This window comes from Dipteris shenzhenensis, chromosome 2, assembly GCF_047967505.1.
Source record: "Dipteris shenzhenensis isolate YYH24624 ecotype China chromosome 2, Dip_SZ_1.0, whole genome shotgun sequence".
NCBI lineage: Eukaryota > Viridiplantae > Streptophyta > Polypodiopsida > Gleicheniales > Dipteridaceae > Dipteris > Dipteris shenzhenensis.
This window is the reverse complement of record NC_141597.1, coordinates 41,755,282-41,827,370: the sequence shown is the minus strand read 5'-3', so window position 1 is coordinate 41,827,370 and position 72,089 is coordinate 41,755,282. Positions and strand designations below refer to the sequence as shown.

The 72,089-nt window shown below is 43.0% G+C and overlaps 1 protein-coding gene across 1 annotated transcript; it reads left to right on the top strand.

Annotated features, from left to right (window-relative positions):
- Positions 1 to 23,093: 23,093 nt before the first annotated feature.
- Positions 23,094 to 61,631, top strand: LOC147904769 (pentatricopeptide repeat-containing protein At3g09040, mitochondrial-like). The gene is made up of 2 exons (XM_087388333.1): positions 23,094 to 26,034; positions 58,687 to 61,631. The coding sequence occupies exons 1-2, from the start codon at positions 23,193 to 23,195 to the stop codon at positions 60,669 to 60,671; spliced, it is 4,827 nt and encodes a 1,608-aa protein (XP_087244459.1). The 5' UTR covers positions 23,094 to 23,192; the 3' UTR covers positions 60,672 to 61,631.
- The last annotated feature ends 10,458 nt before the right edge of the window (positions 61,632 to 72,089 follow it).

Below are 72,089 nucleotides of genomic sequence, written 5' to 3'. Positions count from 1 at the left end.
GAGTACATAAGCATTGCTGATGGTGACCACTTTTCTGATATGATCGACCTCTGCCTCTACCTCTACTTCTGTCTAAAGCTATGAATGCTTGATCATTAGAATGACCTTTACATGCTTGAATAGCCTGAGTCCTGAGTTCTTTACCAAGTAGAACTGACTAAAGTTCTTCCAGCGTTGGAATTTGCCATTGGATGGCAATACTCAGGACTAGATTCTTGTATCCCTCTCCTAGTCCATTCAAGATTACTTGAACCATTTTTGCGGGATCCATAGTCTCTCCTACTGTTGCAAGTTGATTGTTGTAGCCTTTTATGTGGAGTACATAAGCATGACTGGTTTCAGTGCTGTTGCAAAAACTCTAGTTGATTTGGTTTCTTAGGTTGAGAATCTTGGATGTGTTCTTGGACTCGTAGAGAGCTGCGAGCATATCCCATGCTTCTTTCGATGTCTTGACTGTGTTGAGCTATCCTAGCATGACATCTTACAAATTCTACTTGATCAGATGATAGGCATACTTGTCTTTCTTGTCCCATTCTGGTTGAGCTTGGGCAATGGCAGGATCTTCTACTGGTGTGGAAACTGTTTGTGTAGTTGTAGATCCCATTGCTGGTGCTGTGACAACAGATGGAGTAGAGCTACTTGTGGCTGGATCGTCCAATGGTCTAGGTGTAGACCCATCGACATACTCCCATTTGTCTTGAAGTACAAGAATGGTCTCCATTCGATATTTCCATGTACTGTAATTGGAGTTATCTAACTTAGCAGATGCCTCCAGATTAAGGTTGCTAGTCATAGACATGGTGCAAGAAATGTACTCAAAAGTGTTGTGAAATTCTCTATATGAATCAACTGCAAATACATTGACTATGCCAAGTGAAATCTCTGAACCGTCGGTGAAGATAGAACTGCAATATATAAAATCTGATCTATATTACAAGGCTTGTGGCAATGATGTTGGGAATAGCCAAGAGGCTTTACAAGGCTGAAATGATGTGCACAATGCCATGAGATAGTCAAATAGGCTTTACAATGGTGGCATGTGTGTGTGAAATCAAGTGCTATCTGCCCACTGAAACAATCTGCAATGCATTTGTACTCTTTGAAGTCTACTCACTGAACTGATGAATGTAAGGTTTCAGGTAACCTAATGATGTGAAACCATATGTAAGCATATGGACTGACTCCGAGTAGGTACTAGTCGAGAATTTTGGGCATGGCTTAGATTGGCAACTTGGGGAAATTCAAAACGTCCCCTCTATGGCAATCTAGTCTACTCTGATCTAGATCTATACCAACCATCGATCGATGAATAATTCCTTTTCTTTTGTTCTTTTTAAGTGCTGGGTCAGATGCGTTGATGTACAGGCGAATGTGCGTGAAGGAAGTGGTTTTGTCGGCGAGGCTCAAATGTGAGTGTAACTTGTGCTAAAAATGTGCATGTGATGTGACGAGCACGTAGAGCACAAAGAACTAGGCGACTTTCCTTTTTGGAGTGCCCTCAAATTCTTCCTGGATCAAGAGATACAACTTGATCTAGGTGGATGGGCAAAAGGAGTGCAAATGGTGCTCAATGATGATGTGTCACTATGGGTCACATGTAATGATGATGTGGCACTGTGCCCAGCAAGATGTGTGCCAGTGGAGCCCTGTGCTGAGGTGGTGGGAGTGGTCACATGTAGTGACTGTGGAGCACTGTGTGTGCCTACAGAGGTCAATGCTGACTGGACAGCTGAGGTGGCACAGATGATGATGTCAGAAGATGACGTGGTAGTATGATGTGGGAGTGATGATGTGGCAATGATGATGTGGTAGTGATGATGTGGCATAGGTGATGTGGTAGATGACATGTCACTGATGACATGGCAGTGGTGACATGGCACTGGTGAGCTGGCAGGGTGACATGGCATGCTTACGTGGTTGTGATGATGTGTCACTTTGAGCCTACGTGGCAGATAAGGTGACACGTGGAAGATAAGTTGACATGGCACTAGAGATAAGGTGTGCTTACGTGGTAGATGGATAGGGATAACACATGGCATATAATGTGTGATGACACGTGGCACATGGATAAGGTGACATGGCATAAGGCGAGGCTGCTGACATGGTAGTTGCTAAGGTGATGACATAGCTGATAAGGTCTACCACATGGCAGACTATGGACCAAGTCTAGGGGTGACCGAAATCTTTAAGATTTGCCAAAATCTACAAAGATTCACCAAAATCTACGAAGATTCCGTCAATTGATCTTTGTAGCTGCTGAAGAGGCGATCTTGTTGGAGAGGTGAGCATCAGATTGTGCTGAAGCCACTGGTAGCTGGAGAGTTTTGCATAGACCTTCATTGAAGGTAGCGATCCGAGAGCCGTAGAAGAGCTACGAGTTGTTGCTGTGAGAGGTTGTTGGTCGAGTCGTTGCTTAGGTCATTGGTGGTGTAAGGCTAGTAGGTCGTGAGTCGTGGCCTCAGCGAAAGAGGCTATTGATGGAGAAGTGGGTCGACTGGAAGTCCGTCTGCTATTGGAGAAGAGCCTGGGCTATCTATAGTTTGCTACACAGAGGCCATCGTCAGGCGTATGCTTTGTTGTAGGTAGGCGTATGCTTTGTCGTAGCAATCGTTAGCCTGCATGGACGCTGGAGTCAGCGTTGCTGGTGTGGAGGAGACATCGGAGTTGGATTTTCTTTAGACTTGGAGATGGCATAGACAGGCCTGAGGTGTTGAAGGAGTTGTGAGCAAGAGTCTTGTTGGTGCTTCTATTGTCCTTAGATAAACTCCTCAAAACAAAGTAGATGTCATTGCCATAGCTACTCAAGATGCAATGAGCTTAACGAGTGGCCAATATTTTGAGCTATTGTTGGGGTCGCCATGATGGAATGCACTTTGGACATCAGTCATGGGAGCTTTGGTTGAGCAGAGCTGCTTTGGAGCATTGCCTCTGTGGATAGTGCAGCTTCTTTACATGCGGGTCATTGGCAAGGCTATGGGAGCCGTTGTTTGGCTTTTGTTGCACTATGAGCTCGCAGGATTAGCTAGCCTCTAAAAAAATAGAACTTCACTTGAAAAATTTCTCAATATGGCAATATCTCGATCTCTCTCGTCTCTGAATACTCATGCATTCTCAATGAGGATCTCTCTCTTTTCCTCTCAATGAACCCTACAAAGATCTCTTTCTCTCAACAACTAAAATTTCTCAATTGCTCATGGATGGAAATTCCTCTCAAATGGACGGAAATTTCTCTATCACTCAACAGAAGTGAAAGAACACTCAATCTCACAATCTCTCTCACACTCTCAAGAATCACAATGCCTCAACGGAAGGTAAGGGAGCTCTGATACCATGACAAAATATGAAGAGGGAAGAGGAGAAGAGTGGAGATGAGGAGAGAGGGCACAGCTAGAGAGCACACCACAAATGACTAACTGTACACTAGATTTAGTTGAAAAAATACAATATATACAAACCCATTTAGGGTTAGGGTTAGGGGATCTAACCCTTTCCTTTATAGCACTCTATAAGGTTAGTACTATGCACATATGATCACATGATGGTGCTATGCACATGTGATCACATGATGTTGAGTGTGAACTCTCAACAAGCTGATGTAGCAATGACACAACCACCTGCATCCAATCAAGGTGTATAGCCTTGTATAGCACATATAATGTTGTAGAGTGCATACATGTGGTGCCCCATCTCTGTGCATTGAAATTGTCTGCTATGTTGCTGTAATGTGCCACATAACATATGTAGTTAACCGTTCAGAGCATTGCTTAGTTCTAGCCTATATTGAATTGTAGGTTTTGGGTTTACATTTAAGCTACCAACAAGGTAAGCCAATGCAAGGCAACATGGGAAGATCCATTGAACCAACAATACGGAACAAAATGTCATACGGGATTATGAAGTTGGAAAGAAAAGATAGCAGTGCATAAGAGAAAAACGCAGGAGGGAGGTTACTATACATGGAATTGATGACTTGCAAAAGCAGAGGATTGTTAACAAAACTGTGAAATTTTTTGATAGCATGATTGACTGGCATGGGTGTAGAACTCAGGATTGAAACTTTCAATTGAATATTGCAACATCCTTGGGTCCAATGCCTTTGTGACCTTTCATCAAGAGAAAAAGGTGACGTTCAAGCATGCCTCATTAACAATGTTCCTAGTACACTGGCCATTGTAAAGCAACCAGCTTCTAAAGATGAGTTGTTTTTGAAGAAAAGTGCATTGACTATGCTAATGAACTCCAATTAGTTCATTCCTTGGCAAAGGTCTCAAGAGTACTTCAAGTTCGTAGGCGTAACTTGTATGAGTCAAGATCCAAAGTCTATGCACGGGTTGATGATGGTAATGGACTATTCTCATTGGCTGCATGTTGGAAGCAACACTGCACTAGCCCAATTAGTGATGAAATAAAGGAACTTGTACAATCATTTTGGAAGGCTGAGATGCCTATTTTCCAACAAGAAGGACGTGTGCAAAGAAAGAGTTGGCCTAAATGTATACATCAAGCATTCCGTGCACCTTCTCGAGGAGCCTCAGGTACTGCCCTACTAAAGTGCATGATTGATAGTGCCTACTCTACAACTTACCACTGACATGAGAGTTAAAGTATGATATGTTTATTTCCACTATCATATGCTATTAACTAAAATCATGGAATGGTTTCCTCTCACCTTGGGTCGGTGCCATATGCTAGTTACAATTGTCATATTCTGATTAGCACTCTCTTCTACCAATGTCATAGGCTTCTTGGCACATACAATGCTTGTTGCTACTACAATCAATACTTTCCAACACTTGCAATGCTTGTTAGCACTATAAATATTAGTTAGCACTTGCAATTAGGACTCTCATCTCACAGCTAAAACTTGCAGATGCTATCACCTACACTATTTATGCTGTGTAGGATTGCGATCCTCCATTTGAAGCTACACAAATAGCCACGGTGTGACATCATCCATCAAATAGGAGCACATTTCTTCAAGACCTTGCATATCAAACTTTGGAAGTACTCTCCATGTTCCAGATGGGTTTTTACAAATCTTGTTTAAGGAGTCATCCAAAATAATATTTTTGGCAGCTGACAAGTGCGTGAACTATAAGAAAACAATACAACATCTGTGCTCAACAGATAACAAGATCTCGTACGCAAGAGAGAAAAACAAATAGTATGGAGAATCAAAAATTTGATTACTGTAGATCTGATACAATAGATGGCGCTACCTCCCAACCGTGCGATCCTGTGAAAGAAGCTTCGATGGTAAGTTGGAAACAGTAGAGGATGGAGGCTGGATGCTAAGGAATCAGGGTTGCTATAGCCAGTGATGAAATGGGCTTCACGGGCTTGCTCTTATATAGCCACTAGTCGTAGTCGGTTGGACCCAATTGGGTGACCAACCCAGTCTGCCCAAAACGGTCTACTGGGGGTTGGTCCCGAAATAGGCCACCAACCACATGATAGAACTGGTGCGCAAAATAGAGCAACTGACCTATGGTCACCATTCGGCCCACAGCCATCCGAGATCATCCGGGACTCCAAACGGGCCCCGCAACCCGAGAGTGGGCTACCCCAGGAAATGCTCTATCGACCCTCAGTGCGGTCAATCATCGGATGCCTTCCCGCACTTGTATGTAGCCTAGTTGGCAATGTGCCAACTCTGTCCAGCCATCAGGCCACACATGGCCCCCATCTGGTGTCCAAACCAGGACCTACCGGATAATCGAGCTACTCAAATGCCTTCTCCTCATATGGGGGGCTTACAAGTAGAGTTAGTTGGTTCCCATGTAGTTACACGAGAGTGGAGCATTGATATTGAACACCCCCCCTCAATGTCCACCCGCAAGTGAACTTACTTTTTTGGCCCAATGCCAAGTCGATGAAGATGCCTCTCTAGCAAGTCTCTTCCAAGAGCCTTCGTGAAGATGTCTGCAGCATTCTCTGTAGTCAGACAGTACACCAAGTCGACCTCTCCATCCATGATGAGCTCGCGTACAAAGTGATATTGAATCTCAATATGTTTTTTGTGCGAGCGTGGAACATAAGGTTCTTTGCAATCGCCATGCAACTCTGATTGTCACATGATAACTATGTAGGCTTGTTCTGCACTGCACCCATGTCCCCTAAGATCCTCCTCAACCACACTGCCTCGCAAGAAGCAAAGCATGCTGATTTGTACTTAGCCTCGGTAGAAGAAAGAGCAACTGTGGGTTGCTTCTTGCTGACCCAATGACACAGCTCCAGATCTAAGTGAGAAACAATAACCTGTCACTGATCTCCTGCTGTCCATGTATCCTGCCCAATCCAAGTCACAAAATCCGGTCAAGATGTTGCCCTTGGTATAGGTGATGCCATAATCAAGTGTGCCTTTGATGTATTTCAGCTCCTGCATCCCTACCCTCCAATGGTTCTCCCAGGGCTTATTGGAAAACCTGCTTAGTACAGCAGTCGCAAAGTTGATGTCTGGTCGTGTGTTGCATAAGTAAATCAAACTGCCCACAAGCCTTATGTACTTCGCTTCGTCCACCAGTGGCGATGAATCCTCGTTTGAGAGCTTCACGTCAACCTCCATAGGGGTACCAACTGTCTTGCACTCAGCCATGCCAAATGCTTTCAGTATCTCTCCAGCATACTTCAGCTATGAAATGAAGATCTGTTTCGGCTCTTGCCAAACTTCAATCCCCAAACAAAAATGCATCAGTCTGAGGTCTGTCATTTCAAACTCTTTTCCTAGCAAATGCTTTGTCTGCAAGATCTTCTTCATGGTTCCTTGTTATGACAAGGTCATCCACATAAAGGACCACGATCATACACCTGCCTCCTTCTCTGAAGATATACAAATTTGCATTAGATGCTCTCCTCCTAAACCTGTTTTGCAGAAAGTAGGCATCAATTTGCTGGTACCATGCTCGTGGGGCCTGTTTCAGCCCATAAAGTGCCTTCTTCAATTTACAGACTTTACCTTCTGAACCGGGAATCACAAAACCTGGTGGTTATTCCACGTATACCTCCTCCTTGAGATCCCCATTCAGAAAGGAAGATTTTACATCCATCTGAAACACGGGCCAGCTTCCCTGGGCAGCTAAAGCCAAAACACTATGAATTGTGGTTAGTCGAGCTATGGGAGCAAAAGTATCCTGATAATCAAAACCATGTACCTGTGTGAATCCTTTTGCCATGAGCCGAGCCTTGTACTTATCCAATGTGCCATCGGACTTGTACTTGGTCTTGTATACCCACTTGGTGCCGATTACCTTGCGTTATGGTGGATGATCCACAAGGTCCCAAGTCTTATTCTTCATTATGGAGCCATACTCCAACTGCATAGCCTCCATCCACCTATCATCACCCTGTGCCTCTTCAAGACAATTGGGTTCATCAGCACGGATCACCTCTGTCATCAAAGTGTACTTGACCATGTCTTCCTGCGCCCTTCTTTGCTTCTCTAATCTCTTGGACCGGCGGTGTTCAGATGGTTCCTCCTCAATGGCTAGAGGTTCTCTACTGTCCAAAAGCTACTTTACCCACTTCGAGAATGGCTGTTGCCATTGTGGTTCTGTAGGCTCTTCTTCATCTTCTTTATCTTGAATCCTCCCAAGCACCGTTGGGGGAGTTCGGTCTACTGTTGGTGGTGGTACTGGATGGATATCCTAGTCCTGGTTGTCTGGGAAGGAAGCATCCTCCTCCAATTGATGCGGCTGTTCTGAGAAGACCACATTGCGACTTACTATTACCTTCTTAGTAACAGGGTTATAGAGATGGTAACCCTTTACCTCTTCACTGTAGCCCAAGAAAATACGCTTCTGGCTCTTCGGTTCCCATTTGGTCTTGTTAGCATCAGGGACATGCACAAAACAATCACATCCAAAAACTCTGAAATGTACAGCTGAATGTTTCTTACCAGAAAGTGGAGTCATCCCATTCACAACCTTCGTGTAGCTATGATTGAGAATGTAAACTGCCGTGTTACATGCTTCAGCCCAGAAAGTCTTTGGCAAATCTTTCCCTTTCATCATACTCTGGCCCATTTTGCAGATGACGCACATCTTGTGCTCTGCTACTCCATTTTGCTGTGATGTATGTGGCAGGGGTTTCTGCCTCTTGATCCCGTGACTTTTGTAGTAACTTTCGAATTCAGTTGATGTGAATTCTCCACCTCTGTCTAATCTCAATTTCTTCACCTTCCTCCCCGTTTCTTTCTCGACCATTACATGCCATTCCTTGAACTTACTAAAAGCCTCGTCTTTAGTCTTCAGGAAGTATATCCATATCCTTCTATTGTAGTCCTCGATCAGCGTCATGAAGTAGTAGGAACCACCCAAAGCTTCCGTCTCCATCTTTCTGCAGAGGTCCATGTGAATGAGCTCTAGAGGAGCCTTTGCCCTGCTGGCCTCGTTAGGAAAGGGCTACCAATGCTGCTTGCCCATCATGCAAGCTTCACATACATCGAGCAAATCTGTAATTTCTGGCAGGTTTGCAATCATTCCACTTTTATGCATCTCCTTCAAAGAACTAAGGTTTAGATGACCAAACCTCTCATGCCACAACTTAGAGTTCTTCACATCGGCTCGAGCACTAAAAGCTGAGAGTTCGTAGATGTTGTTGCACCATGTACCTTTACCAATGACCTTCCCTTGAAGATATCGAATTGAACTTTGAGGTCTCGATCCGTGATCGCAGAAATGGACAACAAGCTTCTCTTGATATTTGGCACATAAAGAACATCGGACAACTGTTTTACAACTCCATCTGACTTGAGAGCAATCGTACCTTTTCCTTTTGTTGGACATTTTGTATCATTGCCGACTGCTACCAGGATGACATTCCCTACCGGCTGTAGAGAGGTATACCAATCCTTCCGACTAGTCATGTGGCACGATGCACCACTGTCAATAATCCAAGGTTCATCTGTAGGTACATGAACTACCCCCGTGCGAATCTCCTTAATTGCTACGAACAGCTCTATTGGTACTGCCTGCGCATTGTTGCTGGACTCTTTCTTTTCTTCATTCTTCTCATCTGTAATCTTCTTTCGGCACTCATTTTACTTGTGCCCTGCCTTGTTGCAATAGAAGCACTTGATCTTCTTCTTTCTCTTTTTATCATCAGAAGAAGATGGGTTACCAGAGTCCTTACCCTTACCTTTCTTTGATCCAGCATAGAAAGCCGAATCTTCTCTAGTCCTCATCTTTTAACGCATCTCCTCCTCCAGAAGCATCGTGCTGAAATCCTCAAAGTTGAGGGGTGGATTTTTGTTTTGCATATTCAACATCGTAACAAGACCATCGTACTTTGGTGGGAGAATCCGTATGCACCTTCATGCTAGATTCTCGCTGGTGATGGTGATGCCAATTGCAGTCATCTGATCACGTAGATTCTTCACCCTAGTGATGAACTTCTCTGCCGCTTCAGATTCAAACAATTTCTCATTCGCGAGTTGAGTCTTCAGATTCTGAATCCGTGTCTGATTCGTGGTCTCGTACTGATTTTTCAAGACCCCGTCCATGCCTCCTCCACTATGGTGACATGTTGAATTAATGCCATGACGGAATCACTTAGATTGCAGACAATAGAACACAGTGCATCTGCATTTCTTCTTGTCCACGCGAGAATCTCATCCACAGTTGGTACTATCTGTTGTCCTGCATTGGCTAGATCCGATCTCGCAACCAGCCTCACGTCCACCCCAGTAGCAGTATCCCAAAGCTCATATGTGCTTAGGATGGTCTTCATCTTGAACTTCCAGAGTGGATAGTTAGAGCCGTCCAACTTTCTGCTTTCGCTGAATAGTGGGATTCACAGTCTTGCGGGCTGGGCCATCTCTCACAATCTGCTCGCAAACAGAAACACACTACCAAATCTTCTTGCTAGAGTCCAGGCTCTGATACCATGTAAGAAAACAATACAACCTCTGTGCTCAACAGATAATAGGATCTCGTACGTAAGAGAGAAAAACAGATAGTATGGAGAATCAAAAATTTGATTACTATAGATCTGATACAATAGATGGCGCTGCCTCCCAACCGTGCGCTCCTATGAAAGAAGCTTCGATGGCAAGATGGAAATAGTAGAGGACGGAGGCTGGATGCTAAGGAATCAGGGTTGCTGTAGCCAGTGATGAAATGGGCTTCACGGGCTTGCTCTTGTATAGCCACTAGTCGTAGTCGATTGGACCCAATTGGGTGACCGACCTAGTCTGCCCAAAACGGTCGACGATCCCAAAATAGGCCACCGACCACACGATAGAACCGGTGCACAAAATAGAGTAACTGACCTACGGACACCGTTCGGCCCACAGCCATCCGGGATCATCTGGGACTCCAAACGGGCCCCGCAACCTAAGAGTGGGCTACCTCGAGAAATGCTCTGTCTACCCTCAGTGCGGTCAGTCATGGGATGCCTTCCCGCACTTGCATGTAGCCTAGTTGGTAGTGTGCCAACTCTGTCCAGCTATCAGGCCACACATGGCCCCCATCTGGTGTCCAAACTAGGACCTACCAGATAACCGAGCTACTCAAATGCCTTCTCCTCATATGGGGGGCTTACAAGTAGAGTTAGCTTGTTTCCGCATAGTTACACGAGAGTGGAGCATTGATATCTAACATGAACTAGTTCCAAACAGTTGGCAAGTCCTTGAAGATAGCATGCTTATCATTCAACAACTCTCCATTTTTGTTCACCATGAGTCCAACATTATAACAATCTTCCTGAGAGCTAGAAATGTTATCTTTACAAAATGTTGTGGAAAGCATGCATGGAGGATTTTTTTTTACATATGTTCTTCTAGATGTGCTCCAAATAAACACTTCAAACCAAGACACGCAAAAGTCCAAGAAGGCAACAACATCTCTATGAGTAAACATGGTCCGTCCCTTGGACTCTTTATGTTTTTCCATCAGGATTGCATAAGGTGGGGATATATCTCCATGATACAACTCAACAACCTTTACTAAAAGGCCATTCAAGTCTAAGATCACAACTCTTTGTTCTTGATGGTGGAGAGGCATCGGTACCACTTTTGGTGGGGTTGGAGGTAGGCACAAGAGCTGAGGATGATCCATTAAAGGGATGGCTACCACTCCCGATGGCTCTCCCTCCAATCTTTCCAATATGTCCAAATACCACCTATAAATTTGATTCCATTTTGCTGCTTTCCTCCTTTGCTACTGGGGGGGGAAAGATGTGACGCCAAAATTGATATTTCTTATTTGGCATTGGTATTGTTTTTCTCTATGTTTTGATAAGAGTTTGAGTATCAGGTGATAGCCTAGCGGCTCTCACTTATTTCTATTTTCTAAGATATTGTATGGGATTAAGAGGATGAGTGGAATGGATCATTGTAAATACCATGTGTATGAATGATAAATAGCTTGGTATGGGGTGAGAGTTGTTTGTGTATGGGACATTATGGGGTTTTTAGAAAAAAGGAAGAGTGAGTCATATAAAGAGGTGGGCTCATGTCCATGTGTTCTAATAATATAAGAGAGGCCACATGCCAATTGTGTGGAAGGCATGTGGAGGAGTGTGGAGTCAAGAAGAATCCTTCTAGAATTCCTATGTGTATGTTGAGATATCGAGCTCCACTCGTGATATGCCAGGGTGATCGTTGTGCATTTATGTCACCAACTTGTTAGCTGCAAATGCGATTGGTACACTGCCCATGAATAATAGCTGGATGACAGCTATCTTTATGTACTTTAGTTAGTGGCTCAGTTAGTATGCCACCTAGGTTAGCTGAGTTTGGTTTGAGACCCACATATAGGTTCATTTATTTCTTTTGTACTAAGAGAGAGAGTTCTTTTCGCTTTCACAACTAAGAAGAGGAAAACTGTTTTCAGCCTCCATCTTTGTGTGTATTCTTCCATTGTGTATGTGAGAAAGCTGCAAGTGAGACTCCTTACCTCTCTCCCACTCTCTTCACATGGTATCAGAGCTTGGTTCGTGGTAAGGAGCTCAAGGAACCAAACCAAGTTCACAGTGTCTTGGTAAGAGGATCAGTGTTGCTTTCCTTTTTTGAGTTTGGGAGTAAATCTCTACAGGTAGCACAGCCGGAAAGTGCAAGAGTGCACTGTCTCAAATTGAGACGCCCTTCGTAGTGCGGTGAGAGGATTATTTTTCTGATTTGAGGCCGTTTCGGGGCCCGTTTTGGTGGCAGAAGTTTTCCATAGGCACTCAGAAGAGTGCCCTGTTTTGGTTCTACGACCATTGTTCTGCAGGTCGGTGAAAAGTTTCTGCAAAAATTGCATTGTATGCCTATGCACAGAGATATTGGGAGTGACAAAATCATTCTTATTGCCTGTTAATGCAAAATCGTCACTAGGAAGTGACTGTGTGGTCAAATACCACTTTTGTCAGTTTTGCAGATCTGCCCTTGTGAGACAGAAGTTGTGTTTTTTGCAGTGACATAATATTTTTGCAGTGTTCTATAATGGCATCTGATGCTCTTTCACAGATAGTCACTGAAAAGCTTGACAAGAACAACTTCCAAGCATGGAAGTTTAGAATGACGCATCTTCTTAAGGGAAAAGGCTATTGGGAGTTCATTACTAGAGCTAAACAAGAACCAGTTATTCCTAATGTTCCCAATCAACGGGAGTTGCAGGCATTTAAAGGATGGCATGAGAGAGCCAGAAAAGTTATGTACTGGCTATTTATCAGTATTTGAGATTCTATGATTGTGCATATTCAGGATGCAAGCACGCCGAAGGAGGTGTGGGATACTTTGACAAAAATGTACAGCACAAATACCCAAGCCAGGAAAATGCAGCTCAAGCAAGAGTTGCATAATGTGCAGAGAGAAAATATGAGCATCAGTGACTACCACATGAAGGTGAAGAAGATTGCAGATGCACTTGCTTCCATTGGGTTGCCAGTGGAAGATGATTTAGTTTCTGTGGCCTTTAATGGTCTAGGAAAGGATTATGCACAGTTTCGGACATCCATTGCCGTCCGTGAAAAATTTCCTGATTTTGAGGAGTTGATTGCTCTTCTAATTTCTGAAGAGCAGAGAAATGGTAGTGCATCTTCTTCAGGAGGAACTTCAAAAGAAACTGTCTTCTACTCAAATGCTGGAAGAGGTAGAGGCAGAGGTAGAGCAGGCCAATCTGGAGGCCATCTGGAGGCCATGGCAGAAATCAGAATATGCAGCAAATTCAAGAAAACCAGTCCTATGGAGGAGGACGTGGTAACCTTAGAGGCAGGGGGAGCCAAAGAGGTCGTCGTGGATGGCAGAGAGGCCAAAATGCAAATATCAATATTGAATGCTACTACTGTGGTAAAATGGGTCATATGGCTAAAGATTGCTATAAAAAGTAGAATGACATTATGAATGGAAAATTCCAGCAAGGCAATTATGCATCCTCTAGTAGACAGGGTGATGACAGAAATGAGCATTTGTTTATGTGTAGCACATGACCAATTCTGTGACAAGTGCAGAGAAGAAAGCAATGATGTGTGGTATGTTGACTCAGATGCATCAAACCACATGACAGGTCATGCAGAATGGATGCAAGATGCAAGGAAAATGGAAAAACCAAGATTTGTGGAGACTGGTGATGATCCTACACATCCTATTGTGCAGATTGGTAAAATTCCTTTGTCTATGCAGGATGGGAAAAAGAAATACATGTCTGATGTATTTCATGTCCCGAACATCACTAAGAACCTGGTTTCTATTGGTCAAATGGTTGAGTAGGGCTTGCAGGTCAGATTAAATCCTCATGAATGCTTTGTTGAGGATATGAAAAATAAAGGTCGCTTGATAGCAAAAGGGAAGAAGAAGGGTAGGATGTTTACGTTGGATGCGGACATGCCTGAATTGAGTGCAGCAATGTTTGCACATGGGACCGGTGTAGTTGCAGATATTGATATCTGGCATAAACGCATTGGTCATGTTAATGTACAGTGACTTAAATTAATGCAGGCCCAAAATATTGTTGCAGGATTGCCTAATTCAAGGTTGCAAAAATGCATAAGGTATGTGAAGCCTGTTAATGTGGAAAATAGGCAAGGACACCATTTCCTAGACCTATTCAAGAAAGTAAGAGGCCATTGGAATTAATCCACTCTGATGTGTGGACTACTAAAGCTGCATCTATTGGAGGTTGTCATTATTTTGTTACTTTTATTAATGACTACAGCAGAAAAGTTTGGGTGTATTTTATGAAAAAGAAAAGTGAAGTGCTTGGGCATTTCAAAGCTTTTAAAGCTATGGTTGAAAAAGAAATAGGTTTACAAATAAAATGCCTAAGGTCAGATGAAGGGGGAGAGTACCTCTCAAATGAGTTTGCAAGGTTCCTACAGGAGCATGGCATAAAGCAACAATATTCACGGAGTCATACCCCACAGCAAAATGGACTTGCAGAAAGGAAAAACAGGCATATTGGAGAGGTATCTCATGCCATGCTCAACGAAAAAGACCTGCCAGATTTTTATTGGGCTCAAGCAGTTGCTATAGCAGTCTACATAATGAATAGGACTCCCATTGGAGCAATACATGGCATGACGCTAGAGGAGAGGTATACTGGTAGGAAACCAGATATTTCTCATTTGAAAGTTTTTGGTTGCATTGCCTATGTTCATGTGCCAGATGAGTTGAGATCCAAGTTGGATCCAAAAGCTGAAAAGTGCATCTTTATTGGATATTCTCTGCAACAGAAAGGGTATAGATGCTATAATCCTTCTACTTGTAAGTTTGAAATGCCAATTCTAGGTTAAAGACAGGATTTATCCTGAGACATGGTGTCCAAAAATGGGCTCTCCATGGATTATAATAAAATCAAACTTATCCTGGTGCTACCACCCCCCACCAATGTAAAGGGTGTACAAAGGTTTACTGGGAACACAAGCTACTATAGTAGATTCATCTACAACTACGTCGACATTGCCCACCCTTTATACAAACTATTGGTTGTTTTCTATTGGACAAAGGCTCGACAAAGGAATGCCATACCTCCTATGAAACCCTCAACCTTGTCTTGGCTTTAGCCTCAATTTTGTGAGCACCTAACTAGGACTTGATATTTCATGTCAACATTGATACCTCTAGGTTCACAATAGGGTGCGTGCTCATCCTTTTAGAATTTGATTTCATCGTCCCGCTATAAGGAAGGGACATACACACTTTATGGTTGATCACATGTCCCGCATTCCCAATGGAGAACTGGCAACAACAAGAGTGGAGGACGATCTTTTGAATGCCCTGCTATTCCTTGTGGATCTAATTCCAAAATGGGCCCTGAAGATCAGACACTTTCTAGCTAATGGGTTTCCATCAAGACAAGGACCTCAATAAGGATAGGGCTAGGAAACTTATCAAGGATGCGGCTCCATATCAGCTGATAGCTAGCTAGCTCCATCACATGAGCAAGGATGGTATAATGCACCGCTATGTCTGTGAGGATGAATTTTTGGAGGTCCTGGATGAAGTGGCCCTCATCGCAAGTTGTCATTTTGCTGGGGAGCTTACATCCTACAAGGTATTGCAAGCAGGATTATGGTGGCCAACTCTCTTTGTGAATGTGACAGAATATGTTCAACGATGTGACCCTTGCCAACAAGCCTCCATCCCCCACAACCAAGACTATATAGCCCTGACAGAAGTGCTTACAGATAAACCCTTTGAAAAGTGGGGTATCTATTTTCTAGGACCCATCAGCTTGCAAGCTAAAGGGACTCATGCCTAATATATTATCATGGTCATAGATTACTTTACAAAGTGGGAAGAAGCCAAGGCTACCAGGAAAGAGCATGCAAGGACTTTTTCTAAGTTCCTGTACAAAAACATAATATCACGCTTTGGCCTTCCACTAGAAATTGTGAGCATTATAATGAGCAAGTTCCTCATCATTCATAGGAAGTCCACACCCTATTAGCCAAGAGAAAACGTCCAAGTTGAGAGCTCAAAGATGACCTTGTGCCACACAATGACATGCACAGTAGAGGCCAATCGTAATGACTAGGAGCATAAACTCACCATGGCACTTTGGGCCTACCAAATGGCATAAAAGATCGCCACCAATTGCATGCCCTTTAGCCTAGCATTTGGGGTTAAAATAGTAATGCCCATGGAATTCAAATTCCCAAGACTCAGAGTTGCAATTAGGGATAGATTATCTAAAGAGGTGATTCCAGAAAGGCTAATCAAGCTTGAAATGAGGTTGAGAGCAGCAAATTTCATAAAGGCTGAAAAACTATGCCATAAAAAATGGTTTGACCGCAACCTCAAGAACAAGGACCTAAAAGAAGGAGACCTTGTGTTACTATATAGCATAAGGAACATGAAGCGTCATTGAAATATCAAGGTATGGGTCCATATCGGGTTGTTGAAATCACACCACAAGGGTCATGCATAATTGCAACCCTTGATGGCATTGAAATGGATGGTTACATCAAAGGCAGCAAAACAAAATGCTATTATGGTCCCTTGACCCTCCAAACACTGTAGGCCATCCTTTGGGAAAAAGAACTAAAGAAGGAAATCACTCGTATGAAGCGACAAGTGATAGAGGAAGCAAGGGATTGACAAGCCAAGGCCAAAAACTTAGGACTAATAACCATTTTGCAAATCATCCGTGGAGGGGTTAAACCCCATGGATGATCTCACTGTTTCCTTGGCTCGGGTACAAGTGGACTTTCAATTGTGTAGGGAAAATAGTTGCTCAGCGGAAGCCTTCATCAACCCTGGTGCAAGCCATGACCTCATATCCTACAAGATGTGCATCCAGCTCCTGGCGTTTAAGGTTAACCTTGAACCCACTCTGGTCATGGTACCGCAGTGAATGGAAAGATCTTTCCCACTAAAGGTTGCATGGAACTTCCCATACTGGTAAATAAAAAAGCTCTAATGAGTCCATGAGTGATCTCTTTGCAATCTACAATTCCTTTGGCCCCATGGAGTTGAGCCACAAACTTAGGCCCATAACTTGTGTAGCCCTTCCATCACTCCTTCTACCACTGCTATCAATCCATCTTCCCCCCTCTACGCCATCGTCTGCTCTTCTTATCTTTGTGCTCCTCCCTGGGAATGTAACCCAAGAAGAGATTATTGAAGAAACCCATGCTTAGCCCCATCTCGAAGAATCTATTCAAGCTTCTACATCCCATCCAGCCAAGCATAGGAAAGTCATCCCTATATCCCCTCTTTATATTCAGCATTCCGTGAACCACCACCAATACTTCTCCCTTAGGCCATGACTAGCTCAATGCCCTTAATGGCCTTTCCATCCATTCCTCCTAAATTGGGAGCAGCTAGAATAGTACAATCAACTATACCATCAACTAGAACTAGCAAGAACGCAACCTATTGAAGAAATTGAGATGGACAGTCAGAGGGCAGTTGAGTATGGCCAGATCTTGGAAGCACCCATGGACCTTAGCACTCATGCCCTTGATTGCCTCTATCCCCAATATCATCTTGATCTCACAAATCCCCTTCCCCCCACATACCATTTTGACGTCATCTACCGCCACTTTTTCCATGCACCCCCCCATCTTAGCTATGGCCTTTTTCAGCGGTGACCTTAAATTCAAAGAGGAATATGATATTTAACACCTTCTTTTGCACCCCATAATCCTTAATTTTCATAGTTGGTGTAGGTGTCTCCTTGAGTCCTCCCTTTTTCTCGGAACCTAGACATTTTGGAATTGTCTAAGCCAAATCATGGTCAGGAGGAAGACAAAAAAATTACAACTATCTTTTGGCCCACAAAGTGGTGAAATACTCTCCCGCTGGTATTATCCAGCTCTATAATAAAGTCCTAGAAGCCATGCAGCGCATGGTCGATGAAGGCTTTAGCCATTTTGAAATAGAGCATGTTGCTTATCATCGTACATTGTCCGAGGAAGACATAAATATGGCCACAGCAATCTTTAACTCCATAGCCCACCCAACACTTCCCAACTTCCCAACCCATAATATAATATCAATTGCCCTACTGCTTTCCCTCTAAATACTTAACTTCCCTAGCCCCATGACTTCCACCTTATCTACACATCCCTCCTCTTCACAGCCATCCACCACCACACACTTGGGTTCGACAGATGCATTTATAGAGATGGTACAAGACCCTCTCAATGACCTCACTCCCAACCAAGTCCATCATATGTTGTGTCCCACTTTTGTGCCTCCAGAGGATCTCCCCCACCAACAGCCTTCCACAAAGTAGTACCACTTTCCAACATATGGCAAGGATCAAATAGAAGATATACCTACAAATGATCCTCAATGGTACCGAGTCCTCTACAAATGCCGACCTTTTGAGGACATGACAAATCTTAGCCTGTGGAAGGGCAAGCAATAGAGTTTCAATCTCAAGGCCATAGATATCATGGAGGTCCAAGTGCTCTCGGCATTCATTAAAAGGACATTCCAGAAGTAAGAGGCCACCCATAAGCTTGAAGATGGATGCGGCTACCAAGAGCCCAACCCCACACAATGCCTACTACTGATGCAGTCATCAAAGTCCAGCCCACCGCCTGGAGAGTTTTGAAGAAGCACGACCTCCAACGAGCCTCCTCCAATGCCATCTACACCGGCTTAGCTCTCCAAGATTTAGGTCTTGCAAGCCCAACGTCATTTACAATTTTCCCCGCTTCAACTTTCCTCATGTTGGCACTGCTTACAGCCTTATCATGCAAATGAAGCACTATCAACAAGTTTGAAGAAGTCCCTGATCTAGCAGTGGTCGCCTCAATCCACTTCTTCCACCTCTTGATAAATTTGTTACGGGATGTTTTGGAGAAGCACCCAACTCTTGAAGAAATAAATCTTAACATTCACCACCAGATCATTTTCAACATGGATGAAGGGCCCCGTTTCAAGTAGGTCATCCACATGTACCTCCGAGTCTACAATCTTCATGCACATCACATGCAAACATTCGAGGACATGCATTACACACATGTTTGGGAGCCCCAATTTCCTTTTTGCTAAATATCCCAATGGCTTTTTGATCGCCACTCCCTTGTGTAGTGTATGCTTACAACCGGACTTCTTTGTACCACTTGATCCAATGATGGATCAACTTCAAGAAGGGGGGCATGTTCAACCCCAAGAGAAATAGTGGAGGAAAGGCTAGAATAGGAATGGAATTCCACCTTGGTATGGCCAAGTGCTTGTAATATGAGAAACAGGGAGAGTGGTGACAAGGAGTAGGGCTATTGGCCCTCCCTTTAAAAAGGTACTATGTATAAAAACTAGAAATTTTGACTTTTGGTCTTCAGTTGTGTGGATGCAAGTTTGAGAAATAGAAGATTTCCTTCTTTCCAAGAGGTGTTGTTTATGTTTCTGATATTATTTCATTTGTGAATGCCTCTCACCCCCTTCCCCCTTCTTGCTATATGCATTACCCTCCCTTCTCTCTCTCTTCTCTCCCTCTTCCATCTCCCCTCCCCTTCTCCTTCTCCCCTTTCTTCTCTTAAGGATTCACATTGCTACAACTCTGGAAGCCATTGAAGTGACACCCTTGGACCGCATGGCCTTGCATTTCTCCCACAAGAAGTAGTAGGAGGTGAAGAATTCCCTCGGCATTCTTCCAAAATCCCCTCAGCACGTGGAGTCACCACCGGAGACTACATAGCAAGGAAGTTTTTGATGGGTCAATACAAGGATTGTGGCAAAAGAAGTTAACCTGCTACCCCCTAGAGACAAAAGAGCAAGGGAAGACCATTACCATGAAAGTATTTGAATATGTATATGTTGGGGACCAGCATGGAAACTAGAAGAAGGCAGAAGATCTATTGAATAAGGAGATGTCGTGCTAGGAGTTTGTGGTATTTTTGAAGAACAGATGAAGTACTTCATCACACAACTACATAGCATGATGGAAGGGGATTCAATTCAAGGAGTGTATTCTTAAATTCCTTGATGATGTGCTTGTCTTGGTTGCAAGATTTGTAGAAAAGTATGCTTTCAAAGAATAGAACAAGATCTAGACTATGCATTTGCATTTAGTGCAAGCTACAATTTTAATGCATACAACTTACTACCGCAAGGTAGGAAATGTTATTACTTCATATTGGATGGCTGACATCATGACCTTGTTTGTGCAGCATTGTTCATGTTACACAAGAAGTAGTTGAAAGTAGGAAGTTGTAGTAAAATGGCATTGGGTTGGGTTTGATGGGGCACCTTCACAATTCAAGGCTTGTGGGATCTTCTATTTTGCTGCTAGGTATGGTGGAATGACAGGCATGGAGATAAAGTGGAACTTCTTTGCAAGTGGGCATGGCAAGGAGAGCATGATGGCAGATGCCATTGTAAAAAGAGGATTGACACACAAACAACTAAAGCGAGATGGGACTACTATAAAGTGTGCAGTGTATGTAGTTTCTAACACATCCAAACAAAGGGAACATGCTCATGTATTTTGGGAGATAAAGGTTGGAGATGTGAATAGGAAGAATTAGTGGAACTGCGAAGCTACCCTTAATTCACGTTATTTACATATTTTTTGTGGTCACAATCCATAGGATCTAGTAGGACTTGCAACCAAACACTTGTCATGCTTTTGTGATGCATGCATGCATGGGCATTGGAATAGATGTGTAAACAAAGCTCATGTGAAATCTTGGGGTTTTCACACATTGGTACCATAGCCAAATACACAAGCTATTGTAGATGAGAAAGGTGCATATGCATATACAACTTTTGAAGGTCACCACAATGTGTTAAGAAATACTTTATGTGCTAGCGACACTTTTGTAGCCAATGCCGAGGGTGTGGATTTTGACTTGGTTAAGTATACTGCCAAAAAGGAGCAAGGAATTTGATAGCAAGGCAGCTGAAAACACATGTGAGGATGCTTTGTAGGTCTCTACAAGGTGTGACTAACATCAGACACTTTCTTACCTTGTGCTATATACACATGTGAGGATGCTTTGTAGGTCTCTACAAGGTGTGACTCACATCAGACACTTTGTGCTATTTCCTTGTTCTTCAAATGTTTAATTTCTTCCTAGGTCATTGGCACTCTCAAAATCTACACACTAGGGAGAACCCCATACGAATCTAGTATTCATAGTACAACTAGATCGTGGATATGTAAACATACTTTAGTATTCATAGTATGACTATAAAGTGGACATATATACAATATTTAAACAAGTATACATAGATACTTTAGGATTCATAGTATGACTAGATAGACATGTAAATGTGGTATGATATACATATTTCATATAAACTGTATCTTATAGAAAGTGAGGGATTTGGGAGGCCCCTAACATTTGTGAGTAGCTCACAGTGCCAAATCAATGAATTACAACACTCCCCATCCCTTGTATCATATCCATCTCTACAAAGTAGCCTTGCTCTACCTCGCTATATGTCTAGGTTGGTGACAGATCACATCCTGAGGTATTGAATGCCCCTTTGAGATTGGAAGAGTTGGACAGGGCTCTCTGTCTCTTTTACACATTGATAGATACTGAGCTCAAAGTTCATAGATTGAATATGTAAATGACAAAAGAAAAGATTTGATAGGTTCTGAACCTAAGTAATATTTTTTTAATCCACTAATAAAACGGATAATTGGGGAACCTTTTATTATAATCCATACATGGTCATGTATACAACAATTGAGCACTTTTCTATATCTCTATAAGTAGCCTCACTCTAGGTAGAAGTCTTATAAGCTATATGCCTAGGCTAGTGGCCTGTTGTATTTTTTATGTAGGTTCGTGCGGGCGGTGTGTGTGTAAAGACACCCATGACAACCTGTCCATCTCATTTATTTAGAGAGTGCTCCCACGCAAGTATAAGGTAGCGTTTTTGTTGCTTTATGCCTAAGATTGACTTGTTCCCACCCACAAATGCAAAAATCATGATGCTCAGAAGTGGCATATTGCAACCCTATTGGAGATGGGAGTTTTCCCTCTCCACCTATGCATTTTGAGGCTTGACTAATAGCCAATCCTATACTTATGCTAGGCTTGGCCACTCTTGGCCGGGAAGGTTGGCATATTTACCAAATGGGTGGTTCATAGGAAAGGCCTCTTAAGGCCTATTCCCACACTCTGCAGGTGCGAGCACCTAAATGCTGGTTTCGCCACCTCCCTAGTTCACGCATGGGGCTATAAGTGTCATGTGTAGATGGTGGTTTGGGTTGCGATCCATGGAGGCCTTGGGGATTCGTTTGAGCATTTGCAAGGCCAATCAGATGGAACCATCTAGAGAAGTGCTCCCTTGCATTTGTAGTGCGCCAGTGGTTCTCCTCTGATTCTATGCTCTGATCACTGATCATACAGAGTAGTGCGTCCTCGACTAGAATAGGCAGGGATCACACCATGCACCTGGACATGGAGAAAAAATAGAGCACAGGTTCCTAGACCTGCTTAGACCAATAGCTGAGACGAGCCCGTATGTGAAGGAAAAGTAGTGTTTGGCTGCATGTTTGGCTGCAATAGGCCGCCGAACTCCTTGGCGAAAGAAAAGAAAAGGGTGGGAAATGCATTGGTTGGGGGTTGAACGTCTGCCAATTGCAGATTCCTGGCCAATCATCTTAACCATCTCTCCCGAGAGCGATCCTCCTCTCCATTTTCTTCCTCCAAGTCTGGGAGAATGGTGTGACCCACCCTTAAAAGTGGGGCTGAGGCCATCCCCCAAAGCACCAATCCCCCATAAAGTTCTCTAAAAAGCCTAATGAAATTAATAACAAGGCCTTTTCATTTTGCCCCACCGCTCTGCGAACATTGGCTGCCCATTTCCACACACACTCTCATGGTTTCCCCTGAGGCTCCCTGGCCGAGCCAGGGATTCCGCTGGCTCTTCTCGAATTACTTCACAATCTTCGCCGTCAGATACTTCCAGGCACATGACACTTATCGACCCATTCTGTCCAATTTGTTTCCATGGTTCGCAGATAGCTCTAGTCCCTGGCGGGATTCCTTTACGGATCTCTCCCACTTCTGGGACAACCGAAAGAGCAAGGTATGTGTCCGTAACTCCGGACAAAATGGTTTGCACAAGACGTGCCGTAGATCAGCTATCCTAATGTGGGTCTTTTAACAGACAAACCCAATGTCTCAAGAGGAGCATGCTGCGACAATTCAGGTTACATGCTTCAGAGAAAGGAATCCGCTAGCGGGGACATCCACAAGACCGTGGTCTCTTGGAAGCCTGTGGCAAGGGCATCTTTAGCTTTGGAGTACTTGTGAATCCATCTGAAGCACAAGAATTGCAATCGAACTGTGGCTGGGAGATGCTTAGCTTAGAGGAGGCACTCACTTATTTGGAGCGGGTTCCCCAGCTGCCTTCGCTTGAGAACTTTATATCCCTCCTAAACAACTGCAGGAAAAGCAAAAACGTAGGCCATGCCAAGCGCTTGCATGCCTACATGTGCAAAAGTGGGCTAGAAGCTCATAAATCTCTTGGTAACTATCTTGTCCCAATGTTGGTGGAAGTTGGAAGCACGTGCGATGCCCAGCGGGTTTTTGACAGGTTGGTTGATCGGAATGCTTGTTCTTGGACTTCTCTTATCGTTGGTCATATTGAATGTGGGGAATCACATCATGCCCTCAACTTGTACCCAAAAATGCAAGAGGATTGTGTGGATCCTAGCAAGCACACATTTGTGGCATTACTGAAGGCTTGTGCCAGGATGAAAGATGCAGAAAGAGGCCAAGAAGTTCATGCTGAGATTGCCAGGAAGGGATTAGAAAGAGATCCTTTTGTTGGCAACACTTTGGTCGATATGTATGCCAAATGTGGCTCCCTTGCACAAGCAAGGGCAGCGTTTGACAAGCTTCCAGTGCGAGATGTAGTTGCATGGACTGCAATAATTGCAGCATACGCCAAAAATGAGCTTGGTGAAGAAGCGCTGCATTGTTTCAAAGAGATGCAATTGGAGGGTGTCCCTCCAAGTGTTCCTACGTTTGTTTGCAGCTTGAAGGCTTGTAGCACCATAGGAGCCATAGACAAGGGTCTGGAAATACATCTTGAAATAGCCAGAACGGGGTGGGAAAGAGATCTTTTTGTTGGCAATACCTTGGTTGATATGTATGCCAAATGTGGCTCCCTTGTTTTTGCAAGGGAATCGTTTCACAAGATTCTTGTTCGAGATGTAGTCTCGTGGACTGCACTAATTGCAGGATATACCAAACACGGACTTGGGGAGGAAGCTCTAAAGTGTTTAGAAGAGATGCAACTGGAGGGTGTCTCTCCAAATGCCCTCACGTTTGTTTGCAGCCTGAAAGCTTGTGGCAGCATAGGAGACATAAACAGAGGCCGAGAAATACATGCTGAGATTGCCCAAAAAGGGTTGCAAAGAGATCTTTTTGTTGGCAATGCCTTGGTGGATATGTACGCCAAATGTGGCTCCCTTGCAAAAGCGAAGGCAGCATTCGACGAGCTTCCAGTCCGAGGTGTAATCTCGTGGACTGCACTAATTACAGGATATACTGAACATGGGTTTGGTGAGGAGGCATTGAGCTGTTATGAACAGATGCAACTAGAGGGGGTCTCTCCAAATGTTCTCACGCTTGTTTGTACCTTGAAAGCTTGTGGGAGCATAGGAGCCATTGACAAAGGCCAAGAAATACATGCTGAGATAGCTAGAATGGGATTGGAAAGAGATCTTTTTGTTGGAAACACCTTGGTGGATATGTATGCCAAATGTGGCTCCCTGGCAAAAGCAAAAGAAGCATTCGACGAGCTTTCAATTCGAGATGTAATCTCTTGGACTGCATTAATGGCAGGATACGCTGAACATGGGTCTGGTGAGGATGCACTGGACTGTTTTGAACAGATGCAACTGGAGGGTCTCTTTCCAGATGCTCTCACATTTGTTTGCAGCTTGAAATCTTGTGGTAGCTTAGGAGCCATAGACAAAGGCCGAGAAATACACTCTGAGATTGCTAGAAAGGGGTTGGAAAAACATCCTTTTGTTGGGAACACATTGGTTGATATGTATGCCAAATGTGGCTGGCTTAAAAATGCACAGGATGTGTTTTACAATCTCTCAGTTCGAGATGTAGTCTCATGGAATGCACTAATGGCAGGATACGCTGAACAGGGGCTTGGTGAGGAAGCATTGAACTGTTTCAAACAGCTGCAACTGGAGGGTCTTTCTCCTGATGCTCTCACGTTTGTTTCCAGCTTGAAGGCTTGTAGCAGCATAGGAGACATAGACAGGGGCCGAGAAATACACGCTGAGATTGCTGCTAAGGGGTTGGAAATAGATAATTTCGTTGGCAATACCTTAGTTGACATGTATGCCAAATGTGGGTCACTTGCAAAAGCACGGGAAGTGTTTGACAGGCTTCAAGTTCGAGATGAGGTCTCGTGGAATGCACTAATTGCAGGGTATACTGAACGTGGGCTTGGGGAGGAAGCACTGAACTATTTTGAACAGATGCAACTGGAAGGTCTCTTTCCAAATGCTTTCACTTTCGTTTGCAGCTTGAAAGCTTGTGGAAGCATAGGAGCCATAGATAAGGGCCAAGAAATTCAAGCTGAGGTGGCCAGAAAGGGGTTGGAAAGAGAGCTTTTTGTTGGCAACATCTTAGTCGATATGTATGCCAAATGCGGCTCACTTGTTAAAGCAGTGGAAGTGTTTGACAGGCTTCCGGTTCAAGATGTAGTCTCATGGAATGCACTTATCTCAGGATATGCTGAATATGGGCTTGATGAAGAAGCACTGATTTGCGTACAACTGATGCAACAGGAAGGTGTTTTTCCAAATGCTCTCACGTTTGTTTGCGGCTTGAAAGCTTGTGGCAGCATAGGAGCCATAGAAAAGGGTCAGGAAATACATGCTGAGATTGTCAGAAAGGAGTTGGAAAGAGATCTTTTTGTTGGCAACACCTTGGTTGATATGTATGCCAAATGTGGCTCGCTTGCAAAAGCCCAGGAAGTATTTGACAAGCTTCCTGTTCGAGATGAGGTCTCGTGGAATGTATTGCTCGCAGGATATGCCCAACTAGGAGAGAGTGAAATTGTTTTTCCTATGCTTGAGAAAATGAGAGGGGAAGGCATAAAGCCAAGTGGGGTTACATTCGTTAGTATTCTTACTGTATGCTGTCATACAGGTCTAGTGGATAAGGGTCAGAAGTGCTTCGAGGCCATGAGCAAAGACTATGGCATGATTCCAACTGTTGAGCATCACACTTGCATAGTTGATCTTTTTGGCCGTGCAGGCCAATTAGATGAGGTGGTAGCGATGGTGAAGAATATGCCATTCCATCCTAATCTTGTGGTGTGGCATATTGTGTTGGGTGCTTGTCGCAAGTGGGGTAATCTAGGTCTTGGAAGACAGGCCTTCGAACATGCAGTACAATTAGATGAAAAGGATGCCGCTGCTTATGTTTTGATGTCTAACATTTATGCAGATGCTCATATGCAGGACGAGAATGAGCATGAGGAAATGCAACTGGAAGAAGTAGCATAGGAACAAAGTATGCCCAAAGGGGGCCGATGTGCATCGTAAACAATCTCTGGGTTTGCAAAGACTGTTGTGGGCCAATGCAATTATCTCAAAGATAGAGCAGCAAACTTTTGTTAGAGATGCAACTGCTTTCATCTCTTCAACAAAGGAAACGTTGATGGTGGTGATTGTAGGTGATGCGCATGAGAAGAGCAACGGAAAGAGTGAAGGTTTTCTAATAAATAAACTTTTGCAATCGCAGTTGAAATTGTGGATGATGTCTGTGGGGATGTCATAGTAGCTAGTCCCTGCTACGCATGATGGAGTTTATGTTTTAATCTTGTGACTGTCCTGAGATTGAGGCTGCTCTATGTGTTGTCTTCAGAGGATGAGTTGGGCATGTTCTTGGATTCATCTCTCTCTCTCTCTCTCTCTCTCTCTCTCTCTCTCTGTGTATATATATATATATATATATGTATGTATTTATGTATGTCTCTCTCTCTATATATGTGTGTGTGTGTGTGTGTGTGTGTGTGTGTGTAATTTCAAAAGGTGTGTGTATGTAGCACAAAAACTAAGTGAGGAAAAATTTGGAGAGAGATTTACAAGGCCCAGTCCCTTGGTGCCTATAGGGGTTCAGATGCCAACACTGAGATTTTCGCAGCATGTCATCAGTCCTAAAGTGTCCCATTTCATTAGCTTGCTAGTACTATCATTAGATCATACAGTAATAGGCATAATTTCATCTTACCATCAATTAAGACTTTGTCTGACACATTCATAGGCTCTTAATTTGCCAATATTAATAGAATGGAGGAGAGACACTCACTTAAAAGCCACAATTAAGCATTGTGTATGCACTTGAGATCAAGAAGAAGTCTCAAACTTGCCTATTTTTGAGAACTTTCGTCTACCCTCGATGCCTCCAAAAATTCAACTTTTGCTCCTCAACAAGCAACATGGAGAACCAAAGTCATGATGTACTAAATGACGATTTGCATCTCAAAGATTTCTTGAATCAACAACGCAACAACAATAGAAGAAAGACACTTTGTTAAGTTGAAAATGCCAAAGTACAATGGACGAGGGGATCCTATAAGATTCCTTCAACTCTTCGACGCAACATGTTGTGCTAGAGGCGACTAATCAAATGAAAATAAAGCCACCTAGTTTCCCATGGCCTTAATCGATGAGGCCTTGGAATGTTACCTAGACCTCTTGGAGAGAATGAGCCACAAGCGAACTGCTATCCGAGCAAGTCAGAAGGAGGTTCCAAACCAAAAGGCTACGAGATGACCACGCCCTCCAATTGGGAAATTTGAAATGTACAAAACAGAGAAAGTCAGATATACTTGGAAAGAATGAAGAGATTGATAGCCAAGTGTGTTTCCTGGCCTGATGACAAGTACCTCATTGCATGATTCATCTTTGGACTGAAAAGTCCATTTGCAAAGATATTAAAAAAGTCAGTAGAGCTATGCGCATTTCAGCAACGCTCAAGAAGCTGCAATTGACATCGTGGATGGCATGATCGACTCTGACAGTGATAGTGATGACTATAAATCAAGTCATCATGATAAGAAATCTTCCAAGAAGGTAAGCACTTCCGTAAATGATCATACCACTAAGGACCAAGCAGAAGCCACGGCCTTAAGGATGAAGGAAGAAATGATCCAAGCCATAGAGTAAAAGTTGCACGTCTCTCAACCACCATAGTACCCAAGAAGGAATGTATGGTGCCCACACTGTATGGCCAACCACACAGCCAATGAGTGCCCAATCTTGAGGAACACACCCAGCCCACTAGAAGTGGCCCAACCCCCAAGGTTATGGTGTGCCATTTGCACTGCTACAGGCTATGATGTAAATACATGCTTCTATAATATGAGGGTTGCACAACCCCGACCCCAAAAGTACTAATAGGCACCAATCCTAGTATATATTAGCCATCACTCGCACCCAATGCACAAGTGCCACAGCTCAGGACACAGAAATCCCAATACTCCATAGTGTCCTCGAGTCGCCAATCTTGCTCTAGCAGTCCCAATGCAACAACTCCAACCTGAAGAACTAGAACCGTAATATGAATTTGAAATAGAATGTTCCATGTACTACATGGGGTATTCTATTTCAATATGAATATGAAACAAATACCCCATGTACTATATGAATATAAAACAAACTACCCCATTTACTACATGGATGCTGTCAAAGGACTTATTCTGTTGTATGCCAATCAAGTAAGACCACACATCAACAAGTGTTTTGGATGTGGAGAAAACCCTTGGATTGCTGAGTGCCGACACAAAGGAAGCCTCAACCTATGTGTAGAGATTGTGGGGTTGGGCATGCATGTATCGATTTCCCACTCAAAGCAAAGAATCAACATCCCAATGAAGCAAAGCTAGATGTACCTCCTAGAATTATTGGCATTGAAAGTCACCATGTGGCTACACCAAGTGTTGTATCCTAGCCTGTACTGGTGATAAGAAGGAAGCAAAAGAAAGTAGCATAAAAAAACTAATTTTTTCCCAAAAAGCAAAGAGCCCAAAAACCACACAAAATTGCCAATCTCGAAGCAAAGCGTGGCAACACCAAGTACATTTGCCCCCAGTGCTCTTCAAGAAGTAAAGGAAGTCTTACCCCAATGCCGAAGTGGAGAAAGCTCAATATCAAGCCTTGAAGGAATGGGCGAGACATGAACAGGACAAATTCGAGGTAGACAAAAGAGCAACAACAGAGGGCAGGGAATCAACACCACATAGTATTGACACAGTGATGGAAGCCACCACCAACCCAAGAATGTTGGATCTACATGAAACTTGTCCCTAATTGGATGGCATTGCCTTAGCCAACTTAATCAGTTGTCCGGTCATGATGCCAATTGGAACCTTATTGAGAAAATTTTCTACAATGCAAGAAAGTTTCAAGGGTTGGATAGAATCAGCACAATGTTTCCCACCACCTAAAGAGAAAAATAAGGATATATCAGTGAAATTTGGTACTAGGGATGACATAAAAAATGTAACCATCCCCCTAGAGCATAAAGCCTTTCGCTAGGACCCTGCAATAGTCGAAAGTGGGGAAGGTGTCAACATTCTTGCACCAAAAGATCTCTATGAAATGAGGAATGCCACATTCAGCATATGCTTAGACGACCACATGAAGATAAAGCCACTGGGAATTGTTGACAATGTGCCAGCAACAAAAATTGTGGGAGTCAAGTTCACTGTACAATTCACTATATTACATCTTCCCCAAGGATCGACCGCATACCAGGTATTCTTGGAGAGACTATGGATTCGAGAGACGTCAGTACTCCATGATTGGGGTATAGATAGGATCACAATCTAGAATAGGGATATGGCTATGAAAGTAAATTTGGGAACTCGGGAAATCAAGCCCACTATACCCAGGAATTGATGACACTTCTTCCACCATAGCCACCAGTCATGCATCACTTGAACTCAAAACCACAAAAGGTGATAGCCAAAGTGACATCCATAATTGGATACATGCATTGTTCACTCTGCGGCAACATAGGTACATAAGTATAGTTTAGACCAACAAAGATGAGATCATTGTGTGTGTAGAGTAGCAGCAAAGTTGCACTTGTAATATCTTGAGCTTGAAAGATGGTATGAGGAATCTTGAAAGATGAGGATAACCAAAATCCTCTCAAAAAAGGATCCAACCATACTTGCAAAATTAGGATCTAGAGAGAGAAAGACTTAAAGCCTACAATTTGAGGTCCCCCAACTTTGTGGAGGGACTCATGAGATTCCCCTACTTTGTGCAGAGACCCGAAAGGTCCCCCCACTTTGTGGTGGGACTTATGAGGTTCCCCCACTTTGTGTAGAGACCCAAGAGGTTCCCCCCAAAAGTAGAGGGACTCTTGTCCAAAAGGTCTCCTATAAAAGAGGTTCCACCTTGGAGGTACCTACGATGTGTAGAGACCAACATGTATAAATATCTCTCAATGGAATGATGCTCCCATGTTCAGTGTTCAATTCACTTTAATATTCATGTGCTTGTTGTCCTTGGGCCCATGCTCCCTCAATATGATAGCATGCTCTAATCTTGCAATCTCCCACCCTTGCCCCTTCCTCTCCTCTTCTTCCCTCCTCCTCCCCTCTCCTCGTCCCTCCTCCTCCTCCTCGTCCCTCCTCCTCCTCCCACCTCCTCCTCCTCCCTTCACCTACTCCTTTCCCCCTTAATCCTCATTCTCAACACTTTATCCTTGAAGTCACAAAGGAGACTAGCTCTCCACTCCTCAACCTTGGACTCCTCCTGAACCCTGCAACCCTCTCTAGACCTTGGAACTCCTAGTTAGTTCTCTCAACCTTATCCCCCTTCTGAACCCTGCAACCCCTTTCTAAACCCTTGAACTCCCATGGAGGCAAGAGCTTCCATCCATCGTTGTGATACAGTTCTCTTTCTCACATACGTGAGTATGAGAGTTGCTTTTCATGCTTCAACCTACACCTCTCATTGGATTATGACTTGAGGACCTATGCTACACTTGTGAGCACCTATGCTACAACGAGCAATGACACGACTGTAGGTGACCAACACCCTTGGAACTTGGACATGGGAGAGCCAGTGATCACATTGGCACCACTACCGGGGAGGTTAGCACCTGAAGCAAAAGCGGAGCATGTGTTTGCATGTGTGAAAAAGAAACCCCTTTGAGAAATTGTTCAAGACACATCCCTCAAGGCAAAGGAAACAATGTTTACTTACATAAGCACATTAATACACTAATCACCAAAAAATACCCTTGAACCCCCACATCCTATAAAATCAATTACCTGTTAAAGATAGTGTAAATTGCACTATCCACATAGGGCATAGGGGTAAACCCTAACCCTAAGGGGTTCACATGTATATCTTCATGTTCATTGTTAATACACTTAGTGTACAAGTAGCTAAATTGTGTGCACTCCTCTCTCTCTCCCTCTCTCACTTCCACTATCATCGTATCAGAGCCGCCACTCCCTTCGTGAGTGTCAAGCCCTCCTTGCGTCAAGCATCTTCCATTGAGAGAGAGTCAAGCCCTTGCTTCATGAAGGCACGCAAGGCACAAGCCCTCTCTGTAAGGCACCTTCATCGCTTCTCAAGCTCATCTTGTAGAGCTCATTTCCTTCTCCGATTTGCATCAGAAAGCTCGTCATTTCGAGCTATGGAGAGTGAGATAAGTTCATTTTCCTCTTGAGAAGAATTCCGTTTATGCTTGAGAGGTTCATTTCAATTTCTCAAAGACTAAGGTTCAACCTTCTCTTTTTGGTTTACTTTCAAGATTAGAGAGAAAGTCTTCTTTCCCCTGTGATACTTGAGAGCTGATTTTGAGAGACAGAAGGCAGTATCTATAGCTCTCACTTTGAGAGAGCCTCTATGCTTTGAGAGAGCCTCTAAGCCTCAACATTTCAACGCTGCAATTGCCACATTACTCGATTAGTTTCCACCGGCGTTAGTCCATGCAGTTCTATCATCGGTATTCACATTCACACATCTGACACCAGTTCAGTATTCTTGGCATTTGACACTTTAGAACCTCAGTGTGACACTTGGCATTGATCTTTCTCCTTGGATTCAGGATTGTTGCATTCTTCTTGCACACACACATGCCACCCACATAAAATCACGCATTGTTGACTATTTTTGGCATTGGTTTTTACACACATACATTAGCCTTTTATAGCCTCTTGGCTACGCCTGGCACGTAGTTGTCATCATTCTACTACAGGCTTGATCCTTGGCACACATTAGTTCTCACATGACTTGGTTTTTGACAGTTTAGCATAAGCCCCCTAGTGGTAGCTCTCACACAGTGTTCTCATGGGTAGACACTCTCGCCGGTACATGGGTAAGCCTCTTACATAGAGCACCAGACCACCTCCAGCATGGAGTTATTCTCATCACACAGTTGATGATACACCAATCATGACTCCGGACAAAATCCGTGAGTGGAAAGAGAACCTTCTTCGACCATTTATTGCCACACGGTATGTACTAGTCTATGATGCAGACTCAAGCCTCATTGACCTTGACAGATCAAATGCAGTTGCAGATGCTTCAGATGTTAGCATGGATTAGCCCGCAGTTTCTGATCATGCACATTCTTCTGTAAGCCCTCAGCATGAGGCACACTTCTTGGTAAGCCCTCAACATGAGGCACATTCAGCAGCAATAAGCCCTCATCATGAGGCATATTTGATAGTAAGTCCTCAGTACGAGGCAGTCCCATCTACATCAGCTCAGTCTGATTTCAGTGATGTACAACCATCACCCTCATGCATGGATCCGACTCCATCCTTTGCCACAGATGCAGATACTCAGCAAGAGTTCACTATGATCATGCAGTTATTTAGTAGGTAAGTCCTCAGCATGAGGCACTCACATCTTTTTGCCACATGCAGAGATATATGCCCCAGCACATTCAGCACTTCAAGTGATTCCATTCCAGCATCCATCACTGATGCTTTCACCTTTGACATAGAGCATACCTTGGGCTCAATTTCCTTTATCAGTTCAAATCAACAGATTAGTCTTCAGGACATTCCAGCATCAGCTCAATCATGCCGCATTGCATCCTTGGATCCAGTTATCACCACCACTTTCCATCAACACATCATTCCTCAGCACGAGGATACTTATGCATCAGTGCGGTCCTGCCCCAGTGCAGTAGACATCATCAGGTTCAGCCATAGCACAACCTGGGGAGACTTAGTGTTTGAGCATGCACTTATGGCTGTAGTATATAGTCCTTACATGATGCAAATTAGTGGTTGGATCCACGACTACAGATCGATCCCTTCATCAGCATTTGGTACCTTATATACTTCAGGGACATCTTATGATTTTTCAGTTGTATTTCAGGCTTCTAGGCCTTTAGACTGTCAGCTCCTTCTCGACGAGACTATGACAGATGCTACATCCCATGCCGATGGATGTTTCGCCATGCACACATCAGATGACCTCCAACTCATGACAGTTGAGCATACAAGTTGGATAGGTTCCTATACCTTGTCATTTGTATGGGCCTCTTCATCAGTAGAGTAGCGTATCATACCTACACATCCAACCCCAGATTTTCATCCCTGGATCACTCTATTCACATCGACTATGTGGTCGTCTTCGACCCTGCATCATTCAATAGAGATTATACTTCTATTGCAGCATACCTCACACATTGCTGTCATTTCTTTTGGGTTGGTGACAACCTCATATGTCACAACCTCCCGTATTGTTTCTCCATAGCTACATCGACTAGCCTCACATCCGGATGCCTCTTCTTCAGAGAAGCTGCATAGTCCCCAATGACTCATGATATGTTCATCTTTGACATGTTCAGTACATAGCCATACATGCAGACATTCACGCAGTCATCTTTTGATCGACTAATCTTTGATCCAGGTGGACTTGACTTTCTCCATATTTCCTTCCTCTTCCTTTTGGCCTATCTTCTGGGTTGTATTCCCAAAGGCGAAGGATGACCCATAACTTAGGAGGGGGAAATCCACATTATGTAGAGGATCATAAGTTGTACTCACTGTACATGCTTCCACTATGTAGTCACTGTGCTCATATATGCACATACTACTCTGATTTCTTTTCAGTTTTGGATGCTATCATACGCACCAAATGAAATCCAGTGCAATTTAAGAGGGGGTGTTAAAGATAGTGTAAATTGCACTATCCACATAGGGCATAGGGGCAAACCCTAACCCCAACCCTAAGGGGTTCACATGTATATCTTCATGTTCATTGCTAATACACTTAGTGTACAGGTAGCTATATCGTGTGCACTCCTCTCTCTCTCTCCCTCTCTCACTTCCGCTATCATTACCCCCCCCCCCCTTCACTTCTTTCCCCTCACTTTTCCAAGCCACTTCCATCTCTCCATCTCCAAATTTCGTCAAGCCTCCATATTTTTTGCCTACCTCCATTTTTCATCCTCCTCCTTCCATCCACCACCACTTTTTCCATCCTCTATCCCCCTTTCTCCCACCATGCCCCTTCCTCCCATCATCTCTCTACCTCCCTCTACACCCCATCTCCCTCCACCCTACCATCTCTCTACCTCCCTCCATCCCCCTTTCTCCCACCATCCCCCTTCCTCGCACCATCTCTCTACCTCCCTCTAAACCCCATCTCCCTCCACCCCACCATCTCTCTATCTCTCTCTACACCCCATCTCCCAGCACCCCCTTATCTCTCTAATCTCTCTCTACACCATCTCCCTTCCTCCCACATCTCTCTCCCTCCACCCCACCACCTCTCTACCTCTCTCTACACCCCATCTCCCTCCATCCCACTATCTCTCTACCTCTCTCTACCCCTATCCCCTTCCTCCCACTATCTCTCTACCTCCCTCTACACCCCATCTCCCTCCACCCCACCATCTCTCTATCTTTCTCTAAACCCCATCTCCCTCCACCCCACCATCTCTCTACCATCCTCCATTCCCCTTTCCCCCACCATCCCCCTTCCTCCCATCATCTCTCTACCTCCCTCCACACCCCATCTCCCTCTACTCCACCATCTCTCTACACCCCATCTCCCTACACCCCACTATCTCTCTATCTCTCTCTACACACCATCCCCCTTCCTCCCACCATCTCTACATCCACCCCATAATCTCTCTCTACACATCATCCCCCTTTCTCCCACTCTTGACTTTCCTCTATACCCCATCTCCCTCCACCCCACCATCTCTCTACCTCCCTCCATCCCGCTTTCTCCCACTATCCCCCTTCGTCCTACCATCTCTCTACCTCCCTCTACACCCCATCTCCCTCCACCCCACCATCTCTCTATCTCTCTCTACACCCCATCTCCCTCCAACCCTCTATCTCTCTACCTCTCTCTACACACCATCCCCCTTCCTCCCACCATCTCTCTACACACCATCCCCCTTCCTCCCACCATCTCTCTACCTCCCTCTACACCCCATCTCTCTCCACCCCACCATATCTCTCACCCCATCTCCCTCCACCCTACCATCTCTTTACCGTCCTCCATCCCCCTTTCTCCCACTATCACCCTTCCTCCTACTATCTCTCTATGTCCCTCTACACCCCATCTCCCTCCACCCCAATATCTCTCTACCTCTCTCTACACCCCATCTCCCTCCACCCCACCATCTCTCTACCTCTCTCTACACCCCATCTCCCTTTCTCCCACTATCTTCTACCTCCGTCTACACCCTATCTCCCTCCATCCCGCTATCTCTCTACCTCTCTCTACACCCCATCTCCCTCTACCTCACCATCTCTATATCGTCCTCCATCCCACTTTCTCCCACCATATCCCTTCCTCCCACCATCTCTCTACCTTCCTCTACACCTTATCTCCCTCCACCCACCATCTTTCTACCTCCCTCCATCCCCCTTTTGCACACGTCATCGAGAGTAGAGATAGAATACCGAGAGAAGAGAGAGAGTTAGGATAAAAACTAAATCTTAGGTTAGTCAAACTAACCATAATACATTAAGTTAGGTTAAGGCTCTCAAAAAAAAAAGGAGCCCTTTATTCAAAAATAGATCATTTTTCTTCTTAATTTAAGGCCCTTTTTCTTGGTTGTTTGAAGCCCAAATTGGACCCTATCAAAGCCCACCTTTCACACATTGAAAGAGCCTATTATGCAATCTTTTTCCAATACATTTACCCTAGTTTTGGACATCATTTAGAAGGCCATTCATTTCCCCCAATTTAGGCTCAATTTCAGGGTAAAATCACCACTCTAACTCCAACAAAATGCATTAGAACTGTCTGCAACCATCACCCGCTAGTTTATCCATTCAAAGGCAACATTTCTACACTAATTTTTAAGATTATTGGGCAATTTTTTTGAAGTATTACTTGAAGGAAAACACTTCATCGACAAATTGGAATTGTTTTAACAACATCGTCAATTGAAGAATTTCAACCTCAAGAACTAATGAAATCATGACATGTTCAAGTCCAATCACCTTGTGCAAATCAATTGACCATTCAATTGATACTTCAAGAATTTTTGCAATCCACTCTACATAAAAGCAACAAGCTATTATCTCATCTATTCTCTAACGGGTCCAGGCACAAAGGTCAAAGACTATTGAATTACAATCCTTATACTTCATTACTCTCCGACAAGTGTAAAAGCTCGCAATGGAACCCATATGGGATCAGATTCAAGAAGGCTACCCCAAATACATAGACATGTGTACCAACAATACAATGGACTAGTTGGAGTCAATTCCACAAGAACTTGACACACAACAAGATCCATTTGTATATCTACCTATGTTCTCAGGTAGAGGTAATCCCAAAGAATTCATTACTTTGTTTGAGTGCAAATGGTTAGGAGATATCTCAAGGTAGGAGGAAGATCAATTGAAAATATTCCCACTAGCTGTCATAGGAGAACCATTTGATTGATACTGCAAAATGGATGTGGAAATACAAAGCTCATGGTCCATGCTACAATAATATTTTATACAACAATTTGCAGTCACTCATGGAGCAATGGTGGATCTCCATCAGAGTGTTTCATCCGCAAGCTTTGGCAAACATTAAAGATCAAAAAAGGGATTTAGAAATCAGCATTGCCAAAAGTAGTTCAAAAGAATCGGGATACTGTGTGACAAATTATTTCTACAAGCTAAAAAATACTATCATAGAGAGAGAAATCTATCACTAACAGAGCACCAATTATTCAAAAGCTTTATTAATGGCTTGCATGAAGAAATTAAATAGAAATAGGATCATTATAACTATAAAACTATAATAGAGGTATATGATGATGTAATGATGATTGAAGAATCGATTGAGAAGGATTGAAGCAATATTAAAAGACACATTTCCAAATCAAATAATGACACAGGTGAAGTGTCCTCTAACTCCACTAATGCACATAGTGCAAAGGCTATAGAATCATCAAACACACTAGACAATCATGAGGGTAATTTGGCAATGGTTTCAAGAGAAACTCTTGTGACTAACATGTGCACAATGGCAAGTCAACCAACAAGCAAAAAGAAAAACAAGAATAAAGGAGCTAAGAAAGGCATTGTGAATGTGCAATCAATTGATGTCTGAGAACCAACCCTCACAAAAGAAGATTGCACAAAGGAAGCATTACACCAAAAGGTTGTAACACATGTCTCTTGGGTAATGCAAACCCAAAGTGTGGCATTCAAGAACATCTCGGTTAGAAGGGTTCTTCAAGTGTAACACTTCAGCATGAAAAGGAAGCACAAAGCATCCTCTATGATGACAAATCTCAAAGCATCCTCTATGTACAAAGCATCATCTATGTTGATAAATCTCAAATATGGGTGCCCACCATGGAAGAAGAATTACATGTTGGCCATGCACCAGCAGAGGATCCCCCAAAGACAACTACAAAGGTACAACAATTGGATCCACTCTCTTATCAAAACTCTTGAAGACCTATTCTTGACACATTCAAGAGAGGGAGAACAAGAGAGAATAAGTCCACCACAAGGTTTGCAACACCTCAAGATTATTTTCCAAGAGCATGTTCAACTCATGCATGAATTTTAAAATACTTGGCAACAACAGTTGACACAGCTCAAGCAACAACTACAAGAGTGATAGGATCAAAAGAACAAACTTGCTTTATGCTGTGCAAAGCAAAACAATGAGATCCAAGACTTGAAAGAGGAGCTCACTCAACTCAAACAAATTCTGGCAATTGACATCAGCCCCTCTCGCATATCGACACCAATTGTCTAAATTCAAAAGGAGGAGTTAACAATATCAAGACGACACGAAGACTTTCTAGACAAGTTTTGTTCGACAATAAAGATCAAAGAGGACTCCAAAGAAAATCACTCAATCAAATGGCTGCCCAAAAAAATGTCAACATGGAACCATCAATATAAAAGACACTAGTCCTTCAGCAACAATGAGTATTTCTACAATCATATGCAACCCAAAAAACCAAGGAAAAAATCTATCTGGATACAAAATAAAGATGTGCACCATTTTGTACCCAATAGACATCAACACTTGGATAAAAGATTAAGGTTGGCATGGATTCCCAAAATGTGTATCAAGAAAGTGGAGAGTTCCCTTGTCCCAACAACAATTGAAAATATTGATAGACCATGCAATATGCTAAAAGAAGTATGGATACCTCAATGGTAGTGTGCAGAGCTTGCAAAGAATGAGTCTATATCAAAAATAGGGCACATGCCAAGCATGAAGTCACCATTTATAGGCTCAAGATATTACAAGCGCAACTTTGCCGCTACTCTACACACACAATGATCTCATCTTCATTGCTCTATACTATACTTATGTCCCTTGTTGCCACAAAGTGAACATTTCCCCATACCGATTTGATTACCCATCCTTAGGTATCAATGCTTTGAGTGGGAAGATTTTTGAACTTTGTTCCTTCCATGGAGTTGTTGATGTGATTGTGTCATCGAAATAGTCCTTGCCTTGTTGTTGAGTGTGTGCAAAGTTCTCTTCTCTTGTTGTGGGCCTAATTTTAACTTTAATAATGCTTGGACTTTCTCATCTTTGTCTTGTACATGATATGTAGATGCACATGTTGAAAAGCCTTGTGTTTGATTACGTTGTCTAGCATCAAATTTGGCTCACGAAAACATACTCTTTTGCTTGATGCGTTCTTTTTGTATGGAATGTATGTATTCTTGGATCTTGGAATTTGATTCATTATTTTTTGAGAGGAATGCTTAATAGAGTAAAGGAAGAGGTGTTTGATGATGAGGTTTAGCACTTGCATGTATGGCTTTAGAGCCCATGGGCAAATTTTTGGTATTGACAATGTCAATAACTTGAGTTGAGTATAACTGCTTTTGCCCTGATTTGCATTAATATCATATGTGGTGCTTATATTAACTTCCAATGGTCACCTAAATACTATGAGAGTGCATGCTTGGAGCTTGTTGGGTATCTTGTGCTGCCTAAAGAAGATATTCAATATGAACACCTACTCACCTAAGGACTCCTAAGGATTGTGCTGTGATTTTGAGATTGAGTGATTTACATGTACCATCGTGGCTTTCCTTTTCAATGGCACTTTATTTGTACATCTATCATGTTTAAAGTGTAAAAACTTGTGCATGTGCCTATGGACCTAACCTATGTGTCTAGGTGCAAACTTACAAGGTTGCAGGATTCGGAAGAATCATATCTAAAAATTTTATTCATTGATGCCATGGTTGAGAAACCATGTTATTATTCATGGTTCGGTCCCCAAATGGAGTTTTACCGAATGCCACTCCTTTATTTGTTTTTATCCTTCTTTCTTTCAAAGACCAAAATCATCATTGAGAACATGTTTCTTGAAGAAACTTCTATCATGTTGGCATTTGAAATTTGTTGAAGCTTTTCTGTTCTTGTACTTGAGTCGATAGACATGTTGGCAAGATGGAATAGTATAGGGAGTTGACTCTTGAGTTCATATCTGGATTTTGGCAAACATGCAATCTCTTCATTTTATAAGGTGGATGGTTGGATTGTGTTTCCTTCAATGATGCATGCCTCTACTGATTTATCTATCTTTGACGATGCATGTAGATTTGTAGTTGCTCTTCTTTCAATCTCTTGGGTTTGGTTCTTTTCATGTGTTGAAAGAATTCCATTTGTGGCTGGGATTTGCTGAAGATCTTGATGTTGAGGAGCATTTGCTAAAACTAGAGAGAGAAATAGCAAAAGCCTACACTTTTTGAGGTCTCCCCACTTTGTGGAGGGACTCATGAGGTCCCCCCACTTTGTGAAGGGATTCATGAGGTTCCCCCACTTTGTGTAGAGACCCAAGAGGTCCCCCCAAAAAGTGGAGGGACTCGTACCTACGAATTGTTTAGCAACCAACATGTATAAATATCTCTCAATGGAATGAAGCTCCCACTCTTTGGGGTTCAGTGTTCAATTCACTTTAGTTTTCATGTGCTTGTTCTCCTTGGGTCCATGCTCCCTCAATGCGATAGCATTCTCTAACCTTGCAATCTCCCATCCTCCACCCTATTGAGGGATCAGCTCAATATCATATGTGAATAGCACTAACTCATATAGAGTGCTATAAAGGAAAGGGTTAGATGCCCTAACCCTAACCCTAAATGGGCTTATATATATTCTACATTTTTAACTAAATCTAGTGTACAGTTAGTCATTTGTGGTGTGCTCTCTAGTTGTACCCTCTCTCCTCATCTCCACTCGTCTCCTCTCCCCTCTTCATATTCTATCATGGTATCAGAGCTCCCTTGCCTTTTGTTGAGGCATTGCGATCCACGTGCATGAGAGTGAGAGTTCTCTTGAGTGTTCTCCGTGAGAGCCCACTTCCAATGAGAGATCTTCATCCATTCTTTGAAAGAAAATTTTCGTCATTTGAGTGAAAATTTCCATCCATTCTTGAGAAATTTCTGATCATTGCTTGAGAGTTTATGATAGTTTCGAGTGAGAGAGATTTTTGTGAGAGAGAAAGGTTCTACTGGTTTTTGCAGAGAGAGTGTTCTATTCTCCAAATATTTTGACAAAGTCAAAAGATTCCATCTCCTAATTTCTATCCACACATGTGGCAAACACTCCTGCATAACATGTGGCACCATAGATTTATGCCACGTGGTACCCCTATCTTCTCTGCCATGTCATAGTGCCACATCATCTTACCACATCACGAAGCTCACATCAGTACTACCACATCATCTTATCTTTACCACATCATCAGGGTTGACCTGTAAGCCAAGTTAGTTCACTTTGATCCTAGCTAGTCAATTTGACCCTGGTTGGGTCAACTTGACCTTGGGTTAGGTCGTTGAAGTGCACTTCATTAGTGCCCAATTAGCAATGCCACATCATCATTTGCATATGGCACTTTCCCTTGCCAGGCACTCTGACCCCTATGCAAGCACACTTTTCACACTGCATGTGAACCCACCTCCCACCTCAGCACAGGGCTTCACACGTACACCTCTTGCTAAGCATAGCTGCCACATCATCACTGCATGTGACTCACCTTGCCACATCATCATTGAGCACTTTGCACCCTTTCTGCCCCTCCACCTAGATCAAGTCATATCTCTTGATCTAGGAAGAATTTGAGGGCGCTCCAAAAAGAAAAATCGCTCGATTTTTTGTGCTCTATGCACTCGTCACATCATGCACACATTTACGCACAAGTATTACTCACTTTTGATCCTCACCAAAAAATCCACTTCTTTCATGCACATCATCCTCTAGATCGATGCATCTGACCCATCACCTAAAATGAACAAAGAAAAGGAATTATTTACTACTTTTTTCATCACTTGACAGTTGGTCTAGATCTAGTTTAGAGTAGATTAGATCATCCATACCAAAGAGAACTCCAAAGCATCCAATCGAAGCCATGCCAAAAAATTCCTAAATAGTTCCTACTTGGAGTCAGTCCCAATGCTCACATGTGATTTCACATAATTATATTACCTGAAACCTGACATTTCATAGTTTAATCAGTAGACTTTAGAGTGTTCAAAGGCTTTGACTGATTAATCAGTGGGTAGATAGCACATGATTTGATTTCGCACACACATGCCCTCATTGTAAAGCCTATTTGGCTATTTTTCTAGCATTGTGCACATCATTTCAATCCTTGTAAAGCCTCTTGGCTATTCCCAACATCATTTGCCACAAGCCTTGTAACAAATTGGATTATATGTATTGCAGCTCTATCTTCACCAACAGTTTAGATTTCACTTGGCACGATCAGTGTTTTGCAATTGATTCAAACATTGATTTCATAAACACTTTGAGTACATTTCTTACGCCATGTCTACGACTAGCAACCTCAATCTGGAGGCATCTGCTAAGCTAGACAACTCTAATTACGGTACATGGAAATACCGAATAGAGGCCATTCTTATACTTCAAGATAAATGGGAGTATGTGGATGGTTCTACACCTAAACCATTGGACAATCCAGCCAGCAGTATCTGTACTCCACCTATTGTCACAGCACCAGTAGTGGAATCTACAGCAAGATCTCGAGCTACATCAATAGTTTTTGCACCATTAGCAGATCCTACCATTGCCTGAGCATTGGCAGAATGGGAAAATAAAGAAAAGTATGCATATCATTTGATCAAGCAGAATGTGCAAGATGTCATGCTAGAACAGCTCAACACATTCAAGTCATTGAAAGAAGCATGGGATATGTTTGCAGCTCTCTACAATTCCAAGAACACTTCTAGGATTCTCACATTGAGAAACCAGATCAACTAGAGTTTTTGTAAAACAGCAGTGAAACCGGTCATGCTTACTTACTCAAGATTAAGGATTACAACAATCAACTCGCAGTAGTAGAGGAGAGACTATGAATCCAGAAAAAATGGTTCAAGTCATCCTGAATGGACTAAGAGAGGGATACAATAATCTAGGCTAGAGTATTGCCATCTAATTACAAATTTTGACTCTGGAAGAACTTCAGTCAGTCTTACTTGGTGAAGAACTCATGACTCAGGCCATTCATGCACATAAGGTCATTCCAATGATCAAGAATTCATAGCTTCAGATAGAAGTAGAGGCAGAGGTAGCAGAGGTAGAGGTAGATCATTCCAGTGAAGTGGTCATCATCAATAACAATATCAGCATCAAAGTCAGAATCAGCATCAGCATCATCCTCAACAACATCACCATCAACAAAGAGAAAATCATTCCAATCGAGGAAGATTCCAAGGACGAGGGAATGCATCCACCAATGTGTTAAACATTCAGTGCAACTACTGTCATAAGTTTGGACACTATGAAAGAGATTGCCACAAGAAGTAGTATGACCAAGGTGGTCAATCTAGTAGTAATCGAGGGAATTTTCAAGGAAGAGGAAATCATTGCAGTGGACATTCTAGTTAGAGTCATTCTACAAATGAACCTGAGATCATGATTCTTGCAAGTGAGGAAATGCAAAATATTGATAGAGTGTATCTTGACACAGATTGTAATTCAAAAGATGATTTCAGTGTCGACAAGCAGATCATGATCCTTGGTACATCGACAGCGATGCATCATCTCATATGGCAAAGCATCAAGAATGGTTCACAGAGATGAAACCGTTAGAAGGTCAGAAGAATGTCATCTACACAACAGATAATACACCAAATCCAGTTCAAGGGAGAGGCATTGTCCCTATGAACAATTTCACTGGTATAAAAGGATTGGTGAAAGATGTACCCTATGTTTCGAAGATCAACAAGAATCTCTTATCTGTAGGTCCAATGATGAAACACAACTATCGAGTCATCTTCAACAGAGAGGATATCAACTAGTAGGAAAAGTAGTCAAGGAAGGACGCTTGTTTAGAATGCTAGCCACAGTACCAGATTTGCATGCCATGTGTCAGCTCAACTGCAACATATGCCACTTTCCACAAAATGGCACAAGAGATATGGACATGTCAATTTCACAAGCTTGATAGAGCTCAGGAATCAAAATATGGCAATTGGAATTCCTAAGCTACAGTTTCTTGGAAAACTTTGCAAAGGATGTTGTTTCGGTAACAAAGGCAAACCAACTTCAACAGAAGCACCTCTCGAGCTATAGGTATTCTTGATTTGATTCAGGTAGATGTATGGGGTTATGCCCAGACTCGCAGCATCAATGGTTCACTTTACTATTGACTTTCATCGATGACTACAACAGATATTGTTGGGTATATGTTTTGAAGGAGAAATCTGAAGTCTTTTCTAGATTTCAAGGATTCAAATCCATGGTAGAAATCCAAATAGGCAGAAAGATCAAAGCCATGAGATCAGATAGAGGTGATGAATAAATGTCTTCAGCATTGATGAACTTTTGCAGAAGTCAGGGCATTCGAAGACAATTCACATGTGTAGATACTCCTTAGTAGAATGCAAGAGTTGAAAGGAATAATGGTACTTTAGCTCTAGCAGATAGTGCGCATTGCTTAGTGAGAAGCATCTTTCGAATCAGTATTGGGAAGAAGCAATAGCCACTGCAAACTACTTGCATAATCGGCTTCTGACCAAACCGATTCAGGGTATGACACCTTATGAAACCGATTCAGGGTATGACACCTTATGAGGCATTCACACTGGACACAAGCCACACATTGGTCATCTCCGCATATTTGGTTGCATAGCATATGCCCACATACATGATGACCATTGCAAAAAATTGGATGCAAAGTCGCGTAAATGCATCATGGTTGGCTACAGTGAAGAAGGAGTGAAGATAGCAAAGCATACAAGTTGTATGATCCCATTAACCACACGATCATTATCTCTAGAGATGTAATCTTTGATGAGGAATTAGACTAGAAAACCTCAAATGCATAGGAGATAGACGCACTGATTACTCAATCATCTATGGAAATGGTTGATGAAGCAGAGCAAGAATTGCCAGAAGCACCTCGAGAAGAACCACAACAACTCAGACGGTCTACTAGGGAAAGCAGGCCTCTAGCCACAAATTGACATATGCTTAGAAAGGCAAACCAATTCAGGTTGAAACCAGCAACTATGCTCTTATGACTACCATCATGGCTACAAAAGAGCCAATGTACTTCGAAGACGCAATTGACAAGCCAGAATGGTAAACTGCTATGAATGAAGAAATGGATGCTTTGTATAAGAACAATACTTGGGAATTATGCAGCCTTCCACTAGGAACGAAGGCCATAGCAAACAAATGGGTATACAAAGTGAAGTACAATCCAGATGAAAGCATCAAAAGATACAAAGCCATACTAGTTGCAAAAGGATTTGTATAGCAATATGATCAAGATTATGATGAGACTTATGCTCCATTAGCAAAGATCGATTCCATATGGTTCTTTATATCACTAGCGACACTTAGTAGAGGGTATGTGTATCAGATCAATGTCAAGAATGCATTTCTCAATGGTTATCTAGATGAGGAAGTCTCCATGCAACAACCAACACGTTATGTTGAACCACCAAAGAAGAATCAGGTTTGCCATCTCAAGAAAAGTCACTATGGCTTAAAGCAAGCACCCAAAAGTTGGTACAACAAAATCAACAAGTATTTTGCTGATCTGGGATACATGAAATCCAATGCATATCATACTCTCTACTACAAAGTTCAAGGGGAATACATTACTATTGCACTTTTGTATGTAGATGATTTGATTATGACACTATTGTCTTGGAATTGAGTTCTAGAGAGATTCAGACAGCACCTTCATGAGTCAGCTCAAATATGTTGATAGTCTCCTAAAGAAGTTTCATATGGCAGATTGCAAGATTGCAGCCACTCCCATGGAACAGAGTTTGAAACTTACTAAAGATTTAGAAAATCCTATAGGCAATGACAGGTACTATCAACAACTCATGGGATCTCTTATATATCTGACTACCACATGGCCAGATATTTGTTATGCAATAAGTTCACTAGCATAGTTTATGGCAAATCCAAAACAGTCCATTGGAATGCAGCCAAAAGAGTCTTGAGATACATCAGAGGTACAAGACAATTTGGGATAGAATGAAGAGGAAGTCATCCAAGGTTGCATGGATACTGTGACAGTGACTATGCCAGAGATCATGAGATGAGGAGATCCACACAGCGATATGCATTTTTCCTTGGTCAAGGTGCTATATCATGGTTGTCAAACAAACAGCCAACCATTTCTTTGTCTTCAACTGAAGCAGAATATAGAGCACTCACTGCAGGTGCATGTGAGGCTATATGGCTCAAAATACTATTGTCAAAAACATATTACTTTGATGAATCAAAGACAACAAAAATATACTGTGATAATAAATCAGCTCAAGCATTGGCCAAGAATCCAATATATCACTCCAGGACAAAGCACATTGATGTCAGAGAGCACTTCATCAGAGAAGAGTGTTACTTGGTGACATCACACTGTAGCATTGTGATAGCAAAGAGAATGTTGCAAACATCTTTACCAAACCACTCAGTAAAGAACTTTTCGAGAAACACCGACAACCTCTTGGTTTGATGTAGAGGAAGGACATTCCCATTAAAGGGGTGTGATGGAATGTAATGCTCAGTACTTCTTCGATTCCCCAGAATCATCATCTTGAGGGAAGGCCTACTTCATGATGTTGATCCTGAAGGAAGGTGTTGAGAGATCAAATCAACATCATCTGATCATATGTGCATAGCACTAACTCATATAGAGTGCTATAAAGGAAAGGGTTAGATGCCCTAATCCTAACCCTAAATGGGTTTGTATATATTTTGCATGTTCAACTTAATCTAGTGTACAATTAGTCATTTGTGGTGTGCTCTCTAGATGTGCCCTCTCTCCTCATCTCCACTCTTCTCCTCTCCCCTCTTCATATTTTGTCACCCCCTTCCTCTCCTCTTCCTCCCTCCTCCTCTCTCCTCCTCCTCCTCCTCCCCCCCCCTCCCATCCTCCTCCCTCCTCCTCTTCAAAAAAGAACTCAAGACTACATTTCAGATCATATGTCACGATTGATGACATGATAATTGCCAGAAGGAATTAAAGATGACCAGCTAGATGCTGCTTTGTTTCAAATTGATGTTGATCAATGAGAGCCGACTAAAGCGCTACTACATCAACACGCAAGACATCCTTGACAATAATGAAGATTTGGGAGCCCCAAATATTTCCTAGCTAGCATTAGATTGTATCACGAGTGCTCACTGGCATATATATATTTTTGCACATATAGGTAAGTTCAATCGATTTGAACCTAGGGCTTAAAGGTGATGACTAATTCCTATCAAATTAAGCATATAAGAGGAATTCCCACATCACTAGACTTGCATAGAGAACCACATGTTTCAAGCACCATGAACAAATTGCACAAATAAAAGCCCCAAGAGATACTTGCTTTGGTCAGGTCTCTATGGTTTTGGCAAGAGGTGCCAAGTGTGGGACATTGTATCCCTTACATGTATCAGGGGTGTCTGATCATGTTGCAATAACTGAGCTGCCAAGTACTTCTTTGTGGCATTGCTAGTTGGGGCATATGAGACAGAGTGGAATGAAACTTTATGCCATTTGGGTTAGTACCGATTTGAGTTTTTCTAATTTTGAATATTGTGAGCAATGTTCTATGGGAAGCATACTAAATCATCCCATAAAATAAGGGGAAAGAAAGAGCTTGAAAGGCTTGATTTGGTGCATTCAGACGTATGTGGTCTCATGCCTACACGATCATTAGGCACGATCATTAGGCGGGGCTGAATACTATGTGACATTCATTGATGATGCAGGTAGGAAAGTATGGGCAAGTATGGGCTTATGCTATAGCTCAGAAGAGCGATGTGCTGCAAGTATTTTAGAAATGGCTGGCTTTGGTTTAAAATCAATTAGGTAGAATGCTTAAATGCCTACGGCCTGACAATGGTGGAGAGTATCTCTCTCATGACTTTTACCATTTCTGTGATACTCGTGGGATTAAGCGGAGCTCACGTCTCCTCATACTCCCAAGCAAAATCCAATTGCAGAACATATGAACTGCACCATTCACAAAAGGTTGCAATGTATGCTTTCCAATAATGCAAGCCTTTTTGGTAAATTTTAGGCTGAGGGAATGAAGACTACAATGCATGTGATCAATAGATCACTTAGTAAGAGTTTGGATGGTAGTATTCCTGAAGAGGCATGGAGTGGCAAGAAGCCCTCTTACTCTCATATGCATATATTTGGGTGTGAGGCATATGCACATATGCCAAAAGAGCTTCGAAAGAAGCTAGATCCTAGCATCTTTCTGGGTTATGGTGAAAGTAAAGAAGATCATACGAAGCCATGTTGTGGTCTTTAATGAGAAGAAGATGCATAAGACACCCATGAGGGATGTGGAAATGAGGAGAATCACTTTCAAGGATGTGAATCCACCTGCATATGTTAATAGTAGACACTATCAACATATGTGGTCTTCAATGAAAAGAAGATGCATAACTAATTTGACAAGGATTTAAATGAGGAAAATAATGAAAAATAATTTAGTAAAGAAATTGATTGAGCTTGAAGTTAATAAAGAAATTGATTGCTTGAACCATTTAGCAACCAAATGGGCCTTGTACTTAGGCACATCATCACCTATGACCTTCATCTTGTAGACCATTTACATGGCAATGCTTTCTTTCCATGTGGCCAAGAAATCGAGTCCCAAGTCTTATTCTTCATGAGTGAACTCATCTCTAATTGCCTAGCATACTCCCACTTGCGCTGATCCTTGCACATCATAGCCTCTCTGTATAGCAAGAAGGCTCCCCGCAATCAGTAAGCATCACATAGTCTGCCCCTGGAACAAATCTCTCAAGATACTCTAGTTGACCTTCTCAAGGGAATTTCAGCTTGCTGTCCCACTTGCATATCAGCCAGGACCATCATATCCACCAATGGATGATCCATCATCTGCCCTTGATTGTGTACCTATCATTGCATAAATAGCATGGTGTCTACTATCAACATATGCGGGTGGATTCACATCCTTGAAAGTGATTCTCCTCATTTCCCCATCCCTCATGGGTGTCTTATGCATCAACATATGCGGGTGGATTCACATCCTTGAAAGTGATTCTCCTCATTTCCACATCCCTCATGGGGTGTGGACTTTGATGAGATCTTCTCTATGGTTGTGAAGATGACCACACTAAGATGTGTTCTTGGACTTGTGGTAGCAAAGGATATGGAGCTTATATATAGATGGATGTCAAGATGGATTTCTTACAAGGGGATTTGCATGAGGAAATTTACATGGTATAGTCGGAAGGCTTTGTAGAAAAGGGCAAAGAAGATTTGGTTTGCAAGTTGAAAAAGAGTCTTTATGGCCTTAAGCAAGCACCTAGAGAATGGTATCACAATTTTGATGCTTTTACGTGATCCCAAGGTTTTAGAAGAAGTGAGATTGATCACTGCCTCTACACTAAAAGGGCTAAGGATAATAGCCTGATACTACTGGCACTTTATGTGGATGATATGCTATTGGCTAGCAAGAATACTTATGAGCTGGATTTATTGAAGTCCAAGTTGCATGAGGCCTTTGACATGAAGGATTTGGGACCTGCAGGTCATATTCTTGGTATGCGCATCACGCGTGACCGGAGTAGGAAACTCTTTTGGTTTTCATAGAAGGAGTGTGTTACAAAAGTATTAGAGCATTTCAATATGAAGGGGGAAAGGCAGTAAGTACTCCATTGCCTCCATATATGAAATTGATTCAAGCAAATAGTCCCAAATCAAATGAGGAGAGGGCCATGATGGCCAAGGTTCCTTATGCATTAGTAGTTAGGAGTCTTATGTATGCTATGATAGCTACTAGGCCGCACATTTGGTGGCTAATCCAGGAAAGAGGCATTGGAAGTCAATTAAATGCATCATGAGGTACATGAAGAGTACCAAGGAGATGTGCATCTGCTTTGTCAGAGGAGAGATGTGTGTACTTGGGTACATAGATTTAGACTATGAGGTCATGTGGATAGCAGAAGATCCACTTCTAGTTATGTGTTCATCTTTGCAGGTGGTGCAGTGTCGTGGATGTCTCATGCACAGAAGTTTGGTGCTTTGTCTACCACAGAGGCCGAGTATGTTTTGCAGCCATAGAGGGTTGCAAGGAGGCTATATGGCTTGATCGGCTAGTGGGATATTTAGGGATTCATATAATGTGCCGACATTGTATAGTGATTCCATGAGTGCTATTCAGCTAGCACAAAATCCGGTCTTTCATGCAAAGACCAAACACATTGAGGTCAGGTACCATTTCATCAGGGAGGTACTTGAGGACAAGTGCATAGATATTGCCAAGGTTCATACAGATGATAACCCTGCAGATATGCTGACGAAGAGTCTACCTAGTCAGCGGTTTAATTATTGTCATGTATTGATGGGCATTGGATAGTATGTCCACTGGTTGTTCTCCCTTAAAGGCACATTGGCCTTTAAGTGGGAGGTTGTGGGGGTTAAAGGCCACACCTTAACCTCGATTATGTACAAAAATCAAACACATATATATATGGATGACATAGAAGATTAGGGTGTTCAGCACCTACCAAAAATTGTGTGGCTCTCTTTTGGCTTTCCCTCTCTCTCACCTTCTTCCATTCCACTCCCATTGTTGAGATCTCTCATCATCGATGTACATGCCTGAATTTTTTCAAAAATGGCCTCCACCACGATGGTGGCATTGCAAGCATGCATAAAAGCCATCCCGAGGATTGAAAAAGATATCCAATCTAAGATTTGGAATAGCACAAGAGTCTACACTAATGCATATTGGGTTGTCAATTCGGATTTTGAGGTGAGGATAAATTTACCAGAAAAAATATATTCTGTCTTTACAACTAATATAGGCAAATGTTATGAGAATATCCCACCGGATGAGGATTTAGGACTAAATAAGATCATGTTTGAGGTGATATCATGGGCTTTTGATAAGCAAGGTTTAAAACTTCATGCAATACTTCTTTATGAATACTTGATGGGAAGTCCTCCTCTTCGGATAGTAGCCACCCTTCTACCCCTACTGCAACAATCACCGTCCTCAAGATATAATTCCAAGACAAATCCAACATTGAAGCTGACAACGGCTTCCAAGAGCAACAAAGATTTGCCCGAAGAATATGTGGTCTACCTTCAATCTATTCTACCCTATCTCACCACTCTCTTTTCTGATGTTCTCACATCCTCCCTAGCTCCAATAAAATCCTTTGTACCTTTCGTGAAATCCATGCTGGCCCATCTTCCAAGAGTCTAAATCCTACCATCCAATAACACCTAACTTTTTCCCACCTCTTGTATATTCTTACATCAAAGATTATCAAGCTACCTTGCTCTTCCTCCACTTTCCACCAACATCCCTGCTTCCCTCGTCTCTAATCCACTACTTGCTTCGAACTCATGTTTATCCCATATGACCTCTTCCTCTCCCGTGAGACCACATATTCCTCATATCCCAATTGAATTTCCAATGGAAGGCGCCATCAATGATTCCAACAATGAGCTTCATGATTTGGATAATCAAAATTGAACACCCACATAGGACTTGAATAAGGATACAGATAGGATTCCCATTCCTAGTAATCCCATCGGGCATTTTGGAGGCAATTCAAGATTCCCATGCACATTCGCCAAGCGCAAATCACATCAGACATAAGTGACAAATTGGAGCCACAACCTGTATTGGAGACCAAAATTTCTCAAAGAAAAGTATCTTCTTGAGTAGTTACATTCTCCTTGCAATTGGCTCCTAAAAAATAGATACTCCAAGGTCAAAAGGACAAGCCAAGAAACACATACCAGAGCCTTGGACAAACACGCATCACAAATGTGAGGTAGTTATGACAAAACACATAAGGAAAGATCCAAATATGGTGACACTCTAGTAGTAATCGTGGAGGTGTCCCCATCATTGATGACCATCTACCCACACTCAGTTTCAACCCAAATCAATAGATAGATGCTCAAACAGCCAGTCGCCTCTTTCAATGAACCATATCTCTTCAAGCGGGGTATATATGTTTGTTTGAAGAAATGGTTGATACTGGCTTCTTAAACACCAAGAAAACAATCTATAGTGTTTGTGGATTACAAGGAAAATATTGACAACAAGCTTGATCCATCTATCACTGATGCCATCTTTACCATAGTCATTGTGTCAAAACTACCACATCACAACATTGTCTGTAGACTCAACCATAACTCAAGGATGGGTAATAAAAGAGGTCTGGGGAGTTGCTATAACCCTGTGGCAACAAGGTCTAGAAGTTCAATGTAGAGCAACAAAGATGAGATCATTGTGTGTGTAGAGTAGCACCAAATCTCTGCTTGTTGAGCCTAAAAGATGGTATGATAAATCTACTGCTTGTAATATCTTGAGCCAAAAAGATGGCATGGTGAATATAAAAGGATGAAGATAGCCAAAATCCACTCTCAAAAAGATCCAATCATACTTGCAAAATCAAGATCTATAGAGAGAAATACTAAACTTGGGAGAGAAGCATTAAAAGCCTACACTTTTTAAGGTCCCCCAAAAAGTGCAGGGACTTAAGAGGTTGACCCACTTTGTGGAGGGACTCAAGAGGTTCTCTCACTTTGTGGGGGGACTCAAGAGGTTCCCCCACTATGTGTAGAGACCCAAGAGGTCCCCCCAAAAGGTCAAGGACCCCTTGTCCAAGAGGTCCCCTATAAAAGAGGTCCTACCTTTGAGGTACCTCCGAATTGTGTAGAGAGCAACATGTTTAAATATCTCTCAATGCAATGAATCTCCCACTCTTTAGGGTTTAGTGTTCAAGCTCACTATTGTGTTCATGTGATTGATCTCCATTGCATTCATGCTCCCTTATAGTGAGCTTACACAATTGTGTTCTAGCATGCCCTTCCCCTTGCACTCCCTACCCTTGTACTCTTTAATCCTATCTCCTCCCCCTCCCGCTTCCTCCTGCTCCTCTCTTATTCATCCTTCTTCCTCATCCCTTCTTCCTCCTCCCTCCTCCCTCTCCTCCTTCCTCAACCCTTTACCCCTTGAAGTCACAAAGGAGACTAGCTCTCCACTCCTCGACCTGAACCCTACAACCCTCTTTAAACCTTGGAACTCCTCATTAGCTATCTCACCCTTTTGACACTTGCAACCCCCTTCTAAACCCTTAAACTCCAATGGAGGCAATATCCTCCACCCATCATTGTGATTATGCCCTTTTTCTCACCCACACGGATATGAGATTTGCTTTCCATGCTTTATCCTACACCTCTCACCAAAATATGACCCAAGGACCTATGCTACAATGAGCAACACCACAACTATAGGTGACCAACACCCTCGGAACTTGGACTTGGGAGAGACAATGACAACATCCTCTATTAGAAATCAATGCTCCATTATCATGTAGCAATGTGGGTATTGTCTAGCTTTACTTTGTAAGCCTTGCTTTATGACGAGAAGGACGTGAGTAGCATAGATGCCCTATACATCCTAGCTTGGATATTGGATGGAGGTCGAGTGTGGCTTGGTGGTTAGAGGTATGTGCGTTAATTGAGTTAATGCCCTAGCTTGAGGGTCCCAAGGGGCTGTTGGCCCCCTTGCTAGAGCTTTGTGAGTGAGGATCCATAAAGCAAATAAAATGAAAAAAACCTTAGATCTACCCACCAAAATTTATAAAAAATAAGCACGAATAAGGCATTAAGCAACCATTAACAATTGTATAAATTGAGTGGTGTTGCAAAATATGTAAACAAAAAGCTTTATGGATGTGTTTTGTAGGTGTGTTGATATAGCAATGAATACCTTCTAGATGTGTCTTATAAGTGTGCTTTGTAGATGTGTTGATATCGACATGAAGCTTTATTCAAACATGTTGGGGGATTACAAAAGGTCTAAGGACACTATCTAAAGTGTAAGCAAGTCATGGGTAAGCTATAAATGGATCATAAATGATCCAACACTAAAGAAAAACAATCACATATGTACCAAAAAAGCAATCCAAATGCTCACAAGGTGAGTTGAAATAGCTTGAGAATCAATTGGAAACTTCAAAACTAAAGGTCGATGAGTAACAAAAATAATTAAAAACCATTTTAAGCTCCCAAAAGCACATGGGGAAGTATAAACACAACTAGAATCGCTTTGACCCTACCTCTCTCTATTGTAGGCAAAGCATATGTTGAATTTTTCTCTAGCCACCTGCTATTTTGGATATTTTTCGAATGTAGGTGAGGCCTTTTGTGGGGGTTAAAGGTCACTGTGCCTTTACCCCGGTTATGTACAATACTCAAACACATATATAAATGAATGAAAAAGAAGATTAGGGTGTTCTGCACCCACCAAAACTTGTGTGGCTCTCTGTCTCTCTCTCTTCCTCTTCCGTTCTTGCTTCCATTGAGAGCACTCTCAAATGGTCTGAAAAGGAGTTTTTCAACATTAAAAAGTTTGATGGGACAAACTTTTCTTTGTGGAAAGAACAGATAAGGAATGTGCTTATTCAAAAGAAGCAGATTAAACCCTTGGTAAGGATTGAAGCTAAGCTTGCAAATATGTCTGAGGATGATTGGAATGAGTTGGATGCATTAGCAAAGTCTACTATTAGACTTCATCTTGCAGAGTCAGTTTATTTCACAGTAGTAAATGAGCAGACTACGGAAGATTTGTGGAAGAAACTGTGCCCCACTTATGAGAAGGAAACTGCCTCTAATAAAGTTTACCTCATGAAGATGTTGTTTGAGTTGCAGATGAAGGAAAGGGTCTCCATTGCTTCTCACTTGAATGAAATCAATATTATTTTCAGCCAGCTTCAGGTTCAAAGATGAATTTTGATGCAGAGACTAAGGTAATATTTCTCTTATGTTCATTGCCATCCTCATGGGATACCTTCCGTATAATTGTCAGTAACTCTACACCTAGTGGAGTACTGAAATTTGATGATGTTGTGGGTAGCTTGTTAGCCGAGGAGATTAGACGGAAGTCTATGGATGGCAACAAGCAGGATGCAAACTTAAATGTGCAAAGGGGTAGATCACAGTTCAAGGGGAAGTCCCAAGAAAGAGGGAAGTCTCGTAGCAAATCCAGGGCATGGAACATTGAGTGTTACCACTGTGGTAAGAAGGGCCATATGAAAAAGGATTGCTATAAGCTAAAAAGAGAGCAAAAGGATAAGAAAAAGAATGCAAATTGGGGTGCAAATCAAAAGGAAGAGAGTCCAAGGGAGGACAAAGGAAAAGTGAAGATCGAGGAGATCAATGCAGTCACACATGATAGTGACAATGACATTCTCTTCATGTCTAGTTTATTTGCAGAGTTGCTTACCACTTCAGATGATGCATATTCCTAGGATTGGATTTTGGATTCTGGTACTTCATTCCATGTTACTCCCCATAGGGAATGGTTCTCCACTTATGACAGTGGAAAGACAGGTTGTGTGCATCTTGGAAATGACTATGCATGTGACATAGTGGGAGTAGGTGACATAAAGTTTTCTTTTGCAAATGGGTCTGCATTTATTTTGAAACATGTGAGACATGTGCCTAAGTTGACCAAGAGTCTTATTTCAGTGGGTCAACTAGATGATGCTGGTTTTCACACCACTTTTGGCTTTCAGAGTTGGAAAATTCAAAAGGGCTCTATGCTTTTGGCCAGGGGTGCCAAGTGTGGGACTTTGTATCCCTTACATGTATCATGGGTATTTGATCATGTTGTTGCAATAATCGAGCAGCCAAGCACTTCTTTGTTGCATTGTAGGTTGGGGCACATGAGCCAGAAGGAATGAAACTCTTATGCCAGTTGGGTTATGTACCGCATTTGAGTTTCTCTGATTTTGAATTTTGTGAGCACTGTCTCTATAGAAGCAGACTAAATCAGCCCATAAAAGAAGGGGAAAGAAAGAGTTTGAAAAGCTTGATTCGGTGCATTCAGACGTATGTGGTCCCATGCCTACACGGTCATTAGGCGAGGCTGAATACTATGTGACATTTATTGATGATGCAACTAGGAAAGTGTGGGCTTATGCTATAGCTCGGAAGAGTGATGTGTTCTAGGTATTTCAGAAATGGTTGGCCTTGGTTGAGAATCAGTCAGGTAGAAAGCTTAAATGCCTACAGACTGACAATGGTGGAGAGTATCTCTCTCATGACTTTCAGCATTTATGTGATACACATGGGATTAAGAGGGAGCTCACATCCCCTCGTACTCCAGAGCAAAATCTAGTTGTAGAAAAGATGAATCGTAACATTCAAGAAAGGTTGCAATGCATGCTTTCCAATGCAAGTCTTTCTGGTGGTTTTTGGGCTGAGGCAATGAAGACTACAGTGCATGTGATCAATAGATCACCCAATAAGAGTTTGGATGGTGGTATTCCTGAAGAGGCATGGAGTGGCAAGAAGCCCTCTTACTCTCATTTGTGTATATTTGGGTGTGAGGCATATGCACATGTGCCAAAAGAGCTTCGAAAGAAGCTAGATCCTAAGTCTAGGAAATGCATCTTTCTGGGCTATGGTGAAAGTGGAGAGAGGGGCTATCATCTCTGGGATCCAGAAGCAAAGAAGATCATACGCAGCCATGATGTAGTCTTCAATGAGAAGAAGATGCATAGGGCACCCATGAGGGATGTTGAAATGAGAAGAATTACTTTCCAGGATGTGAATCCACCTGCATATGTTGATAGACAGCAAGTTGTCCATGCACCAAATGTGCAAGAAATGGTACCACCAAGTACTCCCACAGGTATACAATCAAGGGTAGATGATGGATCATCTATTGGTGGAAATGATGAGCCAAATGTGGCTGATATATGCAGGTGGGACAGCAAGCTGAAATACCCTTGAGAAGATCATCTAAATTGTCTAGACCACCTGATAGGTTTGTTCCAGGGGTAGACTATGTGATGCTTACTGATTGCAGGGAGCCTTCTTGCTACAGAGAGGCTATGATGCGCGAGGATCAACGCAAGTGGGAGTATGCTATTCACTTATGAAGAATAAGACTTGGGACTTGGTTTCTTTGCCACATGGAAAGAAAGCATTGCCATGTAAATGGATCTACAAGATGAAGGTCACAGGTGATGATGTGCCTAAGTATAAGGCCCGTTTGGTCGCTAAAGGGTTCAAGCAAGAGAAGGATGTGGACTTTGATGAGATATTCTCTCCGGTTGTGAAGATGACCACACTTAGATGCATGCTTGGACTAGTGGCAACAGAGGATATGGAGCTTATGCAGATGGATAAAGACAGCTTTCTTGCATGGGGATTTGCATGAGGAGATTTACATGGTGCAACCGAAAGGCTTTGAAGAAAAGGGCAAAGAGCATTTAGTTTGTAAGCTGAAAAAGAGTCTCTATGGTCTTAAGCAAGCGCCTAGAGAATGGTATCAAAAGTTTGATGCTTTCATTCGGTCCCGAGGATTTAGAAGGAGTGAAATTGATCACTGCCTCTACACTAAAAGGGCTAAGGATAATAGCCTGATAATCCTGGCACTATATGTGGATGATATGCTATTGGCTAGCAAGAATACTTATGAGCTAGATGCATTAAAGGCCAATTTGCATGAGGCCTTTGATCTGAAGGATTTGGGACTTGCAGGTCATATTCTTGGTATGCGCATCACGCGTGATCGGAGTAGGAAACTCCTTTGGCTTTCGCAGAAGGAGTATGTTAGAAAAGTATTGCAACGTTTCAATATGGAGGGGGGGAAGGCAGTGAGTACTCCATTGCCTCCATATGTGAAACTGAGTCATACAGATAGTCCCAAATCAGATGAAAAGAGGGCCATGATGGCCAAGGTTCCTTATGCATCAGCGGTTGGGAGTCTTATGTATGCTATGATAGCTACTAGACCAGACATTGCATTTGCAGTGGGAGTTGTTAGCCGGTATATGGCTAATCGAGGAAAGAGGCATTGGGAGGCAGTTAAGTGCATCATGAGGTACATGAAGGGTACCAAGGAGATGTGCATCTATTTTGGTAAAGGGAAAGTCGAGTGGTACACATCGCCCAATGATGGTTTTGTAATTTATGGGACCCGCCTGGTTCAAAGGGAGGCGAAGCGATGAGAGCCTCTCAGGAGAAATTCCTTTGATTGTGAGCCCTTCAGGCGAGGTGGCAAACAAAAGGCCACCGAAAGGCCAAACCTTGCTTGACCCTTGCAATCGGACTACACACATAGGCAAAGGTCAGCTAAGATCCGGCAACCAATGAAATGCTGCCCTCAACCTCACAGAAGTGTGCCCGTAAATGCGGCAAGGTCCGGCAAGGTCTTGAATACTTCATGCAAGCATGTGGCCATTAATCGGGTAGGCACCTTAAATCGGAAATGAAACTGAAGGCATACCATGTGCCCACAGAGTAAACAACTATTTACTTACACAACTATTCGCATTCCCTATGCTCCATGGGCAGCATGGGGCAAGCCAGGGAGGCACTCGAGGATTACTCCAAGTACTTCAAAATGTTTGCGTTCACGTACTACAGAAGCACCCACACATCCTGGCAATGTAATTTTTTGGACATGCGCTCAAGTACGGAGCAATGTACTTCACAAATCACTCCACAATTGCTGTCTGGACCAAATGATTTGCTCAAGTCCAGAGTCGACAATGATTTGCTCTGAGCTTGTTGCGAAGCTCGACAGACAAAACCCAAGTTCTCCAGATTTTTTGAGTAGACATGTTGGACAAAAGGGAGTCCGGAAGCAGGGGATTGCTCGGTCAGGCCCGGTCAAATGGTGAAGAGCGTAGGAATGTGACATGGCCGGCTTGAGGTCTAGAGTACAGGTGAATACGTCTAAAGCACAAGCGTTGCAAGGGAACATTGATTGGGAGAGGCTTAGCTTAGAGGCTGTAATTGCGTCTTTGGAGAGGATTCCCCATCTGCCTTCGGTTGACCGCTTTTGTTACATTTTGCATCAGTGCAGAAAAGGTAAAAATGTGGCATATGCCAAACGCTTGCATGCCCACATTTGCAAAAGTGGGCTGGAAGCTGAGAGATCTCTTGGAAACTACCTCGTGCCAATGTTGGTGGAAGTTGGAAGCATGTGCGATGCTCAGCTCATTTTTGACAAGTTAGTTGATCGAAATGTGTATTCTTGGACTTCTCTCCTCAGGGGTTATATTGAATGTGGAGAATCACAGCATGCCCTTAACCTGTACGGGAAAATGCTTGAGGATTGTGTACTACCTAGCAAGTGTACGTTTGTGGCCCTACTGAAGGCTTGTGCTAGGCTGAAAGATGCTGAAAGGGGCCGAGATTTACATGGTGAGATTGCCAGAAGGGGTTTGGAAATGGATTCTTGTGTTGGCAACATATTGGTCGACATGTATGCCAAATGTGGCTCTCTTGCGAAAGCAAGGGAAGGGTTTGACAAGCTTGCAGTTCGAGATGTTGTCTCGTGGACTGCACTCATCTCAGGATACGCGAAACAGGGGCTTGGTGAGGAAGCGCTGAACTGTTTTGAACAGATGAAATTGGAGAGTGTCTCTCCAAATGCTCTAACGTTTGTTTGTATCTTGAAAGCTTGTGGCTGCATTGGAGCCATAGACAAAGGACAAGAAATACATGCTGACATTGCCAGAAATGGGTTGGAAAGAGGCCATATTGTTGGCAACGCATTGGTTGATATGTATGCCAAATGTGGCTCCCTTGCAAAAGCAAGAGACTTGTTCGACAAACTTCTGGTTCGAGATGTGGTCTCATGGACTGCATTAATCGCAGGATATGCAGACCACATGCGTGGTGATGAGGCACTGAACTGTTTCAAACGGATGCAATTGGAGGGCCTGTCTCCAGATGCTCTTACGTTTGTTTGCAGCTTGAAAGCTTGTGGCACGATAGGAGCCATAAACAAGGGACTAGAAATACATGTAGCAATTGCCAGAAAGGGATTGGAAGGAGACCTTTTTGTAGGCAACACATTGGTCGATATGTATGCCAAATGTGGCTTGCTTGCAAAAGCTCAGGAAGTGTTTCATGGGCTTCCAGTTCGAGATGTAGTCTCCTGGAATGCACTAATTGCAGGATATGCTGAACATGGGCTTGGGGAGGAAGCATTGAACTATTTTGAAAAGATGCTGGTAGAGGGTGTCTCTCCGAATGCTCTCACGTTTGTTTGCAGCTTGAAAGCAAGTTGGAGCATAGGGGCCATAGACAAAGGCCAAGAAATACACGATGAGATTGCTAAAATGGGATTGGAAAGAGATCCTTTTCTTGGCAATGCTTTGGTGGATATGTATGCCAATTGTGGCTTGCTTGCAAAAGCATGGGAGGTGTTTGACAGGCTCTCAATTCGAGATGAGGTCTCATGGAATGCACTAATCGCAGGATATGCCCAGCTAGGAAAAAGTGAAATTGTTTTTAATATGTTTGAAAGAATGAGAGGAGAAGGCACAATGCCAACCGGAATCACATTGCTTAGCATTCTTACTGTATGCAGTCATACTGGTCTAGTGGATGAGGGCCAGAAGTACTTTGAGGCTATGAGCAAAGAGTATGGCATCATTCCAACTATTGAGCACCACAATTGCATGGTTGATCTCCTGGGCCGAGCAGGCCAAGTAGACGAGGCGATAGCAATTGTGAAGAGGATGCCTTTCCATCCTAATCTTGTGGCATGGCATACATTGTTGGGTGCTTGTCAAAAGTGGGGTAATGTGGAGCTTGGAAGACAGGCCTTTGAACATGCAGTGCAATTGGATGACACAGATGCTTCAGCTTATGTCCTGATGTCTAACATTTATGCAGATGCTGAGATGCATGAGGATGAGAAGCAGGTTCAGGCAATGAGAGTAAAAGCACATGTGTTGAAGGAGCCAGAACAGAGTTGGTGGACTGACGTCGGTGGAATTGTGCATTCATATTTGATGGGGTTACAGGACCTACCCAAGGCAGAGATTTATATGCAAAGGTAAAAGATCTCTCTTTTGAAATGGTGAAGGTATGGATTTCATCACAGGGCACGTCTAAAAAGATGGGCTATGTAGGCAGACTACAAAGATGGCAACTGTGAATATACCCATGGGGACACCTAGATGTGCCAAATTTCTCCATCTTTGTAAGGACTACCGTGAGGCCACTCAAGGATAGAGCAGCAAATTATCCTTGTAGTAAATACTACAATCATGGGAACACAGATGAGTTGGACTCCGAGAATTTCTGCCTGATAAAGTTTGTGTTTCAGTTGCCTCTATACAATAGTGAATCTGTCATTGTAAACAAGTTGGTGTGATTTCTGAACACAGCGTTCTGGGAAATCAAGTCTGCAATCTCTTAAAACTAGCAGACCTCCAAAGTTTTGTGATTCCTGCAAATTACAGGTTGTGAATATTTGTTCACTTTTGTCCATGGATATGGTGCTTGCAGTTTCTCTTAAAACAGACTTCTCCCATCCCATTTAACTCCCTTGTGATGTCCATGCTATCCTGTTGGAATTTCTGCACATCATCAGCTTTATTTGAAATGAACAATCTAGAACATATAATGCATGATCACACCATTAACAGAGCAGGAATGATCATGCCAACACAGGTTCAATACTCCCAACTTAAGGTAGTACTAGAATAAAGCCCTGGATGTGTGAATCTGCCCTATTATCTTCATTGTTAGCTAACTCTTGGAAGGGACCATCTTACAGGAACTGGGAAGATGTTAAATGGAATAAGCTGTGCACCTTCAGGGAGCTCAACGTCAGTCAACTCGCTGCCAAGTACTCAAGTGAACCCCTCATGCTGCTATGTGTTTTTAAAGTAGTATTTACTCTGATGACACGCCAAATACATTGTGGTTGGTTATGCTCAAATTCAACTCAACTTCAAGTGGCTTTAACATGAAGTCAACCGATCATTTTCTATTTATTTTCCTCCTGTATTTCCCAAATCAGGCATTCCAAGTATCCTCCTGTTGGATTTTAGATGGTCACCTACCCATTTGTAAGCCCCCATATGAGGAGCGCGTGGGGGAGGTGGACCAGCAAAACATGGGGCTGCCACATGGGCATCACATAGGCTGCCATGTACCTGGCTTGGTAGAGACTCCCTGGACAGAATCTGTATGGAAAGTCCACGTGTCAAATGCAGCAGTTCAGTGCAGTCTGTAGCAGACCTGGAGGCCTGGGACGGGGCGTCAACATCTTGGGATCTCATAGGAACTTTAAGGGGGTCTGGCACATCTGTACGAACAGGTTTGGAGGCCTGCAGGAGGCTTCAAGGAGCTGGAACAGATCCAGCAGGAGGAGGGACAGCTGGGCAGGAAAGGCAATTGTCTGGCAGTGTATTAGAAATTGACAATAGAGGTATCCACAGAGGAAGACTAATAAAGCCCAGGAACTCACACAGTGGTGTTACTATCTGTGGAATCCAAAACTTCCTTTTTTATGTGTACTCAGCATAGATTTGCAGAAAGCAAGTAAATCGTCATTGCACAGGAGAGATATAGGACCAACAAAACTTATATTTCCGTCCACAATGCACAAGCCTGAAGGTGTGTTTGTGGGGCACGACGACGAGACCCACCTATGCTCATAGGGAGCACGCAAGCTGAGTGTATTAGGAGTGCCACAGAGGTAGGAGAACAACTGTTTTGTTTATGCACAGGGGTGCACATCTACATAGCACTCTGCTACTAGAGGGTGACACACTGGACAATGCTTTTGGATTGGATCCTCCCGGAGAGGCACTTGTATGGCAGTACTTGACCTGGTTACTTGACCTCCTTGCCGCTCCAAAATGCAGCCAATCTGTGAGACCCAAGCTCCCCCTTTGATGCATCCTCCTTGCTGCTCCGAAAGGCAGCCAATCTGTGAGACCCAAGCTCCCCCTTTGATCCGTCCTCCTTGCTGTTCTGATAGTCAGCCTAAAGACATCTTCTGGGCTTTGTCTGCAGCACTCAACCTCCTCCTTGCAACTCCTAGTCCTCCTGGATGAGTGACGAGCCCAAATGGCTCTCTTTCTATAGGGCCATAGGCCCTCCAAATAGACAGACCCAAACAAGCCAACCCACGAGACTGGGGGGCTGACAGTAGGGTCTGCTTCATACGCAGCCAACAGGCTGCCAAGTGACCATGCCTGGCCACGTGGCAGTCTGCCGATGGCCCAAGCGCTGTCCAAATCAGGGTCTTTTCCAGGCCCATTCTAGGTCGTACCTGGTATCAGAGGTTTGTCGGCAGTTCAGGAGTGTGGAGCTTAAAGACAAGGACCTTGTTAAAGGATGACCTTGATTCAAAGCTCTATGGGATCATCTTCTACATCTGAAGGACTATGCCCTTGCAAGAAGAAGCTAGACTTAGGTTCAGACAGGTGTACGACTCTCTCTCTTTCAATTCATTGTCATGGCTGCCAGGTATCCGCAGCTCTCGAATTTTGGAAAAATGGGCAAGTTGGATGGGACAAATTAACCCCTATTGAAGATGAAGGTCAGGAGCCAACTGATGAATGCGGAGGCTCTGCTGATAATCATTGGCACCACTATGGATTCGGGGCTACCTCAATCCAGTCGACGGGCATCTCCTTTGCGAAGTGGAGCCTCAAGGCGGAGCTTGACGGCATGAGCATGGATGAAGGGGACATAGTACAAGACCACATCACGAATATAAAGGTAGTCAGGGACAAACTCTTAGCAATTGGTCAAGCTACGATTCGGCAAGGATGGCTAGGCTTTTTCTTGGCATGCTTTCCAGGAGCTATAAACCTTTCGTCACGATGATGATAGCAGGGAAGAGGGCGATGCCAGTGACATTTGAGGAGCTGGTGCCATTGCTCCTTCAAGAAGAAGCTCGAGAACTCAAGTACAATGGATCTAGTGAGAAGGCCCTTTATGCCAAGGATATGGACAAAGGCAAGGAGCCCAAGAAGAAGGATGACAAATCGGAGAATGACGGGGATGCTTCTAATGATGAGAATAAGAAAAGAAAGAAACAGAACAAATGCTTCTACTACGATACACTAGGACATTTTGCAAAGGCTGCAGCAAGAAGGCAGAGCAGCAGCAGAAGAAAGACTCTGATCAGGATTCAGAGAAGACAAAAGCACATTTGGTGACAGAAGAGCTTAATGTGTTACTGAGGTAAAGTTTGCAGACCTTGGAGTAATGGTAAGGATGGACATTGAGATGCGATCAGAAGAAGAGTAAGAAGCCTTTGCGAAGGTGAAGGGCAACATTGAGTGCTTGGATTCCTCCAAGTGCTTGGCGGCTGGTAGCACTGACATGAGGGAGGATTCTTCAAAATGATCATTTGATTCACGGTCAGATGAGAATTGTACGATTGAAGGGGGCATTACATAGTTACATAGCGTGGCTGGGTGTGCCTCCATGAGGTGCATGGTTTGCATTCAAAGCGAACAAGCAAGCAAGTGGATGATTTGGTATGTACATTCTTTGTATACTCATTTGTACCATCTGTGCTTTGATTTCTCAGGTCATGAGAGATTGGAGGGTGAATGCCTTCTGGAATCAGAGGGGATGCTCGGAAGTAGGATTCCAGAAGGGGAAGATGGTACTGGTCAAGAGACCAAAATACGACAGACTCCGAGGGGTTTCATCATAGGAGCTGATGGACTATCTTCATCAACGGGTTGGGATTGGCCCGAAAAGGATCGGCGAAAGGGGGTGTTGGATTTTAGATGGTCACGTTCCCATTTGTAAGCCCCATATGAGGAGAGCGTGGGGAGGTGGACTAGCAAAAGATGGGGCTGCCACATGGGTGCCATGTGGGCAGCACACTCACAAAGAAGAAACAGCAAAAGGGGGCTGCCACATGGGTAGCAGGCTCCATGTGGGCAGCACATCTAAGAATGTACCTGAGCCTCCCAGGGGGACAGAATCTGCACGGAAAGTCCACGTGTGAGTCTGCAGCACTTTGTAGTAGATCTAGAGGCCTAGAACATGGTGTCAGCATCTTGGGATCTCACATGAAGTGTACGGAGGTCTGGCACATCTGTATGGGCAGGTTTGGAGTGTGGAAAAGTCACATCCCCATCTATAAGCCCCCATATGAGGAGAGCATGGGGGAGGTGTACTTGGGGATGATATGGCTGCCACACGGGCAACACATAGGCTGCCATGTTTCTGCAAAAAAAAAACACAGGCTGCCTTGTGCGCAGCATACTCAGAGAGAAAAGCACAGAGAGAGGTGGGCAGCATATAGGCTACCATGTGGGCAACACAATTAAGGGAGACAGTAGGTTGTTTCTTACTCAGCCATGACACAGGTCCTAATAAGAGTAAGAAACAATATCCAGAGGTCGATCTCCGGGTATCAATATCACTTGCCCAGTCACTATTGCAGAAACCTCCCAACTCAATGCCTCTCATATAAGTGATGCCGTAGGTGTAGGTACCCTTCAAGTACCTTCGCACCCTCATACCTACATCCCAATGGGCATTCTTGGTGGGTGTTGTGGAGAATTTATAGAGCAATCCAATTGCATAGGAAATATCCGATCGGATATAAGTGAGGTAAAGCAAACTCCCCACCAAGCGTCGATACAGTGATGAATCAATGGATCACGCACACTCAACTTCAGACCAATTTCCATGGGAGTCATTGCTGCTTTTTGCAATTTTCCATCGGAAAACGTTTGAGCAGTTCTCTGCAATATTTCTCCTGTGAAATAAAGATACAGCTCTTTCCTTGCTTCACCTCAATCCCAAGAAAGTAGTGAAGTATGCCTACGTTAGTCATCTTGAACTCCTCCATGAGAAGTCTCTTGACCTGAGCAATCTCCTTCGTATGATCCCCTATAATGAGGTCGTCCACTTATAGAATCAATACCAACCGCAAATCCTCCTCTGTGTTGAGATAAAGATTTTCCTCTGATGGACTTTGTTGAAGCCTGATCTTCTAAAAGAAAACATCTATCCGCTGGTACCAAGCTCTGGGGGCCTGTTTCAGCCCGTATAAGGCCTTCTTCAGTTTGCAAACTTTTGATGGGGATCCTGGAATCTGAAATCCTTGGTTGTGCCACATATACCTCCTCCTCCAGGGTACCATTCAAGAATGTAGACTTGACGTCCATCTGAAAAAGAGGCCAACTGTGATGAGCAACCAAGGCGATGACTGTCCGAATAGTCACCATCCTAGCTGTGGGAGCGAAGGTCTCGTCAAAGTCAAGTCCTTCTGACTATGCATAGCTTTTCACCCCCACCAATCTTGCTTTGTATTTGTCCAAGCTCCCATCTGACTTGAACTTAAGCTTGTACACCCATTTAGTCCCAATGACCTTTCACTTGGTTGGTTTGGGCACGAAATCCCAAGTGTCACTTTTCAATATGGCATCCATCTCTACTTGCATGGATTCCTGCCATTCTGGAATATCCTTCGCTTCCTGGAAGGAACGAATATCCTTCGCTTCCTGGAAGGAACGGGGCTCCACAAGCTCAGCCACCAAAGCATAGTTCACAGAGGAAGTCTTCATGTTGCATTGAGACGGCCGCACTCCGGAACTGCTCTTGGGAATGTCCGTGATCCATGAGTCTGCTCCCGCATCAGTTCGTGGTTCTCCCTCAGCATTGGCGGACATTCCTCGTCAGTTGGTTGCCAAAAACTTATTTTGGATTCTCCAAATACCTTTGAGGTAGCTTCTTCTCTGATGGAGGTGCCTTTGATGGAGTTGCCTTGGGAGCTGGCTCTGGAATGGCATGCTCCTCCTCCTCCTCCTCCTCGGGGTCTCCATTCGTCTCCACCTCTTAGATGGTGTGACGCCAAAAATTGATATTTTTTATTTGGCATTGGTATTGTTTTCTTCTATGTTTGATAAGAGTTCGAGTATCAAGTGATAGCCTAGCACTTATTTCTATTTTCTAAGATATTATATGGGATTGAGAGAATGAGTGGAATGGATTATTGTAAATACCATGTGTATGAATGATAAATACCTTGGTATGGGATGAGAGTTATTTGTGTATGGGATATTATGGGGTTTTTAGAAAATAGGAAGAGTGAGTCATATAAAGAGGTGGGCTCATGTCCATGTGTTCCAATAATATAAGAGAGGCCACATACCAAGCGTGTGGAAGGCATGTGGAGGAGTGTGGAGCCAAGAGGAATCCTTCTAGAATTCCTATGTGGAATAAGGAGGATGTGGACATATGAAAAAGAGAGGATCCTTATGGGCTCCATGTGGGGAGACTCTTGACTTTCTCAATATTTTAAGAGTCTTGAGCATCTTTTGATGGGACACATGGCAAGACTAGCCAAAAAGGACATGGATGGTGACATACGAGCTTATGTGATTGATGGGGAAAGGAATCTACATGCAGCAATTGTGAATGGGTGAAGGAGGGTGACAAAATCTCTATAAAAAGAGCCCTCCTCTCCCTTGTTCATCATCTCTTTCACCATTAGGCCTCATGTTAGTGTAGCTCTCGTCTCCTCAAGCCTCTTCCATGATCCTTCTCTCCCTCTTGTAAATATTCTCTTATGTAGACTCTTGAGTCCATCTCTCTCTAGTTCATTCTCTCTCTAGGAGTAGTCTTGGAGCTTCCGCTCCCTCTTGTACGTATGAAACCTCTTCTTCTCCCTTGTGTATGTAGTATTTTGAGTTGCATTGGAGTGGAGTCTCACTCTGGTAATGAAGGTCACTTCAGGTTCTCTCTCTTGAGTGTCTCTTTGCTTTTTCCATTGGTTTCTCTTCCAAAGTGCTCAAAAGTATTGTCTATTCAGTCGCTCATTGCGCATACATGGTTTATCTATTTTCCAATTGGTAATGAAGGTCACTTCAGGTTCTCTCTCTTGAGTGTCTCTTTGCTTTTTCCATTGGTTTCTCTTCCAAAGTGCTCAAAAGTATCGTCTATTCAGTCGCTCATTGCGCATACATGGTTTATCTATTTTCCAAGCCACAAAGGGAGCTCTTCCTTCCCTCCTAGGTGACCTCTATTGGACTTGGATCGTTGATGAAGTCTAAGCATGGAGGTAGTATTATCCCAAGTCGGCACCAGTAGGAGTAGGTGTTTTTTATGACAATTTGACCCCCTATTAGTATTTTGCTCATAACTTTTCGCTCGGTGGTCCTATGCCTTCAGTTATTGTATTAAATGTCAAACCAAAAATCTATGACTCTCTGTGTGTGACTGTTTCTTTTTCAAACAGTTTTTACCCCCGCCCAGTAAACTGCCCATATCTTTTCGACCGCTTCTCTGTTTCTTACAAAACTTATATCAGATCGAGCCCAATTTAAGGCGCATCTTGATATGTGTTTGAATATTTCATATCATGTCTCTACTGAAAGTTATAGGCCTCTGTGTCTAATGACAGTTTGTAGAGTATTTTGAGTTAATTGTAAAGGTATCTATGAAGGAGGTGTAATGTTTCCCCAAAACCTACCCATTCGATCCAATCAGCCCCTTCAAACTCCTCGATATATATCAGTTCATGTCATGTTGAGCTACAAGATCTTCTTTCAACAACGTATCGCTCTTGTCTTTAGCGCAAAATGGCTTGTTGAGATTATGGCCTCCGCTGATCCTTTGCTTCTCCCTATGCTTGAAGTACGACATCACTTGAGATGTTACTATCTTCATTCTCATATAAGGAAGGATAGTATGGTGTGGTCTCTTGGAATAAAAGCTTCTTTTTAATATCCCTTTCCCAGTGATGAATATCTCTATCACTAAGTTCGAAAGCAGTAGGAACTAAAGAGGTGCGTGAAGTTTATTACCCCAACTTCATGTCACATCTTTAGGTGGAGACGCCGGGTACATTTGGTATTGGATTCATCCCACCTTACTAAACGGTCTCGGATATACTTGATTGCATGTTATGCCTAGTATAGGCATGTGTTTTCTGATGTGATAAAGAAGATGCTTGGAAGAACTCCGTTAGAAGAGATTGCAGCCCGTTTAAGACAACTAGAAGATTGTGAAGGTGATGGTTAAGCTATTCGCACGGTCATTATGCTCATATCCTTTATGTTTGCACTCTTAAATATGTTGGTGAATCAACAATGCTGGCAGCAGGCACAATGATAGATTGGGGATTGTTTCATGCACTAGCAGCTTGGTGTGAAGAAGAGTTGAGTCTTTGGGTAGTTTTTGACTAAAACAGTGGAGTGGTGATTCTCAATGCTTTCAACTTCTTTTGCTATGCAAATGATGAAGAGTATAATATCTTGAAACTGTTATGTGCACTTCCAATTGTGAGAAGGGCGATTCTTGAATGAATGTATACACAATGTTTTCATGGTGCTGGTTAGTCACTTATTTTTGAAGATTTTATAGAGGATCACATTGTGGAGGGTTTTCAACAACTGGTTATGCATAATAAGTTGGTCTTTGTATACTAAGGCTCTGTGGGATCTTGTTTGGGATATTATTTGGATCTTGGTATTTCCCTTTTGTGTTTCATCAGGGTGAAGATTCTAGCGTTTTGAAGGATCCAACGGGAAGACCTGGAGTCTTATCTTTGGGATTTTGTTAGAGGATGTCGGCTTTTTGGATGGTCCATGAAGGATCGAGCGGAGATTTTGCCTAATTTTCTTGAAGGTGTAGCCCTGAGTTGGCATGAGGCCTTGTCGAACTCTACCAAGGAGGACTCCGACCAAGTGGTGGCTACAATGAAGCAGAGATTTGGGGCAGTGGAGTAGCCAAATGCTTTGATGTTGCAGTTGGACCGGTTCTATCAAGGAGAGGGTGAGATGGTCTCTACGTTGGCAATCCGATATGAAACTTTATGGACAAAGTATGAAAGGGCAGCTTTGCGAGCTGTGGCATCTGCATCATCAGCCCCTCAAAGTCTCATAGGGATGGAGCACTTAAAGATGAGCAACTTGTTATGGTTGTGGAGCCTCATCTTCACTCAAAATTAATGAGTAAAGATCCAACAACATACGTGGATGCACTTCGCATTGTGACCAAGAAATAAGCTTATCCAACGATCGAATCCTCTTTTGTGTCTTCAACAGCCTCAACTTCTGAGGTGGAGGTAATGGGCACTCCTCAGGTACCCAAGTCCTCTGAGTTAGACAATAATATCTCCCAATTGATGGCAGATTTTGCTGATTTAAAATTGCATTTGGTTAATGCACGACAACCTAGAGCACCAAAGACTGAAGATAGGCCTCGAGATAAGAGTGGGGTCACTTGCTATGAATGTAATGAATCGCTCCGAGTGTCCTAGATTGAGAAAGAAAGAAGAAAAACAAGTATCCTTGTTCGAAGCTTCTTCAGGGGATGAGGAAAGAGAGATAATGATGGCTAAATGGGGGCATGGTAAAGCAAAAGAAGAAGAAGAAAGCAAAGAAGAAGTAGATCACGAAGATCAGGAAGAGGAACACCGTAGTAAGAAAAAGAAGGCATCTAGAATGAGAATTAGCCAATCAGACTTTCCTTTAGGACAAGGCATTGGAAGCTATGACTTATTGTCCCACCTTAAAGAAAAGAAAGCTCATATCACCTGTAGTCAATTACTTGCCTTGTCTCCAAACTATGGAAGGAATGGGGAAAACTAGCAAGCACAAGAGTGTCAAAGAAGAAAAAGAAGAAAAGTGTCATTCCTATTATTCAAAAGGTAGATATAGATGTTGATGATGATGTACCTATGGTTGATGTGATCATTGATGGTCAAGTCATTTCTAATGTGTACATTGATGGAGGTGCATCGATTGATGTCATGAGTGAGAAGACCATGATAGATGCTGATTTAAAATACTCTAGTAGTACCTCTCCTTATCGCATCAAATTGGCTGATAACACTAGGGTTAAGACCTTGGGAGTTGTGACAAATCTAGAAGTGGATGTATGTGGAATTTCTATGCCAACTACTTTTCAAGTGATTCCTACCAAGCCAGATGCATGTGCCTATCCATTGATTTTGGGAAGGCCTTGGCTATGCAAGATGAAGGCTATTCAAAAGTAGAATACTGAAGAATTGATTTTGCAGGGAAACGATAAGAAGGTGCACTACAACATCAGAAGTCACAAAAAGGAAGTTGTCAAGGAGGAGTCTTCAACATCAAAGAGTTCGAGCTTTGACTTAACCGATGAAGAAGAAGAGACAGGATGTAGCTCCGTCGAGGAGTCCAACTCAGAGGGTGAGGTGAAAGGAGTGGCCTTTGGTCTTTGTCTTGGTGCTAATCGGGATGAGTCAGGAGGGAACAAGGTGGCGGTACAAGAAGATCTTGTAGAGACACTTCATGTGGAGGATGTGGAGCACATTAAACGACGCCAACGCAATGAAGAGCTTCTTGGTGATTCTATATCAGGTAGTGAGAAGCTCCAGTACTTGGATATGTTAGATGATTTTCCATGTCTCTTTGCAACAAGCTGTTCACAGGTTCAACCAATCTCTCTTGTGGAGCACAAGATTGAGTTGAAGCCAGAAAGCTAGCTAGTTGTGCAACGCTTAAGGTGATTGGGGGTGATCCAAGCTGAGGCACTAAAGAAAGAGGTAACACAACTACTTGAGGGAGGATTCATCTTTCCTATTGATGATTCAGAATGGACATCTCCTGTAGTTGTCACACCAAAGAAAGAAAATAAGTGGTGGGTTTGTGTGGACTTTCGTCCTTTGAATGCATGCACTAAGAGGGATCATTTTCCTTTGCCATTTCAAGATGAAATACTAGACCAAGTAGTAGGGCATGAGATGTATTATGTATGGTATTCTGGGTACTTTCAAATTTGTATTCGGGAGGAAGATCAAAAGAAAACATCATTTGTCACACCTTGGGGAGTTTTTGCTTACAGAGTGATGCCTTTTGGGTTGACCAATGCACCAGCTACATTTCAAAGGTTCATGAGTCAAGTGCTCGAGCCTTACTTGGGAAAGTTCATAAGGTGTTTTTGGATGATTTTTCCATTTATTCTCCGTGCATAGATCACATGGAGAAGTTAAAGATGGCCTTAGCTAGGATTGATGAAGCAAAAGGGTGTCTAAATCCTAGCAAGTGTCATTTGCCTCAAACAAAAGTAGTCTTATTGGGGCATATTATGTCTGAAGAAGGCTTGCAAATGGATCTTGACAAGGTTCAAGCAATCATGGCATTGCCAAGTCCTGAGAGTGTCATTGGTATTCGCAGAATTCTAGGAAAGAGTTAGTATTATCAATGCTTTTATGATGATTTCACAAAGATAGTGCATCCCATGAACTTAATGATAAGAAAAGGAGTTTCTTTCCAATGGGTTGTGGAGCAACAAGAGTCTATTCAGCAACTTAAGGAGGCCATGAGTAAGGGCCCAATATTGAAGCCTCCTGATTGGTCTCAAGACTTTTATGTAAATCCAAGTGTATCTTTGCATTCAGTTGGTGCTGTATTGCTACAAAAGGGAGAGGCAGGTACAATGCAACCCATCTATTATGACAGCTGCCAACAGCTTACAAAGGTGGAAACAAGGTATGA

Excerpts from the sequence above, each read along its gene's own strand:
- LOC147904769 (XM_087388333.1), top strand. The coding sequence starts at position 23,193 with ATGCTTAGCTTAGAGGAGGCACTCACTTATTTGGAGCGGGTTCCCCAG. Across the intron at positions 26,035-58,686 it reads TACAGGTCTAGTGGATAAGG|GTAAAAATGTGGCATATGCC; the intron begins GTCAGAAGTGCT and ends AGTGCAGAAAAG.